The sequence below is a fragment of the Physella acuta genome, unplaced genomic scaffold, assembly GCF_028476545.2.
Source record: "Physella acuta isolate Inbredline_101_S28 unplaced genomic scaffold, ASM2847654v3 ptg001503l, whole genome shotgun sequence".
NCBI classification, from domain to species: Eukaryota; Metazoa; Mollusca; class Gastropoda; family Physidae; genus Physella; species Physella acuta.
In genome coordinates this window covers 1-72,089 of record NW_026733018.1, presented here as the reverse complement: position 1 = coordinate 72,089, position 72,089 = coordinate 1, and the positions used below count along the sequence as shown (strand labels likewise).

At 33.5% G+C, this 72,089-nt stretch overlaps 4 protein-coding genes across 23 annotated transcripts in view; 2 read left to right on the top strand and 2 right to left on the bottom strand.

The window, feature by feature from the left end:
• LOC131928438 (rap guanine nucleotide exchange factor 4) overlaps positions 1-2,406 on the top strand; it is a 24,193-nt gene extending 21,787 nt beyond the window's left edge. For all 6 annotated transcript variants that reach the window (XM_059284470.1, XM_059284471.1, XM_059284473.1 and 3 more), the window contains exons 31-32: positions 475-529; positions 1,439-2,406. In XM_059284470.1, the coding sequence (XP_059140453.1) occupies positions 475-529; positions 1,439-1,511 (128 nt within the window). In that variant the 3' untranslated portion in view covers positions 1,512-2,406. The remainder of the gene's footprint in view (positions 1-474; positions 530-1,438) is intronic.
• Positions 2,407-5,361: 2,955 nt separating this feature from the next.
• LOC131928439 (lysophosphatidic acid phosphatase type 6) lies at positions 5,362-15,485 on the top strand. The gene is made up of 16 exons (XM_059284476.1): positions 5,362-5,529; positions 7,818-8,056; positions 8,216-8,350; positions 8,930-9,054; positions 9,159-9,247; positions 9,369-9,539; positions 9,784-9,989; positions 10,289-10,414; positions 11,106-11,225; positions 11,384-11,454; positions 12,281-12,449; positions 12,675-12,752; positions 14,071-14,261; positions 14,350-14,521; positions 14,714-14,849; positions 15,143-15,485. Exons 1-16 carry the CDS (start codon positions 5,499-5,501, stop codon positions 15,217-15,219), a joined length of 2,136 nt encoding a protein of 711 aa, XP_059140459.1. The 5' UTR covers positions 5,362-5,498; the 3' UTR covers positions 15,220-15,485.
• A 16-nt stretch (positions 15,486-15,501) lies between these two features.
• Positions 15,502-31,943, bottom strand: LOC131928440 (uncharacterized). Of its 3 annotated transcripts, none has more exons than XM_059284477.1 (4): positions 31,836-31,943; positions 29,104-29,220; positions 16,101-16,193; positions 15,502-15,880 (listed from the first exon to the last, which is right to left on the bottom strand). In XM_059284477.1, exons 2-4 carry the CDS (start codon positions 29,210-29,212, stop codon positions 15,648-15,650), a joined length of 435 nt encoding a protein of 144 aa, XP_059140460.1. In that variant the 5' UTR covers positions 29,213-29,220; positions 31,836-31,943; the 3' UTR covers positions 15,502-15,647. The 3 variants fall into 3 exon arrangements, with proteins under 3 accessions (XP_059140460.1, XP_059140462.1, XP_059140461.1); XM_059284479.1 differs by having other exon boundaries at positions 15,502-15,877; XM_059284478.1 differs by lacking the exon at positions 31,836-31,943 and adding an exon at positions 31,697-31,821.
• A 12,127-nt stretch (positions 31,944-44,070) lies between these two features.
• On the bottom strand, positions 44,071-71,673 carry LOC131928444 (talin-2; the record flags this gene model as incomplete). Of its 13 annotated transcripts, none has more annotated exon segments than XM_059284486.1 (27): positions 44,071-46,022; positions 46,113-46,238; positions 46,591-46,773; positions 47,624-47,818; positions 48,818-48,942; positions 50,230-50,265; positions 53,197-53,241; positions 53,741-53,846; positions 56,533-56,637; positions 56,772-56,957; positions 57,060-57,176; positions 60,896-61,021; positions 61,224-61,407; positions 62,976-63,142; positions 63,950-64,096; positions 64,642-64,761; positions 64,940-65,053; positions 65,134-65,280; positions 65,388-65,558; positions 65,853-65,954; positions 66,087-66,219; positions 66,316-66,497; positions 66,582-66,722; positions 66,819-66,980; positions 69,471-69,500; positions 70,899-70,919; positions 71,530-71,673. In XM_059284486.1, coding segments are annotated over 27 exon segments (3,435 nt in total), but the record flags the coding sequence as incomplete, so codon positions are not given.
• Between the last annotated feature and the right edge of the window lie 416 nt (positions 71,674-72,089).

The window sequence follows — 72,089 nt, the reverse complement described above, 5'->3', positions numbered from 1 at the left end:
TTGCAAGATTCAACAAATAAAAACATCTAGCACAATAAGAATAGAAAGTTCCTTGACTTGACTGTGTTCTAACACTGTTGTTACCATTTAAATGTTACTTGACTTCTAACACTATTGTTACCATTTAAATGTTACTTGACTTCTAACACTGTTGTTACCATTTAAATGTTACTTGACTTCTAACACTGTTGTTACCATTTAAATGTTACTTGACTTCTAACACTGTTGTTACCATTTAAATGTTACTTGACTTCTAACACTGTTGTTACCATTTAAATGTTACTTGACTTCTAACACTGTTGTTACCATTTGAAAGTTACTTCTAATACTGTTGTTACCATTTAAAAGTTACTTCTAATACTGTTGTTACCATTTAAAAGTTACTTCTAATACTGTTGTTACCATTTAAAAGTTACTTCTAATACTGTTGTTACCATTTAAAAGTTACTTCTAATACTGTTGTTACCATTTAAGAACCTGAGCCACCTGAGTCAATGAAGGCATCAGCAGATATTAAGTCCTATATCAGGTAACAATTCAGTTTCTCTTCCTCCTCACTTGATTTCTGTATACATTTGCTTAACTTGTAAGATTTTTTTTGTAAGTAGATACTTAAATCTTACTCACTCTTTTTGTCTTGCATAGAACTTGGTACATAATGCTATCCTGCCATTTATTTTTGCTCTATAGCAGTGGTTCCAAAACTAGGAAGGGGTGTTGACAAATTAAGGGACAGGGGATAGAATAATATTGTGGGTGGTGAAAGCTTCAAAAAGGAACTGACCGGTGTCCTCTTGAAATCTAGACAATGCAAGCTTTAGTTGGAATAAGAGCATTTTATTTTAAATTATCACATCAATTATAACAAATTGTTAATATTAGAGGAAAACGTTACGCTTAATTTTATTCGCGTGTATATTTAGTCCATACGGCCATACCTAATAATTTTGACACTAGTGAGGTGGAACACAAAGATAGGATTCCAAACACATAATATTTTATAAACTTACATAAAGAAGTGATGGAGTCCTTCTGATCTGAATGTTTTGAATGTTATTAGATAATGTATTCTCTGTAAACATTACTAGTTTTCCTCTGTGTACTTTGTAAGTTACTGTGGATGCTGTTATGTAATGTCTTACCTTCAGACTTCAGTATGTGTTATTTATTTATGAGTTAAATACCCAGTATATGTGTGTATAGTGTTTGTTTATAAAGAAATATAAATTAGATTTCCTGCAGCATTTGCTTGTGAATTTTTAAAAATTTAGCATAAAAGTTTTGGAGCCTCTGCAACAGAGTAAAGTGTAGTGTTGAAAATAAATATAATCCAGCCATATTTAATAACATTGGTTTGGTTGTTTGCAGTTTTCTAACATTTGTATCATGCTATTTGTTTGTTTGATTGAATACTAAAACTTAATAAATTTGTATTCAGAAACCTGCATGTCATTGATAATCAGAGGATTCTCACTAACTTATCCCATAAATGTGAACCAAGAAAAGGATAAATGCTCTGAGATACATTTCTGGAAAAATTGTTGATTTGGGAGAAATCTCAAAAACTTTCTGCAAAATCTTTGCTGGCCCTATTTGTTAAAACACCAAGCTAATAAGGACTTAGCTTTAGTTGGTTATAGAAGTTGGGATGTAAACTACATCTGGCTTACTTCTTCTTAATGTAATTATTACCATCATTTTAAATATGTACTGTATTACGGAGAGATGTTTATGGTGCACTATCAATTTACTCTGTCTACATTAACATGAAACTTGATAAGTTATTGTGTTCGTGATTGTGTTTAATAGCTAAGTACATTCATTAACTTGCACTGAATAAAATATCAAGAATTTGATTCTATAAGAAGTTACAGTAAGAGGCACTATGAGGAGAACATGGAGAATTTTAGGCCTATTTTAAGATACAGAATGTGAGCTACTTATTGACCATGAAGTAGTATTGAAAAGAGAGAATGTGCGAGGGAAGCTGTAAACACATGATACCAAGACAAAGTTTAAAGTTTGTGAAAAGTTTTGTTTTATCTAGGCCTATAAGATGGGGTTAGGTCCAATCTTGTCTCCAAAAGTCATGGCTTAGAGTTCATCTTTTCTCTTTTCCTTTATATTGTTATTTTAATTGTCATACAAATGGAGATTAATCTCAGTTCTTACAAATTGATGTATAACCTGCTTTGTTATTTACCAACTAATACTAGAAGTTGATGTATAACCTGCTTTGTTATTTACCAACTAATACTAGAAGTTGATTTATAACCTGCTTTGTTATTTAACAATACTAGAAGTTGATGTATAACCTTCTTTGTTATTTACCAACTAATACTATTGATTTCATTATCATTGAATAATGATTTTTTTAAAAAAAATGTGTTTGTTTTTAATTCAAAGTTTTGGTACAGTAACTTAGTACAAAATGTACACATATATAGGTCATCTTTGTTGTTATTTTTTTACCTTTAAGAACATCTGATAAATATAAATCTAGTTTTTTATTTAATCTTATTTTAATGCCCTTTCAAGCTAGCCGTTGATTGGGCATCCTGCATAGGGTTGGTACTACTTGTTTCCACGGTAAAATTGCACCAGGTGCATCCGCCGATGCCCCGTTCATTTTAAAATTTGCCTATAGGCAGGCCTATACTATGGACACGATGGGTTACTATAATCACTCATTGAATGGAATCCTTTGGCACCCCGGCAGGCGATGATTTGACGCGCCAGGCTCCCCCATGAGTAATGTGGTGCCTATCTTCGTTTTAAAGAGTACGATACACTGTGGATATGGCAGGCTTTTAACATCATTTACTAAATCGAATCAACAGCGTTCTCTGGCACGGGGCTAATTGGTGCCCTTTCCTATGATGATGCAAAGTGCGTTTGTTTTTTACATGATTTAATCAGAAGAGAGCAAGCGCCTAAAAATACACAATTGGTAACGCATTGATGAAATAGTCTTAAAATATTATGTCAGCCTTTATTTTTAGTTTGTAAAAAATATAACACTCATGATCTAGTTAATAATTTTTATTCTCGCACTACAACAAAAAACAAACCAAGACCAAAAATGTCTCTCTAATTGTGTCCAGTGTTTCTTCCAGACTTTTTTTCTCGGGGGGGGGGGGGGGGGGGGCAGACAAAAATTTCCCGGGAGTGGAGTGGGTGGGCGGTCACTGTTAAAAGTATATATATTTTCTATATAAATTCCATTTCGTTTGAGGGGGGAAGGGCTCTGCCACCCCCCACCCCGAAGAGATGCCTGGAAGAAACTTGGATTGTGACACGCTATTTACCTGTAATTCCGCAGTATGTCTCGCATTTCTTCTTGCATTTTACTTCCTCGCCTTTATGCCCCTCGCATTCTCCAAGGTTGCAAGTTTTTCAAATAAAAATAAAAAACAACTTGGAACAAAATCCGACAGGGTGACGCTGTGCAACAGGAACAGATTAATTGCATTTCAATTATTTTCAATGTAGAAAATTGCTCTGATACGAGTAATTTCGATATTCGAATGTTTCTTGGAACAAATTCAATTCATACATCAAAGTACTACTGTATCTATAGGCCCAACTTTAAAGGCAAAGTGGTGGCTGTTTGTTACTCACTCCTATAAGATGAGGGATCTGCAGGAGAGTATCAGACAAATTGCCCTTGACAAAGTTTGCTGTTCACTCTCATTCTAACGGGAAAAATGACCGAAAACTGACCGTGGCCTTGTATAAACTATACATTCTTTTAGTGCTTGAAGTTGGAATAGATCGACCATTTGCAGATGCAACAAAAACTTGATATTTGGTAAGAAGATAGTTTTGGTGCCGTAGAGATTTGGAAAATAGATTCTCAGAAATGTCATATTACGGGGTAGAGATTTTCTAAAACCTTAGTTTAGCGTCTGTTATTATTCCGGAATGGTATAGCAGTAAAAAAACACACAGTAAAACAATGGCAAAGTCTGTCACACATTTCTGGAACCCAGCGCAAGTACTGTACATAAAACATTTAGAATTTTGATAGATTGATTCTAATTGCATGTTAAATACTGCTTTACTAATCATTCTGTATTGCTAGTTATTTTAACACGTGCAAAATGTATAATGCAAAATTGTGACGTCACACCATCTCCCCCTCATCACACGGTGAACGGAAAAAAGTCATAGTCACAGGAAAAAAAACACAAAAAAGTCAGTTTTTACTAGGATAAAAAGTCACAGAAAAAAGTCACAAAGGATAATTTTTTCGGGAAAAAAGTCACAGAAAAAAGTCACAGCCAAAAAGTCACAATAATGATTTAATAAATATTTTGATTTTATTTGTTGAGAATTGTAAAATTTTGTGTGTTTATTGATGTGGGTTGTTGTTGTTTTTAGCATTTTTATAAACGATAAAAGCATCGTGGTTTATAACACTTATAAGTAAAAATAATGTAACCTAATTTACACCGCAACCACAACTTTTGAAATAAATTTAGTTAAATACGCTGTAGAAATGTTAATTATAAACGAATGTTAGGCACATCATTGTGTTTTGCATGTTTGATTTTTGCCATTCCTTAGTGGGCCTTGTCCGTCCATATTGTGGGTTGTTGACGTTTTGCGTTAATGACAGCCTTTGTACTGTTTCGGGTTTCTGCTTTGATCCTTTCCTTTGTTATATAATGAGCGTAATAATTGTGGGCAGTACAGGTGGTTGACCTATTGTTGCAATGTGTTGATTTAAAGTTAGTATTTAACAAATACTATGAAAAGGAGAAGTGTTGGAACATTTTATTAAATTATATTAAATATTATATGTATAAAGGAATTAAAACGTAAATACTTCACACTCAATATTTACGCGTGTTATAAATTTCATTATACGCATACAACCTACGGACATTTCATTATATTAAATTAATCTAAGTTGATTTGCATTTTCTGAATATTTAAAACATAAAAGTATTAACAAATTTATGTGCAAATATATATTTGTGACTTTTTTTTTTCATGAGTTCAATTTTCCCAGTGACTTTTTTCCTACAATCCAAATTATCCATCACACACCGTAACAAAAGTATGGAACCCCCCCCCCCCCTCACCCCTACGAATGTGACGTCATTTAAGGACGACCCCCGAGGTGACAAAATGTTATGTTTGTATGCCCATCTTTGAACTGGAAACAATTAATAGTTTCGAAGTCGTCCATTATTATTTAATACAGTTGCTGCCTTATGTTTGCCGAATTTAGATTTAGTATAGATTTGAAAAAACAAATTATCCAAAGTAGTTATGATTTGGCTCCTGTTTTTATTTTTTTATTTTAAATCTGTAATTCATGTGTTGCAACTTTTCACTACTTTTATCTGGCAAGTGAAGGTGTAACTGACTAGTCTGATCGATTTGTTTGATCTAGATATCTAGTCTAGATCTGATCGAATATGTAGATCTAAAGTCTAGAATCTCTAGATCTAGAATCTACATCATATTTATTTTAAAAGAAGCTTAAAATGAAACCGAATTTTAAACATGGGCTAATGGGTATGGCGAATTTTCGTTTGTTTAATAAAAATATAATTTCTTCACCGATTTTGCAGCTTTGATAAAAATGCCCCGAGATTATCATGGAAAGTGATTAGTTTATTTTCCCAGAAGCTTCAGGTTAAGGCGCGGTTAAGCTTATGTATGTTGATGTTCGAATATATCTGTTAGGTATGATACTCTCTCCAACCACTCTGTCCAAAAGGTCTTGTTTCCTTTGCACTTCCAAGAGCAATTTGATTTCAATTCAAAAACACGATTCACAACATTTCGTTTGACAGCCAGTCAAATATTGGAAATATTTTAAATTTGAGAAACTCTGCAGTGTGGTAGATGCATCTGATTGTGAGATAATTAAAATTTTGAAAGAAGCAATTTCTGGGCATCTTGAATCTCTTGATAACGAACTGCAGCGCTATTTATCTGAGCTGAAAAAAAGAAGAATCTGCATTTACGCATTACCCATTCTCTTCTTCCTTTGATGTTGCCAGCATTCCCGGTGAATTACAAGATGAATTCTTTGATTTGCAGAATGATTTCGCGTAAGATGAAAAACTGCACACACAATTTCGCCATTCATACCCAAACGTAAAATCGATTGACTTTTCGAGAATATATTTTCAACACTATTCTCAGATTAAAAACAAAATTAAGAAATAAATTGAATGTTGATAATGACATAGGTTGGCGTTAACAAAAACTTAACCGCGAATGTTTAGTAAATAGCATGCAATTTTACTCATGGTATTAAAACAGAAATCAAGGGTAGTTCATATTGAAAGTCTACTAGAAAATCTTATTTTAGTGCTTGTTAATTTCCATACTAATTTTGGCTTTTTAATTCTATGGGGGTCGCTGGTCACTTACTGTTTATTAAAGGGGGTCGCCACTCGAAAAAGTTTGGGAACCACTGATCTAGACTCAGGAGTCTAGAGTTATATACTTAAATATAAAATTATACTAGCTTCAGGGGGTAAAAAATTTGAATGTTAGACCCACCCCCTCCTCGTCCACACTCGTCAAATCCCCCCCCCCCCCCCCAATAAAATGGACGTCACCTCTCAAAACTTAGCAATTAAATATAATAATTAATGAATTTATTATTTAAATAACAAATTAACATGTAGGCCTAGGCCCTACATCTTTCTAGGCCTATCTGGATCTGTTGGTTGACTATTAAAAAGTAGGCCCCTGTCTATTTTAGTATTATTAGGCCCAATCGGAAAATATAATAAATAGGCCTATAGGCCTAGATCTACACATTTAATATTTTCACACAAAAAATGGATACCTAGATCTAGTGTTTAATACTTTACTGGAGTTTTTGGTTGATAATTGCAAAAGGATAATTTATTAATATAAGAATGGACCTTTACCAAAAACATAAATATAGGCTACCAATTTTAATTAATTTCTACACTCTTCTTATTTAGATCTAGATTCTAATATTTAGGCCTAATAATAAACTGAACATTAATATCTTTAATTTTAATCCCTTCATACTAACTATGTCAAGCAGAAAAAGAAAGTGGTCGGACAAATATGTACAACAGAACTTGATGGGAGTCAGTGTCCTAATTTTATGATTTTAAATGCCAAGTTGATCAATTATTAATCTAGCACTTGGAAAACCAAGAGAACACTTCCTTAAGATTGAAAATACAAGAACACAATGTTCGCTGAGTTAAAGTTGAAGCTGCGCATGTCTGAACTGGTTTCTAAAAGGCAATAGCAGAAGTCACACTAATTTGCAGGAAATATCTATTAATATGTTTTTATTTTTTGTGTGAAAAGTATATTTCAATTGTTTTGTTTTTTGAACATGATGATGTTGATGCACAGTAGATTTTGCAAACCAGTAAAATATATAGGGGCCCACAAGTTTTGAGTTAGAAAAAAATAATGTTGTTTTTCCTAATTAGGAAGGGTTTGATGAATGCGCAATGAAGCTGGTGGAGTTAGGTATCTCCAAAATCAAAAAGTCTAAGAGACACTTATTTAGAAAAGGAAATTTTTATTAACACCTCCTTTTTTCCTCCCCCCCCCCCCCCACCCAATGACACTGGCCATTATTATGATTATTTATGTTTAGCCTTAATCAAAATATAATTAGCCTATAGGCTAATATAATTATAAGGCTATGGCACACCAAAATGAATTAGCATAGTTCCTACACTCCAGGTTTGATTTATCTAATGAATATTAGATCTATAGACCTAATGAGAAATCTCAGGGTTTTTTTTATTGATTGGTATCTTGATCTATATCTATTTTTATTCTCTTCCCAGCCCTTGGTGGAGGATCTTTAGCTTACTTTTATAACAAAAAACATAAATATGTACTGGCTCAAGAAGCAGACTATGAAGGACGTATGTGTCCACCTGATAAAATAGGTTTACATGGAACAGCTAAAGTGCCTAAAGCATGTGCTCCACCTGGACCTTTGGTCTTAGAATTAAAACAAGTTCAAGTTATGTTTCGCCATGGGGCTCGAACACCTCTTCATACACTTACAAAATTTGAGGAGGTAAATTGATTGTAACCTTTATGTTATGAACTTTACTTTATGAGAACCTTAATACATACAACATATTTAATGTCATTAAATTATATTAGGCCTATATATATTTTTTAATAGATGTTATTCAAGTTAGTTTGAAAGATTTTTGTTTTGTTTACATTTCAGGCTGCCTTTGACCCAAACTTTGTTTCTAGAGAACATCAATCAACAATTTTTCCCTTTCAAAAAGTAGGCAGCAATAATAGTAAACCAGTTCCTTGGTCTGAGTATGAACAAAGGCTTATGAAAAAAAAGCTCAGGGTAAATAATTTACAATACTTAAATTTTCATACTGACCTATAATTTTATATAACTGTTAATCGCTTGTTATAAGGCAATGAAAATGTGTCAAATAAATAACAGATCATTTAATAAGTCTTATTACAGAAATTTTTTATTTTAAATTTTATTATTTTTTTATTTACATCAGTCACTTATTTCATGTTTGTTGGAGTATTCAGTTAGAAATAATTTGTTCCACTAAGATTAATTTGTTGTCTGCTTAAATATAATTATATGAATTAAATTAAAGAAGGGCTAACAGATTATATAACTTTTTAAACAAGATGGTGACTTGCATTTTTAATAGTTTCATAAATCATGTGTGATGTAGTTAATAAAGAATTTTTTTTAAAAATCATTTTAGCCCATATACAAAAAGATATTTTATTCTTAATGAAGCAGATTATTGATTAGTGCTTGTCCTCTTACTTTCAATTAGTAAAATAAGTCACATAGGCATTGCAAGATCATTATTTTTTTTAAAATGGCTTTATTTAGAATGGTGAGTTTTTTGACAACATTTGCCTTGAGACCAAATTCCTTTAACATATTCAACAGGGTGGAGCTTGCTATGGTTCACTAACAAGTTATGGTAAAGAACAGATGTACATTCTTGGGATAAATCTTAGAAATTGTTATAGAAATAGACTTGGCTTATGCACATATAATCCATGTCATGTTAGGTAAGTAACAGAAGAAACAAAAACTATAGGCTTTTATGTACACATTTTACTGTTTAAACACTTATCATAATGTCATAAGAAATGTTTCCTTTCATTCTTATTAGCGTTTTATCAAGCAATATTATGAGAACAGTAGAATCTGCCAGATGTGTTCTTGCTGGTTTCTTTGGGAAAGAGCAGCTCGCTTCTTTTGGTACTGTTTTTTGTTGTATTTAGAATCAGCAAGGTATATTATTGTTTTGACATATGACATTTACTTTCATATAGTACCTACACCACATATAATAATCATAGGCAATTTTATCTTCCTACAGCTGAAAATAGAAATCCAATTGACATACATATAGCGGACGAAAATTATAATATTTTGGTACCTGATACCAATGTTTGTGAAGTTTTGAAAAAAGTCAATCATTCTGCAATGCTCCATTCAGACTTTATAGAACAAATGAAAGATGACAGGTTGAAAGTGGAAGCAGAAATTGGTGGGTCTATTTTAATAGCTTTCTACTTATACTATTACTTTAGATAAAGATTCATCTTTTAGCTCAGCATATAAATGTTTGAATAGGAAACGGATATTAAGAATTTTTAATATAATAGCTTTTATTTATTGTAATAATAAATTAATCATTCATTAATAGTTGTCATTGATGTTACCCCTCATTGAAGATTATTGTCCTATTATTGCATGATGAATATGTTTCTTTGTTTTATTTTTGCAATAAGATAGAGGGATTGAAGTCAAAATGGAAACTTTAAAGACAGCCCAGAGGCTTTTATCAAATCAAGTCTCACATGAAAATATAAGTTTTATACCAGAAACACATTTAAAATATAACAAACCGTCACCATTCAATGAGCCTAAGACCTATCCTCTTTTACAAGATAGAAATAAAGCTGCTGAAGATATTCACAGATTTTGGTCTAGGGTTGTATCCTTAATTGTATTTGGAAAAAATATAAACAATGTTTTTACCATTAGTTTAGTAATCAAATAAACATGCCTTGCTTCCTTAACTTCTTACTTATGTTTGAAAAGATATTTTTATTTGCTTTAACTAGTTGCTAAAAAAATCAGTTTTTTTTTAAACATGCTGTTAGTATTATTAATCTTTTTTTTTTTTTATTACAAAGTAGCATGGCTAACTTATTTTACCATACCAATTTCTCATTTAAAACTTTTTAGAATATTACATAACATTTAGAAACCAATTATCTTAACTAAAATTAGATAATGCGTCATCCAGTATTACGAGAAAATATCTCTGAAGAGGATTTGAAAATGCTTTTTTATTTAAAGAGGCTTGAAGTTGAGAAGCTGGAGAATGAGTTCTATTCTGGATACAAGTTCCATTTTGTGAGCTCAAAATTATTTTATTTTTTAAAACTTTAAGTAAAATTTTCAATGTAATTACATTTTAGTAATTGTTGTGTTTTGCACCATAAGTATAAAACTTTATACATGTTTCCTAACAGTTTGCTGTTTTTTTTTCTTTTTTTTAAAGCATACAGTTTTAATAATTTGATAATAAAGTGTAAGATGACCTTAGAATGATTTTGCTACTTTCTTGAAGCCATTTTTCTTATCTCTTGTGCCCCTTGGTTATGAATCTAATTAATTCATGCTTTTCAGGTCATGACCAAAGTTATTCTGTCCCATTTGACTGAGTTTTAGCAGTAATATTTTGAGTCAACAACTTAAACATATGATATCTAATTAACTGGCTTTCTTAAAGTAAAAAAATAAAATGTTCTAATAGCAGCATGAGCTGAGATTTTACTCTTAAACTTCTTAAGGTGTGAGAATGTTTATTTAAAATGTTCTGTGATACCAACACTTATTAGATCTTATTCATTCTTAACATTTACAAGAGAATTGCAAATAACAGTGATAATTATAATTTGAAAATTGTATTTTTTAACTTGCAGACAAGTGTTGGTTATTTATTAATAAGCTAATCCGTATTAGGGGGAGGTGGTCCACACTTTTAAAAAAATATTTTTGCATGCTTCCAACTGGTCTACATTGTACATTGTTTTCTCTTTAGTATTTTGACCCCAAGAATCCTTTTTTCTACAATCAACATCTGATCAAGGAGATTTATACCAGAGTAAATCCTATTGCCAACCTTTCAAAGCAAACTCCTATTCTTTGGAAAGATTTTGAGGTACTGTTTATACTCATAATATCGAGGAGAATTTTTTTTTTAAATTAATGCTTAATTATCAAAATTGAGATCATTATTAATGGTATAAAGCTTATTAAAAAAAAAATTATAAAAGACTCAAACTCAATGCAGTATATTTTTTTTTAATCTCTTTACAGGTGCCATGCAAAGAGGAAAAAAAAGAAAAGCCTAAGTGTGGTTCTTGTGGCAAGAAAGAAAGAAAAAATAAGTATGTTTTGTTTACCTAATTTTTTAAGACTAGTGATCTGCTTAACTCATTCTATGCCTCTATTTGTGGTAGTTGTATTGATAACCTTTAAGTATGCATGAATAAAAACAAAAATATTTGATAAGTATTTAAACCTCTGTCAACAAAATGTTAACTATAATAAATGTTGCGTCAACTCGGATGTTAAGATAGTGACACTTTTTAAATTCAGTATAATATAATATATAAGATACTGGCCCAAAGTATTGTTTAATAACTATAATTTGCTGTCTGAGTATGGTCCAACAACAGTGTCAACTGTTAATTTCAAATGCTACTCACACTTCAGACTCTGAACAGGCCACAACAGACAAAAACAGCACATGCATAAAAAACTAAAAGTTGTGTATGGCAAAACTTGCCCATGTGGCATGGCTCCGGAGAATAAAGAGCACGTCCTTCAGGACTGTTCCTTATATAGCCAGGCACAATCCAAACACTTGCCCCTATGCACCCCACTCAAGGAAAAACTAGATGGGGCACCTGCGGATCTGGAGATCACAGTCCAGTTCATACACAAAGTTGGACTTGTTGTTTAAATCCTCCACCATAAACTAAATTAAGAATGCAGAAGAAGAAGACACTACAGACATTCTGCTCTCACTTATTCTTTTTTATGCCAATTAAGTTTTAAAATGTTTAATGATGAGCGACAGACTGACACCACAATGCATATTGTACATAATTTTTGTAAACAGCCAAAAGAAGTTTAAAATGTAGTGTTTTTCAATTTTTTAAATCTTTTTACTTCAAGTGAGTGTCATTAGAATCACTTCTAATTTTAAAGATGTGCCTTTCTCAAGAAAAATGAAAAATATTGTTCATGTAAAAAGGAGACAATCAAGAAGCAAATGTCTTTTTTTGAATGGTATTCAAAACCTATCACTGCTGAAGAAGACTGTTTTGGGAAAATATTAATGGATGAAATTTACGTCAATCCTTTGGTCTATCTTGAGGTGTGTAAAATTACATTGGTGTCTTGTTTTTAATTAATGAAAGCCATATACTGACTAATGCCCACAGGCTTCAAATCTATGCAAAGGTATTTAATAAAAAGGCTACATTATTTTGGGCTGATATCAAAATAAAACTTAGAGACTTTTGACATACTACTAATATGCAGTTTATTTATTTTTGTTTTGTAAATTGAGTGGATGTTCATTTAAAAACTGTTTTTATAGGAAACTCCAAAGCTTAAGGATCCATGGGAGCATAAGCTGAACTTTGTGCTTGCTAGAGATGATGTCATAAGTAGAAAAGTAAGCTTTGTTTTTTCTTTACACCAAGTACCATAGACCACTACCATATGTTTAAATTATTAATTCTCATTCATTTGCAGAGATTTAAACTATGTCATCATATAGGTTTGATACATTCATAAGCTTACCGATGATGGTGAAAGTGATTAACCTTATGGTGAAAATAACAATAAAATTAATAAGATGCCATGTTATCAACACTTATTGTTTTTAAACTTGGTTTGCAATTTATTTTTAAATTCCTGTATATCCCCTTTGAAACTATTTTTACTATAATATATTATATTCCAACTGATAACAGTATTTAAAATACCTTAACTAAACATGTTTGGTGTTTTTTGTCATTTCATCAGTTGCAAATTGTGAATAGTGTTTCTTATAATGCAAATTATTGTTTAAATACAGTGTTACTACAAGTGTCCTGACACTTAAGAGTTTTGACATTTTGATAGCGCTAAAATTTGCTTTGAGATACAACTAACAGGATTAGCAGGCTTAACAGTTATTGGAAATGTCCAGAAAAAGTTGCAACTAACTGTGCATCAGAGCTATTTAATGACACTTACCTAACTAATTTTCTAAACATTCTAAAAGGGACGGGGGAAAATGTCTTGGACAGGTTTATTTATAATGGCCTGCGCAGAAAAGTGAGAAAAGTGCCGAAAAAAGCCAGTACCACCATAGAGAAAAGCAGTTGATATATTTTTATTATCCTTTATTGAACAATAATGGTCGTATAATAAATGCACTTTTATTTTTTTTAAAAACACTTATCAAGAATAACTAGGATGGCATTTTGACGGCTGGAATGGGTTAATAGCATTTTAATGGAGAAAATGGCTTTGAGATATTGGCAGTTTGACTTGAGAAAATATATTTTCACATTGTTTGCTGTGTACAATAATTCATGTACAAAAGTGAATAAAAAATTGTACAATATTACCCTCACCCTCTAGTTTTTCATGCAAATTTGAAGAGGGTGACCTCTCAGAATCAAAACTATTTGTCCTTTTAAAAAATTTTGTTGACTAAAATTTTAAAATAAGACAAATAATATTTATGTTAATTATGTTTGTAATTTAACAATTTTAAAAGCGTTAGTTTTGAAAATACACAAAAGTCTGGTTTTTTTTAAAAAATGTTGAGGTTTCTATAATAACCAAAAGGATTTTCAATAATTTGTTTTGGTGTTGAGTACAACCATCCATTAATAATAGTTTTTAAAAAATCATTGTTTTTAAAAAGACAAATGTCTAATGGTTGCAGTGGATGTTTCTTCATCCTTTTTTGATTGATCTAATCCTTGTGTATTTTCTAGGCACATGGCTGGATGTATCCACCAGGAATTGAAAGATTTGATAGTATTATCAACAGAAATGCAATCAAACTGATGCATTATGCCATGACAGGACAACATGAGAAAGAGAGATGTTTTATCACTCGATTGTCTGGAGGTCCCTTATTTACTGAAATAGTTGACCAGTTGGAGAAACGTATCAAGGGAGACAAGTAAGAATATTAGTTTCAAAGAGTTCTATCATGTCAGGTACAGTCATTCCTTAACCTTTTTTTTTAAATTTCGTTTCTTGTCAAATAGATGCAGTAAACTCATCCTATATTCTTCCCATGACTCGACTATGACTGCTATGTTGGAGATTTTAAACATTTGGGATGACAAATGGCCTCCCTTTGCTGCAGATCTTAGATTTGAACTGTATAAGGCCACAAATTGTAATGAGTGGTATGTAAGAGTGCTTTATCTTGGAAAGGTAAGTCAATCTATTTGAACATTGTATTTTTATTTAGTACCTATTTTATTATCATTAAATCATGCTTTACATAGCATCTTGGTTTTCATGTAGAAATTGTAGCCATTTGAACATAGGATGAAATATTCATGAAGTAATCTTGTACACCCTCACATGCAAACAATGTGTATTATGTAAAGCTTAACTTTTTAGGTATGCCAAATTGGAGGTGAGGACCAAGATTATGTCAGCTGGAGAGACTTTAAAAAGGCTCTATGTCGCTACCTTATTAGACAAGATGAATTTAAAAAATTATGCTCATCTCAAATATTGGAGAAAATAGCTAAAGGTTAGATGTTTTATTTTCTTAGAATATTAACAGACTTGTTTATTAACTATAATTGTTTCAAGAAAAATTTTCTTTTATAATGAGCAGAAACTTTTAATTAAATAAGAAAAAAATATAAACTTTCAAAGCAAAAGAAGAGACAAACTGTCAAATAAGTATTTTTTACAAACACTTTGCAATAATTTCAAGTCAAATTTATTTATTTTGAAATGTTAATATATGCATTGAATTTCAGTTATATATTATCTGTTTTACATAGTACTAGAATAGAAAATTGTGTATTTTTTAATCAGAAATATTGCAACATGAAGAGAAAGAAACTTACACTCCAGAAGTTAAAGAAGAGAGTGAGACACCAGCAGGCATGTAAATCTCAACTTGGTCTAACAGACATCATGTTCTTTTGTTGACATCTGAGTACCCATCTAATTGCCTGGATGGCATTGGTATCTTTCCTTCAAGAAAAGTGGCTTTCATTTTTAAAAACCTTATAATAGCCGAGAAGTTCGGTGTGATGTTTCAGAATATTTTATTTTTATAAAGGTAACAATTATTACTTACAAAATCTATTTTTTAATTATATTGTCTATATGTATGTTAGAGGATGAATTTTTAATAAAATGGAAAAGTGATATATTTTCTTGTTTAGTTTTTTTTTTTTTCAAAGTTGTATTTGCTTAAAAGAACAAAATTACAATGGATCAAACAATTGAAAATTTCATTTTTCATCTTTAGATTTCTTTGAATTTTTGCAAGTTTTAATCGTCCTGAATTAGCCAGAGAAAGTGTGCCAGTGATCTAGCCACACCTGACATTCATTATTTTACACATCTCATTGAGTGGTGGCAGTGCTGCTACACTTTGGAAAAAGCTTCTCTTAGCTGTATCTAAGGCTGTGTTGTGATTGCCAGTTAGGCTGGGTGACACTCCATCTCCCCTCTGGTTGGAGGACACCAGCAGATGGTTGTGTGATGGTAGCAAACCCATCTTGGCTAGCAAAATACTGCCTGGTTCCATCTTCTCTCTTTCTGCTGGGTGTAGAAAAACAAAGCATTGACCATTTTTTCTACAAAAATTAGCTTAGAAATATTTTCTTTAATTTATAACCTGAAAAATTACCCATTTTACTTTTTTTAAAGTTTTATGTATAAATATTCTGGTAAACTAATAGTTTGTAAATCTATAACTTAAAATGTATATAATTGAGGGTAAATGTGGCTATGTGTAAGGAGATGAGGTTAGCCAACAAACCTTTGTAATCAGCAATGTAGTCCAGGAGCTTTATAAAACCTGGCATATTCCCAGTCTCCATTTCACTGCTAACTAAAGCATTGGCCATTGGATCTGTAATATATCACAGAACTATTCAGATTTATAACTGTGTAGAAGAATATAAATGTAAAGTAATCATCACAGACATACGGGCTATAGGGTTGCCATCATGGATACATAGGCTATAGGGTTGACATCACAGATATACATGGTCTATGGGGTTATATATAGGTCTAATTTGAAGATGGGGCTCAAAATTGAGAGTTCGTCCTGGGCACCTAATAGATCGCTACACCTTTATATATAGTTAATGTAATCTAATCAAAGTTATAAATTATTAGGTACTTCTTAATAATTAAGATTTCACATTTGTGAGCCCCCCTATGGACAACGCCCTAGGTGATCGCCTAGTTCGCCTAATGGGTATCGCCGGCCTCGCCCATAACCTGTGAAAATATTTTGCGGACAGAGAGAGAAGTGCGCACATGGGCTTTTATATATTAGGATTGCAGAAATAGATGGGTTATATGGTTGCAATTGAAAAATACATGGGCTATATGATTGCCTTCACAGAGATACGTGGGCTATAGGGTTGACATCATAGAGATAAATTGGCTATAGGGTTGAAATCACATAAATGCGTAAGTTATTTAAGTGCTGCGGCCTTTTTAGACTTTTAGACTAAACCATTCTTTTTTTATTGTATGGGGGTCACTTGGCTTTTAGAAAAAAATGGGTCACCAGTCGGGGCTGAACTCAGATATTTTGTGAAAGACGATGATACTAGCCTAATCTTGGCAAGACCAGTATTTGAACCTTGATCACTTGAGTTATTGATCACAACTTTTCCTCGCCACCAGCCGTTATTGTTCTGTAGATTATCAGGAACTAAAATCGAACAATTTCTCTACTCGACCGCCGCGTCAAAAGCGCCATCCAGCGGGCGGAGTCAATGTAAACAGAAAGTGTCCTGGGACACGATATCGTGGGCCGGTAACTTCTGCTAAGTAATTCTTTAGCTGAAATTTTGCCCCTGTCGTTCAGAAATCAACCGACGTGAAGATGGCGAGCCCACGTAGTCCAGCACAAGCGTAGAGTGGAGGCAGCCAAGTGTTTGACCTAGCGCCTCCTACCACCCACCTCAAAGTCAAACCACCTCTTTCAAATTGAGAATAAATGTTACGGATCACGCTTAAAATGTGTAAATTTTTCAGCCAACAAATAGCGCGTGCCTGTTTTCCCTTCTAATTGATATTAATCGTCAACTTAATACGTACTTGACCGACGCGTTCAGACATCCGAGGCTATTTGAATGTACGCAGCACCACCGATGTTCGTATTTAACACGACAAATGTTGATTTGTACTGGAAATGTTTCTCTATAAAGTGTCAAGTTTCGCCACTAACCGCTGACCGAAGCTCGACTGGACATGTGTCTAAGTTGTCTGTTCTAAATGGCGGGAGGATTTATTGAGCCATTACGATTTAGAATGTGATTATTCTAGATTTACTTAAGAGGCTGCTCAGAACTCCAGCACATTTACTTTAATAGTAGCAGTAGAGGGGAAACATTAAGCCGGACAGCTACTGAATGATTACACAAAACGGGGATAGAACAGACGGATTGGGGGGGGGGGGTGAAAGGTCATTTCTAGGGCTCCCCCAAATGGTCTTCTACAAACAATACGTTTTATTTTCCTATCGACGTATGTTTTTACAAATCAAATGATTTTTTAAATAGTTTAAATGCTCAAATCACAAGCTTTTTGTAATTGCAAACAGAAATAAAATAAAAAAAAAGGACGTCCCGAGTCCACCCAACTCTCATGGGTACCTAACTCACGTCAGAGGTAGGCAAGTGATATCAGGTAGCTGCGATGCACTACCAGTTGCGTTGTTTTCGTGGTGTTTATTTTCACAAATTGAAATCCGGTTCCTCGAATTTCAAAGCAAATTATCGCTTCGATGGCTCGTATCAATAGATCGTATATTAGTGCAATCGTGTTTGTTTATATATATATATATATATATATATATATATATATATATATATATATATATATCAGTAGCGTACGCAGGGGGGAGCAGGGGGAACGGTCGCTCCCCCTCAGGCCATTTTCAGCAAAGTGGCGCCTTTTTGGAAACTTTTTAAACTCAAAGTTTTAAACAATGTTATTTGTTTAAAAAATATTTTTGGTCGGCACATCTATGTAAATCACAAGATTTCTTTTCATGCAGCAATTAAGCATTGTTGTACTAGTCTAGTAGTGTCTACGTTTACAACACGTATTAACATCTGCATCAGTTTGCCATTCTAAAAATAACCATTACGATGCATTGCAATGTTTAAAAAACCTCTACGGTAGTACCACTTGGCAAGAGGGGTGTTAAGTTTAAGGCAACTGTATAATGTATTTGCTTACGAATAATTGAATTAGAAAATGCTATACATAAAACTTCACACATAATTACTTTATAAATACAGTTTGAATCGTGTGATTAATTTTTAAAAAATTACAATACAGAAACAAATACAACTGATGTGGCAACTCTATTTAAATTTACTTATGAGCAAACTGCGTAGTGGTGGGGAAATTTTGACAAGGTCAACAACGTCATCACGATGAAGTAGTAGTATTCTTACAGTTTGGGCGATAGTCATTACGATTACAAATTATATGAAACAGTTACAACCCCCTCCCCCATGGACCCCTCTGTAAAAAAAATATTGTCATAATACCACTGCTACTTATTTAAATCTATTTCTGTAATATATATTTGTGTAATATATATGTATGTTTAGAAGAGGCATCTAAAAACTGACGCTATGTTCACTCTGAGTTGGTTATCTCCCCCCCCCCCCCCCCCCCCAAACACCTCACCACCACAATTGTATAGAGCGACATTAATGTCACACCTAGGTATACACTGGGTTGGATAATTGACCTCAAGTGAACGGACAGTGGTGAATGAAGTTGAACCCCCCCCCCCCCCACCCACCCACCCCCCCCCCAACCCACCCCGAACTGATCTGTTAAGTACATGTAGAAAAACGCGTAATGATGTACCAAAGTACCATGCCGCCAGAAAATTAGCTTTTTAAACCTAAAACTCGGTGAATATTGTTTTTGCAATTACTAGTAAAAAAGGTGTGTGATCAATACAGTGATCTAACCCATAACTATCACTATGTTAAATAAACCGGTAGTGATCTCCCCTAAACTTTCTCGAATATTCTTATATAAAATAACAGGGGATGGTAACTGGGGATATAGTTATGATTTTTAATCCATTTTAAATACTTAAACTTTTAAAAATAGAATAGAATCTCATAAAAAAAGAATTGCGCATCAAGCGAACGCCGAATAAAGATGTGTATAATAATGCGCAATATTATTAGTACTTTATAAATTTACATGCGTTTTTTGAAAAATCGGAAATAGTGTAAATTAGTACTTCCGGTCAACAGAAATTACTCAAAATTTGACAGAAGGTAGAGAATCAGATCTTTTACTTACATGTGAAATTTCATTTATCTATCTGAAATAGTACTCAAGTTATAGGCTTTTGAGATATATATATATATATATATGTTACGGTCAAAGCCCGAAGTGCGGCTAAAGCGTGGATTGGCCGGCCAAAATACGATCTTAGTTCTAAGTTCTTCGGGCTTTGGCCAAGAGAGCCGGCCAATCCGCGCATTGGCCGGCCAATCCGGGGTTTGGCCGCACTTCGGGCTTTGACCGTAACATATATATGTGTGTGTGTGTAATCGTGTGTGTGTATAAGCGTGTGTGTGCGTAAGCGTGTATGTGTGTGTGTGGAAGCGTTAGTGGAAGCGTGTGTGTAACAGTCCGGACAAGATTTAATAATTAAAGTGTATGATTTTTCGTTCCTTAAAACTTAACGACAATTAAATTCCCATTAAGATGTGTTTTCCTTTTACTAAAGATTAGTAATGTCAGTAAAAAATATAAATGCCTGATCTGAGTTGGAGGGAGGTTTGTAGCAAGCGCTAATTTGTTTAGACCAGCCTTTTATGTTTTATTTTTGGAACGATCTCTGTTGCGATATGGTACATAGTTGGATTATAAGTTTGTTAGAATAAGGATACACACGTGACATACAAAAGCAACTTATCCAAAACATTTATTGTTCCCATTGGAATACGACATGGGTATTTCGTCGACTGTTTGATGGTATAACTAAACAAGCAAGAGGAAACAAACTGGAATCCAACGGATGTGAACAGCTCGACGTCTTGGATTTCTCAGAGGTGCACTACTTTCTCGTGCACAGTCAACAACAAATGCAGAACTAATTGTAGTAATTGAAGAAGTAGTAACAACCAGTTTAATGATAGTGGCGCCGCCCATGACGTTCTGATTAGAATCAGCAGCAGTAAAACGCGATTTATCACTCTAAGACATGTGGAACTCAAATGCATTGTCAAAACAATTCAATCAAGATTTATAGCTAAATGTGAAGTCTCTTTTACTGTATAGCTCGGAGCTAGATTACAGACAGTGAAGATTGAAATAAGAGCATGAAAAAAGTGGTGGTTAGGGCACAATATCAGTAAATAACATCATTAAGCAGGAACTGGTGTAAAGTCCACAGGGAAAGAGGAAGAAAAGAAGACAAAAAGTCATAAAGGAAATCGTTTGAAATAGAGATGGGGGAAATTGTACATGACGCGTTAATACAATTGGTTTCTTTTCTAAGTGTTAAAAGAGTTATATACTCACCAATCCAGTACAAGTACATGCGATTTTTGTTCGCGAAAAAAACTCTCCCACCCCTCACACATACACATACACACACCTCCCAACCATCTTGGAGAAAATTTGTAGAGCGGGTTTTTTTTAAAATGGTTATTTTTAAAGGTTGTTTACTTAAAATCCAGTGTAATTTTGCGACTTTATTTAGCCTAAAAGCGCCCCCCCCCCCTTGCACCATCTTGATAAAAGTCAATAGCGTATTTTACGGTTAAACAATCGTACGATAGGCCTACGTTTTGATACAATTGGTTTCTTGTATAAGTGGTAACGTTTATCGACTCACCAATCAAGTATAAATTTTCCGATTTAGTCTCGAAAAAGCGCCCCCCCCCCCCCAATCTAGGTAAAGCTGGAAAGCGGTTTTGCCGGTCACTGTTTCTTAAGAGTAAGTTTTACAGTTAATAATCAAGGTAGAAAACAGATAAATCAGTATGTAAAAGCGTGTAGACATTACATTTATTAAATTAGACTGTTTATAATTCAAAACTGCACCATAAAATCAGCTTTAAATTTTTTTCACCCCTTTTGGCGCCCCCCCCCCTAGGGTCGGTGCCCGGGGCGGCCCCCCCCCATGCCCCCCCCCCCAGCTACGCCTCTTCGCAAGTTCCCCCGTGTGATTCCTTGCATGATGACTGATTGCTCGCCCGCTTTTAATTTTGCCTTTGCAGTGCAAGCGTTTTGTAAATTTCGGATGCTCAATTTCATCTTTTATCTGCTCTTCAAATATATCCCTCAGAACCCGCATCTTATGTCTTAATGCTCTTTGCTTCCTTTGTTCTCGATATCTTGGATTTGTTCAGCGTTGATGATTGGACTGGTTGCTGTCTTTTTTCAGTGTTGCCGGATTTCGGTGTCTTGATGGGTCTTTCGATTTTTTGTGGGCTATCGTCCTTTTTACTGTTTATTTTTAAAAGAACGCTACTAGAAAATTTTAATACGTGCAAGGTAATTAAAACAACAGAGGCTTCCTTGATAGTATAACTCAAAAAATATATTATACTAGCGTACCCGTCCCGCGCGTTGCCGTGGGGATAGAAAAAAGTCTGACGAAATATATAAGAAGGGTTTCATGAAAGCTTTACCAATCCTATGTTCTTAGACGCGTGACCTTGTTTTCTAAAACCGAGTTATTAAAATGTAAACAATGCCTGCGCTTGGATCATAAATATCGGGACACTGGTTTACCTACACTACCGCATGAAAACCTTGAGTGTACGTTAATCACTGTCCAAAATTACGGAAAGGTCCCTGCAATTCCGGCAAGCCAGTTAGCTGGAGTCTCCCCAAAAACCGGTTGCTTCAAGACTGACCCCGATACACATTGATCGTCCCCTCTCCCCCACGGGGGAGAACCAGCCTCTATGTGAGCTAGATCAAGTAATAGGGACAAGCATCAGGCTCGAGATGATTCCCCAAACCGTTTCGGAGAAAACTGGACGAAAGAGCGGGAATGGCTAGGAAATGCATTCTCACTCTTTCTCTCTCGAAGAATATCGTTAAGAAAATCGTGCGGAAGAAAACGTACGGAAAAGCGATGAAAAAAAATGCAAAAAGAACGACCTCAGGAGTTATGATGGGGTTCCTACATGGCGAAGTTTTTCTACATATAGTTCATATAAGGCGCTGATCTGTCGAGGTCATTTTTGACCCCCTCTTTGTGGACTTTGTAGCCGACCGGCATTTTGCCCTGGTTTTTATTCGCCCAAGACGAGCGCCTGCTAAATTTAAAGTGGCTGCGGTACCGGCTATTGCCACAACCATTTTGCTTTATATATATATATATATATATATATATATATATATATATATATATATATATATATATATATATATATATATATATATATATATATATATATATATTATATATATATATATGTATATATATATATATATATATATATATATATATATATATATATATATATATATATATATATATATATATATATATATATATATATATATATGGCCTATAACCATTTTGGTTTAAATTTGTAGATATATAGGGCCTTTTTAGCTTATATATAAATAATGTTAATGCAACGGGCATTTAATTTGTTATTGGCCGAAGCACACATTTAGTAGCCAAGTAGCTTGATCGCTACATCGACATTAGATTATTTTACCGTTAAGCGAGCGTTTAGTGTGTGTTGTCTTTCGCTAGTGAACCGACCCCGCAAGACGAGCGTGTCCATAATGTTAAATCATCCAGACTTAAATCAGGAGTACGCTTTACACTCAAAGAATGTTTTCAAGTTGTTTCTATTCAAGGACAAAACTATTAGACTGGCATTAGGAACTCATTAGTCACTTAGTGGCTCGCATCACACAGTCCACTGGCTCTGCGCCCCACGGTTGCCACTGGCTCTGCGCCCCACGGTTGCCACTGGCTCTGCGCCCCACGGTTGCCACTGGCTCTGCGCCCCACGGTTGCTACTGGCTCTGCGCCCCACGGTTGCCACTGGCTCTGCGCCCCACGGTTGCCACTGGCTCTGCGCCCCACGGTTGCCACTGGCTCTGCGCCCCACGGTTGCTACTGGCTCTGCGCCCCACGGTTGCCACTGGCTCTGCGCCCCACGGTTGCCACTGGCTCTGCGCCCCACGGTTGCTACTGGCTCTGCGCCCCACGGTTGCTACTGGCTCTGCGCCCCACGGTTGCTACTGGCTCTGCGCCCCACGGTTGCTACTGGCTCTGTGCCCTACGGTTGCTACTGGCTCTGTGCCCTACGGTTGCTACTGGCTCTGCGCCCCACGGTTGCCACTGGCTCTGCGCCCCACGGTTGCCACTGGCTCTGCGCCCCACGGTTGCCACTAGGCTTGACTAGATGAGGCCTGTTGGCTCTACCCAGACCTAATGGACATGTTGACTCCCGACTATGTATGTCTCATCAAAAACTTGTCAAACTGTTAGTTGTCAAGAAAATGTTTTAGAAAATTGCTGTTTGATAAATAGTTAAAATGCAGTGGATGATAAATTAAATATTGTAAATAAAGATGTAAAAAAATATTTAGTTGGGGGGAAGGGGGGTATTGACACCAACTGCAAAATTTAGGAAGGAATAAAGGTTTGTTGAGTATTTTGAATAGCAGATATATATATATATATATATATATATATATATATATATATATATATATATATATATATATATATATATATATATATATATACTTGCCGTCCTGTCCAGGCCCTGTACTGGCCTCAGTGTGTTTAGTAATCTTAGTAATCAGCATATACCCGGTATTGCCTACCCTAACCACAACCAACCAAAACCTAAAACACGAAAATAAACACAAATACAAACACAAATGAAAACACAAACTTAAACACAAACCCAACCACAAACACAAAGAAAATACAAACGAAAAAGCAAACGAAAACAAATCAAATCCAAACGCAAACACAATCACAAACGGAAACCCAACCCAAACACAAAGAAAACACAAACGCAAACATAAATGCAAAGTGCTCACAGTCTAACCCGGGGCGCAAAATCGCACCATGATGGGGCGCCGGCGGAACCGCCTGTTTCAGCTTAGTAAACGTCTATATTACCCCAACTTATTTATATTGTATTACTTTTTATGGATATCTACCAAAGTCAACATTTCATCAAAAGGTCAAAATTGTGAAATTTAAAAAAAAAATTGTACGATTTTAAAATCAATATTGAACTAAATCCATTCAAATATACCCTTGCATTAGTGTTGCTTGCATCTTTATTTATTTGAAAGTTAAGTAATAGCACCACTAATAATAACCACTTAAAATTGAATGTCTAGAACACACTGTCTCTCATTATAGACAAACATGAATTATGATTCCCTTTTCAAATTTTTGGAAGTCATTTGAAAGTCGAATTTCTTTACCTTCATTTTGTCATGTTCAAAAATATTATTATTAACACGTTTTTATTAACTCAGCTTCGCGTTTGTTTGTTGTTAAAATTGACAACGAAAATTAGCCCACTTCTGATTGCTCTAGAGATCTGAAATTCGGCATGCAGGCTATTTTCGCCTAACAATTTTAGATGCAATCATAAAAACTAGCAATTAGAGACCTAAATTAGCTTAATTAAATTACGCCCCTAGGACCCTAAAATTGAGGACATGATTTCTCAAAAAACGCATGTAAATTTATAAAGTACTAATAATATCCCGCACTTTTATACACATTTTATTAGGCGTTAACTTGGTGTGAACGGAGTGGTCTAGCGGTAGAGAGCTGGACTGCTAACCCGTTAGTCTCGAGTTCGAATCCGAGTTCAAGTCAGTAGACCGTCCCTGAGTCCACCCAACTCTGATGGGTACCTAACTCCTGTTAGGGAAAGTAAAGGCGGCTGGGCAGAGTGCTGACCACACTATCTCTTCATATACCGAGGTCACAGAAACAAGTGAACTCTACTTCACTTGCCCCATAGACCGTCGGGTTTGAAAGAGAAACTTTTCACTTGGTGTGCAATTCTTTTTTTTATTACCACGTTTTTTTAAAAATGTTTTACAGTGTAATGCTTAAGGTGGGTGGAGAATCGACAGTTAATCTGTTCAAGGAGGGATGGACGGTGGGCCAACTACCTAAAAGCATTCAAAAACCTCTAAATTTTTATGTATTTAAAAACACTTAGTCAAGTCATACTTAATCAAGTCATTAGTTAAAGTAGAAAATAAACTATATAAAAAAACTTTTTTTAAAAACCACGTTTTTCATGTGTAGCAACGGACTAAAAAGGAGAAAATAAAATACTTAAAAAAAAATTGGGTCGGGCAGATTTATGATTAAAGCGAAAACGTACCCACGTTTTTTATCATCAAATGTATGAACAGTCATCACAAGAACCTGCACAGCTCGAGGAAGCACAAAATCTACGAGCAGTCATTGGTAGATCCCCTATGGTCGGAAGAAAAATTTATTTTCTACTTTTTAGTCCACAAGAAAAACGTGGTTTTTTAAAAAGTTTTTTTTTAAGTATTTTTTTTTTTAGAGTTTTTTCCTATAGGTCACGGTTAAAGTTTGATGCAGCTGAATAGCTGCTAATAATGTGACCCGTAGGCGATTACAATTAGATTTAAAATGTTATGATTTCTAAAGATCGTCTTGATAAGTAATCAAAGAACTAGGTCAAGTGAAATCAAAAGAAAAGCTTATTGCTAGCTAACCAAACACACATCTGGACACGTAGAAGCTTATTGCTAGCTAACCAAACACATCTGGACACGTAGATGCTTATTGCTAGCTAACCAAACACACATCTGGACACGTGGAAGCTTATTGCTAGCTAACCAAACACATCTGGACACGTGGAAGCTTATTGCTAGCTAACCAAACACACATCTGGACATATAGAAGCTTATTGCTAGCTAACCAAACACATCTGGACACGTAGAAGCTTATTGCTAGCTAACAACACATCAGGCACATCTTTCGCCGTGACATTTGAGTGGATTAGGATCACAATGGCACTAATAACTCGAACAATAAAAGCTGGAGTGATCTCCCCTAAACTTTCTCGAATAATCTTATATTACATTACGTGGAAGGCAACTCATTATATAGACATGATTTTTTAATCTGTTTTTACATACTTTATCTTTTTAAAAATAGAATAGAATCTCGTAGAAAAAAATAATTGCGCACCAAAGTGAACGGCAAATTATAGGTGTATAATAGTACGGAATATTAGTACTTTAAAAATTCATATGCGTTCTTCGAGAAATCGGAAATTGCGTAAAGTACTACTTCCGGTCATGAAAAATCACTCAAAATTTGAAAGAAAGCAGAAAATGAGATCTATATCTGAAATTTCGTTTATCTACGTGAAACAGTGCTCAAGATATAGGCTTTTAAAAAAACAAAAGTAGAATAAGTTCCACTTCCGGTTACCGGAAATCGCTGAAAAGTTGATAGAGAACTAGAAATTTTTTGTATAATACTTATGTATGAAATTTCATCAACCTAGCTGCAACGGTACTCAAGTTATTGTGTTCCCAGATGTACACACACACAAACACACACATACACACATACAAAGACATACGGACAAAATTGCAAAATTATGTTTTTCCGATTCAGGGAGGTGTAAAACGTCGAGATTCAATTTTTTTGCAGGATTACAATACTGCCTCCATACTTCGTAAACGAGAAAGTAAAAAGTGAAAAATGGAGTTACAACAGTTTGATTCTGGGAAGTGATTTGTCCGTGCTATTTTATTCGAATAACAAAATCGAAGCTCACTTAAATTTTTTTAGGTAATTGAAGAAATATGTCAGCCATAGCCTTATTATACTTATATTGATATATATATATATATATATATATATATATATATATATATATATATATATATATAGGCCTATATATATATATATATATATCCGACACACATTTTCGCATTTTTTGGAGGCTATGAAATCAGTATCTTCAGCAATATAAGGAGAAAATAAAGATACGGACTGTTGTTGAAAATAATATGTTTGATGTACTAAATTTATAAACTATATGTTATTCAAAGACGGAAAATAAAAAATATATGCATATTAGAATGTAGAAACACATCTTTAATTATGCAACCGGAAAAGTGTTTATGGTTGTGACTAGTGTATCTTTCAGACTTTTTTCTCCGGGGGGGGGGGGGCGACACACTGGTTAAAGTATATATTTTCTATATAAACTCTATTTTTGTTCGATGTTGGGAGGAAGGGGGAAGGGCAGACATTATTCGACCCCCCACCCCCGAAGATATGCCTGGAAGAAACTGGTTGTGACAAGAACGCGATAGAGAACATATAAGTAGAACAAAAACTATCACTGGCAAAAAGAATGACGTCACATGAAACCAATAGAATTATATCATGAAACAATATTAATAAAAAGTTTCAACTACTCAAAGTACACAACACAAATGGCGTCATTGATTGTAGGATAAATAAAGAGGGAGTGATCTCCCCTAAACTGTCTCGAATATTCTTATATAACACTACGGGGGATGGCAACTCGGGATATAGAAATGACATTTAATCAATTTTTAAATACTAGATTTAAAAAAAAAAGAATAGAATCTTGTAGAAAAATAATTGGCCGTCAATGGAACAGCAAATAATTGTGCGGAACATTAGTACTTTATAAATTCATATGCGTCTTTTTTTGTGTTGAGATATCGGAAATAGCGTAAAGTACTACTTTCTGTCAACGGAAATTACTCTCAATTTGAGATAAAACAGAGAATTAGATCTTTTACTTATGTGAAATTTCCTCTCTCTCTTTCTCTATCAGTAACAATACTCAAGTTATAGGCTTTTGAAAAAAACGAAAGTAGAAAAAATTCCACAGAACTACAAATTTGTTATAATACTTATATTCGAAATTGCATCGATTTAGCTGTAACGGTACTCAAGTTATCGTTTTCATAGACATAGACATACATACGCACAGACGTACTGACAAAACTGCAAAACTAATTTTTTCTGACTCAATGAGGTCTAGAACATCGAGATTTTAAATTTATGGCACGATTGTTACTTCGTACAACAAGAAAGTAAAAATCGAAAGTGCAAAATGATACACAATACTAATGACGTCATTTTTAATAAGATTCGCTTCCCACGTCTTTCAATTACAGAATTTGCAGAAATGAACTTTTTCATTTAATTTAGATCTATAGATCTAATCAAGATGTAGGCCCACACTACGAAATGTATACAATTTTCTTGGCCAAAAAAGAAAGTTAAAAAAAAAACACAATAAAAATACCATTGAATTGCCGGGTTTTAACGGAATCATTTGAGTCACTTAATCAATGTGGGCATTTAATATGATGTTGTTGATTAATAATATATATAATGTATATAATTTTGTTTTAATTTTCTAATAGGTATTGGTAGCCTGCTATGTTAAATGTGTCGGAGTTTTATCTATTTAGTTATTTCTTTGCTTTGTCATTAATATCGTTCAATGTGTAGTAAAGCATTTTGCGTTTTGACCAATAACTATTTTATAAAATATTTTACTCAACCAAGTATAACATTTTAAAAATATAATTGACGTGTAACCGGTACCGATGGCTAGGTATAAGAGTGAGTGTAGGTGTAGATGGGTGTGTAAGAAAGAAAAATGTATGTTCGTTTTGACCCTAAAAACTAAAACCTTTAAAGTAATAATTTCGTGAACAGTAACTTTACAACTTTAATTTTAAAACTCTACCTTCGAAACTGTTTTCCTCAATGGCGAAGTTGGGTGATGTTAGATCCGCCATTATTAGAAGAAGCGACGTCAAAATTTTGATGGAGAAATATAGGTCTTTAGAAGCCATCTTGTTTTCTAGATATAAAAGATAAAATGCTTAGGCCTGTATAGTTAAAATAAAATATTTTTAAAACGTCGTAATCTATACATACAAAAGATAAGTAGCCTTTTGTCTCTCAATCTCAGCAGATTGTATCATTCACTCATCTCAGTCGATTGTGTATTTCACTCACCTCAGTCGATTGTATCATTCATTCCCAATGGTATTTATTGTGGGATTTAATAGTATATTTATTTCAGTGTATTAAAGATATTCCCAATTTCGAGCTCAGTCATCTATACTTTCCACAAATTCAGTTCATGTGAATCATGAACGGAGACTATGTAACGGAGACTATGTAACGGAGACTATGTAACGGAGACTATGTAACGGAGACTATGTAACGGAGACAATGTAACGGAGACTATGTAACGGAGACTATGTAACGGAGACTATGTAACGGAGACTATGTAACGGAGACTATGTAACGGAGACTATGTAACGGAGACAATGTAACGGAGACTATGTAACGGAGACAATGTAACGGAGACAATGTAACGGAGACTATGTAACGGAGACTATGTAACGGAGACTATGTAACGGAGACTATGTAACGGAGACAATGTAACGGAGACTATGTAACGGAGACAATGTAACGGAGACTATGTAACGGAGACTATGTAACGGAGACTATGTAACGGAGACTATGTAACGGAGACTATGTAACGGAGACTATGTAACGGAGACTATGTAACGGAGACTATGTAACGGAGACTATGTAACGGAGACTATGTAACGGAGACTATGTAAACACCTAAGTCAGTAGAAAGTCTTGATCTGGTTTCCGCTTTCTGTCTTACTAATAAATGTGATTAAATATACTCAAACTTTTATTGGGTGTTGTCATATTGAATGGGCTGCAAACTTATTTATTTTTTTATCCATTACTTTCACCCATCATGCACTTTGCTGTAGGCATTTTTCAAATTAAAAAAATCGTCGCGATGAATTTGAGATAAAACCTTCTAAAACAGCAAATTAAAGGCATAGGGGTTCTTTGAATAAAGTAGTTTCTTGAACATGGTTGATGTTGGCCAAAAACCAAACCAGGTGGTATGCTACATGGTTGATGTTGGCCAAACAGCAAACCAGGTGGTATGCTACATGGTTGATGTTGACCAAAAAGCAAACCAGGTGGTATGCTACATGGTTGATGTTGACCAAAAAGCAAACCAGGTGGTATGCTACATGGTTGATGTTGGCCAAAAACCAAACTAGGTGGTATGCTAGCCCAAACCCAAATCCCTCCTTCTTTCTCATTCTGGACTTGGGACCATCAACCCCCCCCCCCCCACCTCCACCTAACCCTAGCTAAGCTAACTTAAGTTCCCTCCCCCCTCCCCTTGGATTTTGTAACTCAGCGCTTGAAACATTTCGTAAAAAATAATATATGAAGTAAAATAATCTTCGGTTATAAAATTCTAAGTTTATAAATTTCCATTCAAACAATTCTTAAATGTATATATATATATATATATTTATAAATAGAAGCTAAATGTAAAAAAAAAAAAAAAAAAAAAAAAAAAATCGACAGGATGTGAGAGTATATAAGCGCTTTGTGGATTTCTTCTATCATTGGAGGAAATAAGTATTTCCATAGTGTCCTTTTTTAAAACTTTCAAATCTAGTTTTACACACCGATGTTACGCACCAGTTTATAATGGTTTATTCAACAAATTATTATTAACGTATATTTTTAGACGCGTGACTTGCTTTCTAAAACTGAGTTATTTAAATCAAAAGAATATCGGCATTATATATCTTGGATCGTATTTGTTGGGGCGAGGGTTTGTCCATACTACCACCTAGACGCCCCCGTGAGGTAACCTTTAGTGTAACGCCCCCGTGAGGTAACCTTTAGTGTACGTTGATCGCCCTCAGCAGTTGTGAGGTAGAAACCCCTGGGTGACTGTCCAAATGTCAAGGGCGTAGCAAGTCAATTTTGGGAGCAAATGGTTACATTATTGCAGGGGTGCAGGGTGCGATTAAAGTCGTTATTCGTAAGGAAAGACGAAAGCATGAAATAATGAGGCACTTGATGTTTACAATAAAACAAAAATTGAAATAAATTCTGTTCTACTGTTGAGTTTTTCATCTTTCACAACTTACCAAAAGTAAAGATACTTTTCAAATAAACTCCCTTAAACTAACTTTAAACCCATTTTTTTTTACCTAACGCTGCGAGAACCACAACAAACCGGTCATTATTGCTAAACTTTCATTAGATTCACATTGATTTAACATTGTCAAATTTTTTTAAAATGCGGATTAAATATAAAGAAAAAAATTATATTATTTACATTTAAACTTTGTTCAATGAAAATTAATGTCAACCTTTTATGGAGGTGAAAGTTTTTAAAAATATCGATGAATTTATTATCTATGAGCTTTTAACACTAAATAAATGTAGTTAATTTGAGCCCACACAATGTAATATTAAATAAAACGTACAAAGCGTTAATTGAAGTAATTAAAAATGTTAGATTATTCTTAGATGCTTCTGAAAAATTCCTTTAACAGCTTTTAAGATTTAGATCTAAACATGTTTCTGGAAACTTTTCCTCCACCCTAGCTATGCCTTAACACTCACCTTTCTGCTGGCCACTGTCTCTGGCATTGGGTTACCACACTGGCGGGGCCGGCTTTAAATACTCTCCCACTGGGTGGGCGATAGTCGCACTGGTATCGTAGGCCGCTGTTGGTCACACTGGTATCGTAGGCCGCTGTTGGTCACACTGGTATCGTAGGCCGCTGTTGGTCACACTGGTATCGTAGGCCGCTGTTGGTCACACTGGTATCGTAGGCAGCTGTTGGTCACACTGGTATCGTGGGCAGCTGTTGGTCGCACTGGTATCGTAGGCAGTTGTTGGTCACACTGGTATCGCCCTAGGTAAAACATTCTGGTGGGCCCATAGGTAAAAAATTCTGGTGGGCCCATAGGTAAAAAATTCTGGTGGGCCCATAAGTAAAACATTCTGGTGGGCCCCTAGATAAAAAAAATTCTGGTGGGCCCATAGGTAAAAAATTCTGGTGGGCCCATAGATAAAAAAAATTCTGGTGGGCCCATAGGTAAAAAATTCTGGTGGGCCCATAGATAAAAAAAATTCTGGTGGGCCCATAGATAAAAAAAATTCTGGTGGGCCCATAGGTAAAAAATTCTGGTGGGCCCCTAGGTAAAACATTCTGGTGGGCCCTAGATAAAAAAAAAATTCTGGTGGGCCGATGGGTAAAAAATTCTGGTGGGCTCATAAGTAAAAAAATTCTAGTGGACCCATATGTGTGGGTATAAGCTGTGAGTGTGGGTGTCGGTGTGGGTATATGTTGTGAGTGTGGGTGTCGGTGTGGGTATATGTTGTGAGTGTGGGTGTCGGTGTGGGTATAAGTTGTGAGTGTGGGTGTCGGTGTGGGTATATGTTGTGAGTGTGGGTGTGGGTATGGGTATGAGTTTTGAGTATGGGTGTGGGTGAGGGTATAAGTTGTGAGTGTATGTGTGGGTATAAGTTGTGAGTGTGGGTGTGGGTATACGTTGTGAGCGTATGTGTTGGTGTACATGTGTTTGCGAGTTCGAGAGCGCGTGTGAGTGCTAGTATGAGTGTGGTTGTGAGCGTGGGTGTTAGTGTGAGTGTGAGTGTGAGTGTTAGTGTGAGTGTGGGTGTTAGTGTGAGTGTGAGTGTTAGTGTGAGTGTTAGTGTGAGTGTGGGTGTTAGTGTGAGTGTGAGTGTGAGTGTTATTGCTAACATGACCAGCCTACACAAACTATTGATTCTACAATACTAGTTCAACCTACAAAATCATTGATTCTACAATACTAGTCCAACCTACACAATCATTGATTCTACAATACTAGACCAGCCTACACAATAATTGATTCTACAATACTAGTCCAACCTACACAATCTATTGATTCTACAATACTAGACCAGCCTATACAATCAGTGATAATTCTAATGCAGTTTTGACTTAACCTGCGCTGAAGTGTATCTATAATGTTAGATCCGCTACTGAGATCTTTGCAACTGTTGTTTGTCAACTGAACAATCTTATTGACCAAGTTGTGTCACCTGCATTAATTGGTAACCTCATAGCACCCCCTTCAAGTAGCCTTGGGAAAAAATCTTCATGACCTTTAAAATCGTCTGATTGCCAGAGTGCAGTTCTTTTCCTATCGATAGTCTGACATCGGTAATGGTGGGGGGGGGGGGGGGGGGATATTTTTATAAGAATGTTAAATATAATTTACATAAGCTTCTAGTTCAAGTATTTACTTTTAACACCATAAGTGATGACTACAAAACACCCCATGCTGTAGTACAACACCATCTGTATGAGATTTGCAAGTAAAATACCATAATGTAGTCCAACATTTTCACAACATGTATGATTGAAAGAACGTCACTATTTAGCCGATGCTCTAAAGAACCGTGGATACTGTTTACTAAGTTCTGTATTTTAAATTCCCCACTAGTTTCAACTGTAATGTCTGGTAAATATTTTTACCTACAATCCTAAAATCTTTTGATTACCCAAGCGTAGTCAACACCAATCATTATCGTACACTTTATCTGTTGAACTAGGGCGGGTCCATGACCAATGACTGCCCACAGTTTTATTTGAACTCCATTGTCTACTAGATACATCAGAGCTTCCAGGGTTGCGATGGGTTTAACCAACCTTCGCACGGATTCAAACAAAGTACGTGTCTTCTACTTTTGGAATTCCATTAATCAAACATTAAACAGTGGTCATGTTGTTCTTTATTTAAACAAAGGTTCTGCTTTCTTCTACGTGCAATGGTAATATTGGACGACATCACCTCAAGTACAATTACGTTATATATTATGTAGGCCGTTGACTCAGTTCAGCCTTTTTACTTTCTCGTATATACGAAGTAAAGAGAAAGTCTTGTAATCGTGCAAAAAAAAAAATCGAGATTTTTACAAATCTCGACGTTTTACGTTTTACACCTCACGGATACGGAAAAACATAATTTTGCAATCTTGTCCGTATGTCTGTGTGTCTGTCTGTGTTTGTGTGTGTCTGTCTGTGTGTAAACACGATAACTTGAGTACCGTTACTGCTAGGTTGATGACATTTCATATATAAGTATTTTATCAAAATCGTAGATCCGTATAAACTTTTGAGCGATTTCCGATAACCGAAAGTGGTACTTTTTCTACTTTGAATTTTTCAAAAGCCTATAACTTGAGTACTATTTCAGATAGATAAATGAAATTTCACATGTAAGTAAAAGATCTAATTCTCTACCTTCTGTCGAATTTTGAGTAATTTCCGTTGACCGGAAAAACTAATTTACGCTATTTCCGATTTCTCAAAAAACGCATGTAAATTTTTAAAGTACTAATAATATTGCGCACTATTATACACATTTTGTTTTGGCGTTCGCTTGGTGCGCAATTCTTTTTTCTATGAGATTCTATTCTATTTTTAAAAGTTTAAGTAATTAAAAATCATGTCTATATTCCAAGTTATATAAGAATATTCGAGAAAGTTTTGGGGAGATCACTCCCGGTTTATTTTTCTAGATTTGCTTCCACAGCCTTTGTCCAACTAAGAACAAATTACAAGGCAGCAGTTGTTTGATTTTGGAGTCTCCTAGATGGGTTGCTGTCTCGAGCTTTTGATACTCATTTGCTTGCGGGTTCGAACTCGGGACTTTCCGTTCTTTTTTTTTTTTTTTTGTATTTTAAAACTTTAAATGTTTTCAAAATGTTTTCATTGTTTTGATTGACTAGTGCAGTGATTTTTAAGGTTAGAACTGGCGGCTGCGGACAGGGATAGTTGAAATACCACAGCGCGACAGCAAGACATAGTAATAAAGTGGGCCAAGAAAGATATCACGCATCGGAATCGTGATCTTTCTATATTGTGGAACCCTTGACGTCACGACACACAAACATCACGAATCGCGGCAACGCCACCATACAGGCGTGCGTTGATCGTTTATGTACGTGCTAGGACGAACACAATGTTTTACTGTATGATTTTTAACACCCTTCATACTAGGTCGAGCAAAAAAAAAAGGAAAGTAGGTTGAGCAATTCTAGTCTAGCACCGGAAAAAACTAAGAGAACACTTACTTAAAATTTAAGTAAATGTTTAAGTTAAAGCTGCAATGAGATCGAAAATACAAGAACATAACGCTCACGCCTAATTCAACATACATAATCTGTTTTTAAACTGGTTTTAAACGGTACCAAATGCGGGGCCGTTTTGTTCACAATGATGTGAACACAATGATGGCATAGTTTATTTTGTGCACTAGTGTATGCCTAACTATGTTTTGAATTATTTTTTTAAAATCACGTTTTATTTTTTCTATTTTGAAGGGCACGAGAAATTCCCAAGTGAGACTGGCGGGGTTGAGTACCTCCATAAAAGTTCAAACACCCACTACAATAGTGAGAGCCCTCAGCTGGAATTTATCATTTGGGAGCACAGAGGCGTTGGCAAGAACCGGTCATGGGGAGCCGGGGGGGCGTTGCATTATTATAGTTTTAATGAAAAAAATTGAACAAGCTGGTGTTTTATGACATACAAGATTTTAAAATGGTATTTAGAAAGCAACACTATTAGGTGTACCTTAAAATGAGACAACTTTCATTTAGGGGGCGGGGGTAAATAAGGGGTTATTTACATATATAAATAAGTCATCCCCCCAACCACACACACACACACACAAACACACACACTCCTAAGCAATAGAATGAGCTATTTTGACCCTATAATGTGTGCAGAGTTTCTTCCAGGCATCTCTTTTTTAATGAGTGATCTAGCTGTGTAGATGATGTGTTCCTTGTTAGATAATTAAGTGTCTCGTTTTAGGTGTTGCCCATAATTTGTCACGCACCGAAAAATGTGTGTGAGAGTGTTGGGGTCCAGAGCGGGGTTTAGACATTTTTGATGGCGTTTTAGAAGGTGGGTGCCGGGCGTAAGAAGTATGAGGTTGCATCAATTTTTTATTTCTTTAAAAATGTGGAATAAAAACTAAAGTTTCGTTTTGGGTCGGTGGGGATGGGTGAGAGACTGATCTTTTGTTATTTGGCATTTTTTGATGAGCCTGATTTAAAGGGGTGGAGTCGGGCTGTAAAAATCTGCTGCAATAGCATGGTGTCACGACCAGTTCGCTGTGTTTTTCCTAGACGTATATATATATATATATAATTCATGAGGTGAGTTATTGGTTAGTTTTGATAGATGTGATATTCCTTACTAGCTGATTTATTCATTGTTGTAAATACTGCCCTTTGTTTATTATGTCAGATATGTGTACCTTGTCAAACTTTCTATTCCGTATTAACCAGATATTAATGGTCAAGACTGACAATGGATGGCTGTCAAAATCCCGGTCAAACTTTCAAGCACTAGGCATTACTCAAATATTACTAGGTAAAACTTTCAAGCACTAGGCATTACTCAAATATTACTAGGTAAAACTTTCAAGCACTAGGCATTACTCAAATATTACTAGGTAAAACTTTCAAGCACTAGGCATTACTCAAATATTACTAGGTAAAACTTTCAAGCACTAGGCATTACTCAAATATTACTAGGTAAAACTTTCAAGCACTAGGCATTACTCAAATATTACTAGGTAAAACTTTCAAGCACTAGGCATTACTCAAATATTACTAGGTAAAACTTTCAAGCACTAGGCATTACTCAAATATTACTAGGTAAAACTTTCAAGCACTAGGCATTACTCAAATATTACTAGGTAAAACTTTCAAGCACTAGGCATTACTCAAATATTACTAGGTAAAACTTTCAAGCACTAGGCATTACTCAAATATTACTAGGTAAAACTTTCAAGCACTAGGCATTACTCAAATATTACTAGGTAAAACTTTCAAGCACTAGGCATTACTCAAATATTACTAGGTAAAACTTTCAAGCACTAGGCATTACTCAAATATTACTAGGTAAAACTTTCAAGCACTAGGCATTACTCAAATATTACTAGGTAAAACTTTCAAGCACTTGGCATTACTCAAATATTACTAGGTAAAACTTTCAAGCACTAGGCATTACTCAAATATTACTAGGTAAAACTTTCAAGCACTTGGCATTACTCAAATATTACTAGGTAAAACTTTCAAGCACTAGGCATTACTCAAATATTACTAGGTAAAACTTTCAAGCACTAGGCATTACTCAAATATTACTAGGTAAAACTTTCAAGCACTAGGCATTACTCAAATATTACTAGGTAAAACTTTCAAGCACTAGGCATTACTCAAATATTACTAGGTAAAACTTTCAAGCACTAGGCATTACTCAAATATTACTAGGTAAAACTTTCAAGCACTAGGCATTACTCAAATATTACTAGGTAAAACTTTCAAGCACTAGGCATTACTCACATATTACTAGGTAAAACTTTCAAGCACTAGGCATTACTCAAATATTACTTTTTTCAAAACACCTGCCTGTTACATTTTAAACCGGATTGATGCGCTGTCATGTTAATTTAATTTTTTTAGAGTACAATTGTGAAAAAAATTGTCTGTGAACATTTTTTTAGCAACCCTCGCTGGTCAATATGAAAAGAACGAAGATAAAAGCTTGGATGTGACTTGATCATAAACCCTTTCCGTGCAGTCAAGATTCAATTATTCATACAGCTGTATTTTACTTGATCTTATCAGTGCAGGCTTCCATTTTCTATAACTTGCAGATACAAGTGTCACACACAAATTGCAGCTTTTAATATTTTCATGTGTGATGAACTCTGAGCTTCTTGGTTTCGCAATTCTTAGTAGAGAAACAGACGTGAGTTTCTGGTTAATCATTGGTAGCTTCGATTCTAAATGAAGGATAATGACAGCCAATGACGTCACTGGGAGAAGGCAGACTTGAACGGGCTGTTTAGTGACGTGGACTGGCTGGATAGCCACAAATCTGCTGTCATATTTTGTCTGGGCATCATGTGGCCCAGTTGAACAGACCACCAAAAAATATACAAGCCATTCGACATTTCCTGTCCACGCATGGGCAAACAGTGCTGAACTCGTTTGTTAATTATTCAGCTCAACTCTGGGTTCTCTAATTTATAACTTTCATTCATCAACTGGGCCAGGTCTCTAATTGATAACGTCAACTTCATTTTCCTGTCATTTTTACATTCTTGTATACGGAGTAGGCCTATATAGGCCTACTACTATATAAGAAGCATTGTAATAGTGCACACACACAAAATCGAAATCCAGATTTTGACAAATCTCAACGTTTTAGACCTTCCTGAGTCGGAAAAAAACTCACTTGGCAATCTTATCTGCATGTTTATGTTTCTGTGTGTGAACAATATAAGTTGAGTACTGTATAGACGAATTCTAATTAATACTAATAGTTTCGCTGTCTCTCTATGTATCTATCTATCTATCTGTCTGACAAGAAAGCTCTAGAGAAAACACAAGGAAATTAAAAACCTGCATAGTAATTCGAAAAACGAAGTATGACGTCGACACATTTAGCACAGAGTTGAAAATAATCTCAAGGCGGAAAGTGAACACAGTAATATAATGACGTCATTGATTCTGGCGTAAACATTGAATAAAGAGGAAATGTTGTCTAATCTAAGTGGTTTGTGTGAAGAGTTTCTTGCATACAATTCTTCGGGTAGGGGCGAAGCCCCACCCCCCGCGTAAGAACGTCTGAGCCCCTCCCCCTCCCCAACTCAAAAGAAATTTCTTCATCGATACTCTATAATAAAATTACCGCCTAATTAATGTGTCTAATCTCAAAAGTGTTTCTTTCAGACTTTTTCCTCCACGGAGAGGGGTGAGGGTACTTGACATTTTCGGGGGCGGGGGTAGAATTTTCGGGGAGGGGGCGGACACTGGAAAAAGTATATAATTATATTTCGTTGAATGGGACGGTAGACATGTTTTTTTAGGGGAGTGGGGGGTGGGGTGGTTTTAATTTAGACTTTTTCCTCCCCGGAGAGGGGTGGGGGTACTTGAAATTTTCGGTGGCGGGGGTAGAATTTTCGGGGAGGGGGCGGACACTGGAAAAAGTATATAATTATATTTCGTTGAATGAGACGGTAGACATGTTTTTTTTTTGGGGGGGGGGGGGGTGGTGTGTGTGTGTGGGGGGGGGGGGGGTGTGGGGGGGGGGTGGGGTGTGGGGGGTGGGGTGGTTTTAGTTTAGACTTTTTCCTCCCCGGAGAGGGGTGGGGGTACTTGAAATTTTCGGTGGCGGGGGTAGAATTTTCGGGGAGGGGGCGGACACTGGAAAAAGTACATAATTATATTTCGTTGAATGGGACGGTATACATGTTTTTTGGGGTGTGGGGGGGGGGGTGGGGGGGTGGGGGTGGTGTGTGGGTGGGTGGGGGGTGGTGTGTGTGGGGGTGTGGGGAGGGTGGGGGGTGTGTGGGGGGGGTGGTTTTAGTTTAGAGAAAAGAGACAGCACTATCAGCCTAGTGCCCGTTGTATCCTTCCTCAACGGGTCATTTTTCTCGTTAATACTAATAGTTTCGCTGTCTGTCTATCTATCTGACAAGAACGCTCTAGAGAAAACACAAGGAAATTAAAAACATGCATAGTATTTCGAAAAACGAAGTATGACGTCGACACATTTAGCACAGAGTAGAAAATAATCTCAAACCGGAGAGTAAACATTGAATAAAAAGGAAATTTTGTCTAATCTGGTTTGCGTGAAGAGTTTCTTTCATACAATTCTTCGGGTAGGGGCGAAGCCCCACCCCCCGCGTAAGAACGTCTGAGCCCCCCCCCCTCCCTAACTCAAAAGAAATTTCTTCATCGATACTCTATAATAAAATACCGCCTAATTAATGTGTCTAATCTAAAAAGTGGTTTTCTTGCAATTTCTTTAATGCAATTCTTCGGGTAGTGGCTAAGCGCGACACCAGTGTTTCTTTCAGACTTTTTCCTCCCCGGAGAGGGGTGGGGGGTACTTAAAATTTTCGGGGGCGGGGGTAGAATTTTCTGGGAGGGGGCGGACACTGGAAAAAGTATATAATTATATTTCGTTGAATGGGACGGTAGACATGTTTTTTTTGGGGGGAGGGGGTTGGGGGGTGGGGTGGGTGGGGTGGGGGTGGGGGGCGGTGTGTGTGTGTGGGGGGTGGTGGTGTGTGTGGGGGGGTGGTGTGTGGGGGTGGGGGGGTGGTGTGTGGGGGGTGGGTTGGTTTTAGTTTAGAGAAAAGAGACAGCACTATCAGCCTAGCGCCCGTTGTACCCTTCCTCAACGGGCCATTTTTCTCGTCTATAATAATAGTTTCGCTGTCTGTCTATCTATCTATCTATCTGACAAGAACACTTTAGAGAAAACACAAGGAAAATAAAAACATGCATAGTAATTCGAAAAACGAAGTATGACGTCGACACATTTAGCACAGAGTAGAATAATAATCATTAAAAAAGTTTTAAAAACCCACGTTTTCTGATTGAACTAAAAAGTAGAAAATAAATACTATACATCACAATAATGCAAGCGATCACTCTACTATAAGCGATGAAAAACGTGGGGCGCCGAAGTAAAAGTTATATTACTATTGATTAGATAATACTATTGACTTTTATTAGGGAGCTTGTAGAGAGTCAACAGTATTAGAAACTGTAAGAAAATCACGGCGCCCCACGTTTTTCATCGCTTATAGTAGAGTGATCGCTTGCATTATTGTGATGTATAGTATTTATTTTCTACTTTTAAGTTCAATCAGAAAACGTGGGTTTTTTTTTAACTTTTTTAATGATTATTATTTTCTACTTTTTAGTCTTTGTCTGTTTGTTTGCATTGAAATCTTGCTATCGATTTTATCTTTTCACTTTTTTTTGGGTAAACGAAGACAACTCGTAAAAAGACAACTCGTAAAAAACGAGAGACCCTTTCTTCTTCGGTCTCAATCGCAAGTGAATGATTGTCAGAGGTTAGTTGATAGCGGTTAGGACGAGGGCTGGTTACTGACTAGAACACATAGAATTGAACCCGTGTCGAGTGGGATAGCAATCGTGTGCCCAACCACTCGACCATATCGTCTCCCCCAAACTGGCCACCAGTGGTAATAGTTACCTCCTGTAAGTTTAAAGTCGGTTCAAACTAAATTATCTGCCCCTAAGCCTGTCGCGACGTGGGATCGTTCGCTTCACTGCGCGCGGCAAGAGAGAGGCGAGCTACGCGTCGCTCGTTTTTTTTCTAATGGCTCGCAGAGGAGAATTATATATATAGATTATATAGCGGTCTAAAATGCTCAATAAAATGTTTCCATTGATCAATTTAGTAATAATAACAATTGAATATTCTATGGTCATCCAAAAGAAAGCTTCCCTGAAAATTTCAGCGCGCTAGCTAACTGGGAAGTGCCAGAAATTTCGATCGCAAGATTTGATTGGAAAAACAAACAAACAAACAGAGAAAGCAAGTTAAAGAAAAATAATCTCAAGCCGGATAGTGCACACAGTAATATGACGTCATTGATTATCGAGTAAACATTGAATAACAAGGAAATTTTGTCTAATCTAAGTGGTTTGCGTGAAGAGTTTCTTGCATACAATTCTTCGGGTAGGGGCGAAGCCCCACCCCCCCCCCCCCCCCCCCCCCCGCGTAAGAACGTCTGAGCCACTCATTGTTGTAAATACTGCCCTTTAGGACGAGGGCTGGTTACTGACTAGAACACATAGATTTGAACCCGTGTCGAGTGGGGGGGGGGGGTGAGTGGGGGGGGGTGGTTTTAATTTAGACTTTTTCCTCCCCGGAGAGGGGTGGGGTACTTGAAATTTTCGGTGGCGGGGGTAGAATTTTCGGGGAGGGGGCGGACACTGGAAAAAGTATATAATTATATTTCCTTGAATGGGACGGTAGACATGTTTTTTTTTTTGGGGGGGGGGTGTGTGTGTGTTGGGGGGTGGTGTGTGGGGGGTGGGTGGGGGTGTGTGGGGGGTGGTTTTAGTTTAGAGAAAATAGACAGCACTATCAACCTAGCGCCCGGTGTATCCTTCCTCAACGGGCCATTTTTCTCGTATATAAATATTACGTAGAGTTCTTTCAACTTTTGAGCGAATTCACATAAAAGGAAGTGGTACATTACTCTACATCCGGTTTCTAAAATCATCGATAGCTTGAATACCTATTTAGTTACAAGTCACATATAACTATTAGATCTTACGAGCCGACCCGCGGCATATCATACGCCGCTATTTAGTGGTTGTTTTTTTTCTACTTTTCAGTAATTCATAATTTGTGAATTCGACAGTACCAACGCTGCCACTGAAAATATTTCTTTAAAACACTATAAGTAGCTCATTAAGGACGATAACCCCCCCTCTTCCCCCCGTTAAAGTAAACTCCACTTAGTCCCCCCCCCCTCCTACGTTTAAAATCGTTTCAAACTAAATTATCTGCCCCTAATAGTCGTCACTAAACCCGGCTCTGTTTATAAACATTTATCGTGAATTACAGCTCACCAGACCATGTAGGGGTGGGGGTGGTAGGGAGCGCGCTTACAGCTTGTTTTCTAGCGTCTCCCAGAAGAGAATTATATATATACGAGCCGACCCGCAATGTATCATACGCCGCTATTTAGTTGTTTTTTCTACTTTTCAGTATTCATAATGTGTGAATTCGACAGTATCAATGCTGCCACTAAAAATATTTGCTTTAAAACACTAAACCCCCCCTCCCCCCCACGTGAAAGCAGCCTCCTCTTAGTTACCTCCTCTTAAGTTTAAAATCGTTTCAAACTAAATTATCTGCCCCTAACAGCCGTCACCAAACCCGGCTCGATGATTGTAAAAATTAAGCGTGAACCACAGCTCACCAAACCATGTGAGGGGGTTGGGGTGGGGGAATGGATGGTATAAGGTTGAGGTGAACATGGTTAGTGAATGGTTTAATAGGCGTAGTGCAGCTAATATAATATTTGGCTAAGTTCGTCTATTTGTATGAAATGTAATGTAAGAGAGATTAACGGGTTTTAACTGTACCAAAGAAAGGTAATCATTTTGAATTAACATATTACTTCATTTAGTCATTCCATGTTGTTATATCATCTATCCTTTGAACTGAGGTATACATCTGGAAGCAGTGTTTCTTCCACCAGACTTTTTTCTCCGGGGGGGGGGGGGGGGGAGCGGACACTGTTAAAATATATAAATTTCATTTCGTTCAGGGGGGGGGGGGTAAAAAATTTCCGACCCCCCCGGGAGAGATGCCTGGAAGTATAACAAAACGCGTAGTGGGTATATGTTTAAATGCGCCTATCTTACGACGGGATTTGAAGCTAGTCTATTCTATTCAGTGGCGTAGCGAGGTCGGGTGTCACCCGGTGCGGCACTTAATGGTGTCAACACGTCCTCTCTCAATATTCATTTATAGCAAACTCGCTGACCTCAACAAATTGGCCAGCAGTACACAGAGACTTGACATTCAAGGGACATCACTAAGATGTAAACAACTTACAAGACAGCGTAACATCTTTATAATTTAAATATTTCTTGTTATAAAAAAACAATTTTTTAACCAGATGTCTTAAGCTTGTCCTTGTGAATTGTAAACTGTCATTGCCAACTTTAGCTTAATCTTCTTAGAGAACAATAGAGTGCTGTGTTAGTTGGGCCTTAATCTATTTCAATGCCTTTTCTTTTTCATCTGCTGCAGTTCAGTGAAAATAATTACATTTGTTTTACTTACTTGTTCCATTGGACAGTCCCTATTTAATAATTATTTTAGTTTATATTATTATATTGATATATACATACATATAAATATATTTATATTTCTCATATATAAATATATATACATACATATTTATGAGTTGTTCTATAAATAACAAAACTACCACAAGTAATTGTTATTTTATTTCAATAGTGTATTACATAATGATAGTTGCAGCAATGCAGATATGGACTATATTTAAGTCTGGCTTAGAGCAGTCAAATTGTATATAGTGTATATTAAATTATTATAATAATACAGTAAATATTAAAGTTAATAAATAGTTTTAGTTCTGAAGCAAGTCATTTGTAGGTACATCTTTAGCTAGAGGTATAAAAATGTGTTCAAAATTGTGGATCAGGGGGTAGGAAGCAAAATGATCTCTGTCGGTGGCATTTAAAATGGTGTTTGTTTCATATCCAGCCTACACCTTTTTAGCAATGTTACATGTTTAAAGTATTTTAATATCATTTTTTTATCATTCATCATGTTCAAATACTGGTTATCCAAAATGTTAGAAAAAAAAAACTGACAATCTACACTGTGTGGTAGCTAAACTAGGTATGACTACAAAAACACTCACTAAAGGCATTACAAAAGCATAGAGCATAGTTCTAGAGGTAGCATCAATTTTTCAAAGTAATGACAAATGTCTTGATATTCCTGTCTTTATCAAACTACTTAACAGTATTAATAGTCATGTGCTCTTGGTTTATGTAACAACTATCACTTTAGTAAAGCAACAATGGGAGTTAAATTGTCAACATTGCACAAATACGGAAAAATGCTGATATATATATATATATATATATATATAAATAAATATATATATATATATAAATTTATATAGGTATCAAATTAGGCAGCGTTTTGGCAAAGCGTTATGCATCTTCACCTATTTACAGTAACTGGTAGCCTGATTAAGATCCACTTTGCTGACCAGTAGCTCTCATGATCATATTATCCTTTCATTTAGAATTTTAAAATTATGCTCTTTCTACAGTATAATGTCATTGTTATGAGAATAAAACCTTCATTAAAGATGGGAAAATGAATCAACAGAGAATATAATAATATATATATATATATATATAGATGTAGACCCATTAAGTTTTAAATGTTTTTTTTTTTTTTTTTAGAAAAGCTTCAACTTTAAAGTTGCATGTTCTGCAAAATAAAAAAAAATAAATAGTTTTGTTAAAAAAAACTATACTACTGACTACAGATTATTCTGTTCAATAATAAGTGAAATTGTAGGTCAGTAAAATTGATTAAAACCTTAAAAAATGTTGTCAAAAAAAAAAAAAAAAAACTTAAAATTACTTTAATGTTAGCAAAGTACCAACTATTACAGTATTGTAAACAAAAGCACATTTTAAAAGCAACATGCTTCAGATATGTTACATTATAACAAGTGCATTTAACATTGAAATAATACATCTAACTTTAACATTACAAGATATTTTATGTCAGATTAAAAAACAAATAATACATAAACATGCCTTTATAACAAAGTAAAAGTGACAGCTATAAGGGATATCACATCAGGTAAAGTGTACAGCATAAAATTAGCACCTTAATATGGGACTATACTTGCAAATATGGAAACAAAATTACCTTAATATCAGTACAATCTTAAACATCATTTTAATGTTCAAGATTATTAAGATGTATAAAATGGTTAAATTCAGCAAAATATACAAACTTCTATTAATTTTTAAATTAGTTTTAAACTAAAAGTCACCATGCAAAGCACAGATTTTGAAGACTATTTTCTACTGGCTATTTGTGATGACAGACAGTTTAAAAAGTGTATCAATTTTTAATGATAAACACAATGTTACACTAAAAAAAAAATATGAAAAAATGTAATGAAAACAAAGTGAATTATTTAGAGAGAAAAACTTTAAAATAAGCATAACTGAGATTGTAAAAAATTAAGAGTTGTGCAAAATTAACTTCAATCATCATCTTCAGGAGGTCGATCTTTATATCTGTCTTGTCGAATTTTCATCAATCTCTTTCTGGCATCAATAAGTTCTTTTTCTTTTCTTAAAATCTCTTCTTGAGCTTGAATTTCCTGAAATGAGCAGCAGATTTCAGCAATAAAGTACACCCATGGATTACAATCATGACAGATTAATGCTCTTATTAAGTCAATATTTCTTACCTGTGCAATGCCCCCAACCATTCTTTTATTGACAGTTAAACTAGATTCATCATCATTGTAGTCTTTAGCTTGTTGAGCTGCACGCACTAGTGCTTCAGTTGCTCTCTTTACAGCATTGCCAGCAGACTGGAATATTATAACACCACTTTGAGATTTTTGTCAAAAACCTAATGCTTTATTAAATTTTTGGTTACAATCACCATAATGAACATACCATTTTTTTAAAACTTTAGCCAATAGAACTTTTTCAAAGGTTGAATAGTTTTATCACTAATTTGTTTCAAATTTTAATGAAAAGTTCGGGGTGGGTGTTTTTTATATTGAATATTTTTTTTTAATAATATATTCTGAAATGGTAAAATTTTACAATTGTGCAATGTAAATAAAGTAAAATTATATTTCAATTTTGTTCATAAATTAAAAAGTTATCAGATTTTACAGACTAATATGTTCACCAAAGTCAAAATAAAAAACATACCTGTAACCGCTGCATTGCCATTGATCCTGGGTCAGCCTTGACCTTACATGCCATCAAGAGTTGAGCTGTTGATCCAGCTACCTCTTTAGCTGAAGCAATCAATCTTTCTTCACTGGCGTGACCTTGCACCATAGCATTGGCTGCCTCACAAAGGCTATGAGTTGCTGCAGCAACCATTTTGGCCTAAGAATGATTAAACATTCAACGCTCATTGTCAAGTATATTGATATGTTCATGTGTTATTGATAAACATGTTACAGATAAACTAAGATTGGGTATAAAAGTTGGAACTAGGGCTGTGATGACGCTAGTTTAGGTCAAGTAGAAGAAGTTAAAAGAAACAGGCTATAGCTAGTTGGTTAGAGAGACCAATGAAAGTACAGGAGCTGACCGGTCACATGGGACGGTCAGCTGTCCACTGAAGCGTGGGTCTGCAGTTAGGCCAGGCAGTTGATAGTTAGCTAGCAAAGAGAACGATCAGAGTTAGGTAGAGACGGTCTGACATATGTAGAACTAGGGAACAGTTAGATAGAAGTGGTAGTAGTATAATGTAGATTAGTTAGTTAGGAAGTTGATTATGTAAATTTTTAATAAAGAACATTATATTTTGACTTGAACTTGTGTTGGATTTTCATCTTCTTCAAAACCCCCACCCTCACAAGGGCTATAAAATAAGGGTACATTTTTGTAAATCACATTGATGAAAAATGAATTCAAGTTATAATTTTCCCTTAAACACAAAACAAAAACAACTAAATACATCACAGAAATACAATTTTATAAAAACAGCAGTCAAAGTTAACACTTACTCATTCCTTCTGAAAGATATTAGACATAATTTAAACTGGAGTAAGATTGGTATCACATTTAATTCTATGAGGACTTTAAACTGTTCAGGTACCATAAATAGAATACTGTACCATAAATTTTCTTTTGAAGATTCTACAGGCTAAGTTTAAGCCAATACTTGACCACTTTATTTAGACCTTATTCTAGTTATTTTAAGCTAATACAGCATCTCTAAGCAACTTACCGCAGAAATAAGGCCTTGTGACCACTGACCATCTTCATCAACAGCATGTCTAGTATAAGTTGAACCAACTTTACCCTGTGCCACAAGCTCTCTTTGAGCTGCTGATGCAGATTTAACTAATGCAGCAGTTGCTGCAGCTATAGATTTGGCAGCTTCCAAAATTTGCTCTTCAAAGTCAAGATCTTCATCAGCTTTCTAGAAAAAAATATTGTTTAAAACTAAAATATAATCTTGTAAAATAAACATATAAATTGAAATAATTTTTAAACATAATGCTAAAATTTGCATGTGTTTATTACATTATTATTATGAATCAAAATGAAAAAAATAAAGCTTCACTTTATACTTGTTTGCTGCATTTGATTTTTGAATAAAAGAAATAAAGATTTGACTTTTTAATATATACCTGGAAATAAAACAAACTTGCTCAACAGTTATCCTTGAGGGAACAATAGAGGCTAGTAAGACATAACTATCTAGGTAACATACAAATTATTAGCATTCTACAACAAAAGGGTAATGGCAAGGATTGTGGTGGACTGACGACACTGATGACTATCCAACCTCTGTTGTGACATGTCTGATATCTGGTGAATTTGTACACACCACCAAATATATCAAACATATCTTACAGGTGTTGGTCTATCTACAACTAGGATATACACTACAGCCTCCTACATACTACACATACCAAACAACTTCATTTGGTAATGGAGCATATATATATATATATATATATATATATATATATATATATATATACACATATATATATATACACACACATATATATACACACACATATATACACACACATATATACACACATATATATGTATACACACACATATATATATATATATATATATATATATATATATATATATATATATATATATATATATATAAGAACTAGCAAAGAAAAACCAATGCAATAATTGTTATTAAGTTATTATAAAAATAGCCTTTAGAAATAAATATGTAGAAAAAATGTTTGCAGATTATTGAGTTGTAAAAAAAAACACAATAGAAAAGCACACAACACAGAAGTTTTTAACACTTAGCAGTAAACACATAAAGAAAGCTGTTTATACAGATGGAAGGTTTAAACTAAAATTTAAATTCAAGCATTCTACTACAATAGTGCAAACTCTTAAAAAAGAAATTTAATCATCAAGTTGAAATAGATTTTACCTTAGCTTGCTGCCTGGGCTTTAATTGGGCAAGTTTCTTTGCTGCAGCTTCAATAGAGCTTGCAGCAGTCAGCAATTCATTTTCAGCAATAACAGTTGGATCATCAGGATCCACCCAGTCAGATCCTAAAAAAAGTATTAAAATTATTACAATATTCTACAAAATCTTGACTTAAAAAATAGTTTATTATGCTGAAGATAAATTGTAAATTACGTAAACATTACTTAGTATTGTTGTATATTTTGTTACATAAAAAAACTTAAAAAAAAAAAAAAGGGTCATATTTACCACAAATTTTTACATTAAAAAAAATTACAATAATAGTTAAGTTCTGATAATCTTTAAATCACCCTTTTCCTTAAACAAACACTTTTCTTTTAGCCAGTTTTAGCAGTATTGTATTATACAATAAAATTTAAATACATTTAGAAAATTAGAAATTTTAAAAGCAAAATATAGCACAAGAAAAAATATCAGGGCCGCTTTAATTTTTAATTTACTATATTGTATTGAGAAATGGAAAACTGATCAATCTAATGTTGTTTTTTGATGGACTAAATATTTCATTGGACCATTCATACTGAGCATGAGATTTCTAATAGCCTATTACTGGTTTCAATGTATTCAACAAATGAGGATAATGGTGAACAAAGCATGCAAACCTCTAATCTATGCATGCATACATGCCATAGTAGAACTGATACCTCAGAGATATGAAATTCATAACATAATTGAAAGGAACATTATACTGTCATTATTCAGTCCATCAGTCTGCTGACTGCCAGGACAAGATAAAATTTTTATTTCCTTAATTAAATAAAGAGCAAATAATCCAGTACAATGTGATTGTGAGGCCACTAACACAGGGGCAGAATATTCAGTTCATTCGAATTTAGATTGTCTTAAACATGCATCATTCAATTTAGTCAAAATTTAAAAACTTTATAGATTGTAAATTACATGAACCACTAACTACTATTATTAACAAAACAACAATTTTGTACTTTTTTTTAACAATAAACATCCAGAATCTGTGTGAATATTGATAACTTTTCTTAACAATTATGACAGCATTTGCATAAAGAAGTGTAATATATCAAATCTTTTTTATGTTAAATGAAATATTCTATTAAGAAAAAAATTATGGAGGTTTACAACACAACATTGAATTGATGGTTTTAAATAATATTGCACAAAGGAATGGACAGCTACTTGGTTAACATCTAAAGGGATAAAAAATAAAAGGTTCTCAAAAATTAGCATTTGAACTAATTATAATCTAATCATTAGTTAATTTAAAATAACAAGTATTTAGAAGTAATGTGAAAAAAAATGCATTCTATATGAATAAAATATAATGATTTTGAGAACCTCTTTCTAAAATTACTATATAAAACATTACAATAAGTTACCTGCAACCCAATGGGACCATCTGATTTCTAATGTGTCTGAGGGTCAAGGGTCAATCACACACATCAATAAGCAGTTTTTTAAAATAGGGGTTTTAACATAATCACAAAGTTTTAACTTAAGAAATGTCTTATATTTTTTTCTTGTAAACAACAAATACAATACCACTGTTAATGTAAATTGATTATAAAAATCACCCTGGCTATAACAACCATTCTACCATTATAAAGGAAATGGTAAAAAAATGTGATTGAATCTTTTTCTTGCTTCTCTGGTAAGACAAACAGTTTATTCTGCAAATAGCTAACCCATCCAATGCAACTTCAGTTAATATTATTGAATCATCACAATATGTAGAGTATTTATTAATTCACTAATATCAGTATTTAACTAACTAATATATCAAAGAAGAAAAATGCTTTTTTTAAAATTAAAAATGTAAAGCAAACTTAACAGATTAGCTTGGGACCAGTGCCAGAAGTTTTAAAACAAAAAGTTATGAGGAAAACAATAGTTTAAAACATTATAACCACATTAAAACTGGGACATTTGCCAAAAGAAGTAGAGGCAAAAAGAAATCAGGGGAATTAATATGGCAAGCAAAAGAATTATTTTTAAGTGAAAACTTGAAATTTTGCACAACTTAAAATTTCTGACTTATGTACTCACCACCCACTATGTAGAACAACAAAATAAGAAAATACAGTTAATTTAAATAAAAAGTGCATTTGTACTACTAAACGTTAGCAAAATAATAAGTAAAAAAAGGCCCAAGCAAAAATAATTGTGAAAAACTCCTTTTCACGAGGAAGTCTTTTTTCTTCACAAGATGGAAATTGTAAATGTTGATAGTGATAATATGAATGTTTATCTAGGTCAGACAGTGGTAACTCCTAAATATGAAATAGTGAATCCTTTAGAGGCAAGGAATAATGTTCATTTAAAAAAATGTGTTTTATGTAAATAAAATCTAAGAAATACATGATAATAGTTTAGAGTACAGAAGCTGTAATATATTTTTTACTGTTGAAATTAAACAGACAATTGCAATGTAGAGCAACAAAAGCAAGTTAATTGTTCAAAGTTGGCGTGATCGGGGCGGTACAGCTCATGGTTGTTAAATCCAAAAGTCCAGAGATCAAACCCATGGGCAGATGAGGCTTGATAACTGGGGACAGCAACCCATTTTGGAGAGAAAACTCCAAAATCAAACAACTACAGTCTTGTAGTTTGTTCTTGGGTGGACAAAGGCTATGAAAGAAAATCCAGAAAGAAAAAGCAGGCTGAAATCAGTCAATGACCTATAAGGTGCTTAACATGTTGACAGGTGATACTTAATTGGGTTGGAGGAAATCCATTCCAAAATTATAATTAAGAACGAATAAAAAGAAAGAAGTTCAAAGTATTTCTGAATGGCTAAACATTGAGTAGATTTACATCTAAATAGGGTGTTGTGTCATTTTGATTGCTAATTACTGAAATCATTAGAAACATTGATGTAACATTAGATTTTAATTTAAAAAATTGTATATTCAATTAAGGATATTTAAATTAGGTTTATATTACTGATTTATTTTGCTTCAATATTTTACTATTATCTTTATATGATTTATTCAAATGTTTGACACAAACAGCGGCACTTATTGGGCCTCCTTTTAACAGGGTCATCTCCCCGCCCGCCCAAACAATATATATGTATATTTTTATCCAAATATGTAAACTTATAAATATCAACACTTATAGGTTGAAAATTTTTTAAAAGAGTAAAAATCTGAATAAAAATTGGAACATCAAATACATTTAAACTTAATTTTGAGTACCCTGAAATAAAACGATATTATAACAATTTACTTTTAATTATATTTATATTCTATTTCTATAGAGAGAATATTTGTTGAACTACTTGTCCCTCACCTAGCACTATTCTGCAACTACCCAGAGAGTCACACCTCTTAGGATGCTTTTAGTCTATAATATTAAATTATATTTCTAATATCACAAAAAAGATGAGAGTGAACAATGTATCCAGTGACTATATCACATTTCTAATATTTGTATAAAATTGGGTCCAATTTTCAAAACTGGTTGATAAAACACTGGGCTTAGAAGCAAAGAAATACAACAATATTTTAGTAACAACATTTAAAAGAGACAACAAATCAAAAAGTTGTTACAAATAGTGGAAATACACACACCTCTCTTAAATACCCGTGGTTGGCAATCTTCCATGAAATCAAACGGAAAGAATAACAAATAATAAAGATTTGCATAGATTTAAAAAGATTGTTATAAAAATTAAATGAAAATAAAGAAATTTTGAAACAATGAAAAGTGCTGCAAGTCTTATGCTTCTCATAATTTTAAACTTTTTATATACTATTCTGAAGTGAAAGAGTTAATTTAAGCAGTTAAGTATGTATATAAATTATTGAACTTATCAGTGGGTGATGTAAATAGTTGATTTAATATGAGAGCTGATGTTCTGCTTTGCACTACTTGAGATCAAAATCCAGGAAGACTAAAAGTCTGATTAGCAGAGCAAGCAAGAGATGTTTCATTGAAAAACAGAATCAGCAGTTAGTTCTAAATGACCTTTGGCAAAACAGGTCAACTAATATAACTCTTGGTTAAATCCTATATTGCACGGTAGGCAGAGTCCATGATGCAGATAACCACTACCAATTCAATTGAAATATTAGAATGCTCCCTAAAGCTAAATTATACTATCATTTCTCAAGAACTACACAATCATATATTGAAAATGTAGTATAAAAAGCCAACCGACAAACAACCTGTATAAATAGAATTTCTTGTTAACAATTGTTTTACTTCTGGGAACACAAGACTTTCTGCTAAAATTGCCCAAAACAAAAAGGTTGGTGAAAAATATTTGCATTTTTCATAAACAATAGAAAATGTTTAAAATAATGAATACACAAGCTGGATGTTGTTAGATTCTGCAAACTTACGACTTGTTGCTTTTCTAACAAAAAATGAACAAACGTTGATTTGAGCTGAAACACAAAACCCAAACTATAGAAATAATTTAACGAATACACCTTTTAAATCCTATTTGACTGTCCGGTTTAGGTCTGTTTTATTTGAGTATTAAATTGCTCATTGAAACCAACATAAAAAGATAAAATTAAGGCAGAACAAAAAACCATTTTAAAATCTTTTCTATTGATTAAGACACTGAAAATTCTTATCTGAAAATGCTGCTTCTGTAAAGATAATTTAGCTGCTCACATAAAAAGTTAATACATAGTAATCTGTGTAAGTATAAAAAGCAAAAGTGTTATATCAAAGCTATGTGAGGCAATACTAGTGAATTTTTCAGTCTCAGTTTATAAGTAAAGTTTCTTATTATAGACTGAAATACTCTGGTAGTTTTCAATATACTGCAGCAAATATTGAAATAATAAACATTCTAAATAAATATTTCTATGAGTGGCTCATGCTATTACTTACACTTAATTGAAATACATAATCTAACTTAAAGTTTCTAATTACCTTTGATAGCCTCTGCTGATTGAACCAGCTCAGTGACAGCATTTGCTACTTTCCGTGAAATAACAGAAATTGTTTGTTTGCCTTCTGGTGTGGGCTTCATCACAACCTGTAAAATGAAGTTACCATATTTTTTTTGAATGGTTTCTTTATTTTAAAAATCAAATTTAAGTGAAAACAGTTAACCAAAATTAATTAGTTAAAGAAAAGCAAGTATAAAAACAAAAATAAATAATTGAATTTCTTTATCAAACTATTTTTATTAAACGATTTTTCTCTCTATACGGTATATAAAAAATAAAAGTCGGATGCGGTTCGACACCGTTCATCCAAGTGCCATGAAACTTTGGAGAATAGATGAAAATACTCCCGAAAAGGTTTCTGTGGACAAAATAATTAAAATTTGATATAGGCGCTGGCCACAAGGGTGCGATTTTCGTCAATTGGCGCCCAGAGTTCCAGAGCGGCTATGTTAGCACTTGGCATCCGTTAATCGTGCATGCTGCATAGCGGGTAAGGGGCACTACTATATTTAGCATAGCCGTACTACTATATTCGGCGGTAAAAATGCAACAGGTGCAATGCCTCGTAGATTGCACGACCTGAAGCACCCCGGACTCACCTGCGAGCACTATGGCGCCTACGTTTGTTTAAAATAAGGCTATACACTAAAGACAAGATGGGCAACAATAATCGTTGATTATATTGAACCAGGCGCGTCCTCTGGTGCCCCTGCAGGGTTCGATTTAGCGCCCTGGGTTTTCCCATGAGCGCAATGCACCTAAGTTTGTTCTAAACAGTGTGATAGACAATGGATAAGCTTGGGCAGTCGCTCAATAAATTGAATCAGGCGTGTCAGCCAGCGCCCTAGTAGGGTGCAATTCGGCTGAGAACAAAAATTTCAGTTTTGGCCCCCAAAGGCTAACATGGGCCGTTGAAGGCCCTGTAATAATTTTTTTTGAATAATCGGATAAATTAACTAAGGTTAGATTATTAACTGGTTTGTTTCCTTTTGTCCATAAAAAATCCAAACAATTCCAAAGCCTAAAGTTCTCGAAATAATGAAAATATTTTTGTAAAAAATTAAGTTTCGGAGGGCAACTCAAATCTAAAATATAAGTTGCACTTCTAAAAAACACTTTGTAACGCGAGGAAATCCTTCTGTACAGTTTCATCATTTTGTGAATGATGCTATTAGCATCTATTTTTAGATGATTCAATCAGAAATTGAGATCGAGCATCTAATAATACACCATTAGCAATGCTAACAAATTGCAGAATTCACACTGATGTTTATAACGCGTAAAAAAAAAAAAAATTGTCTATGTCTTCGAAAAATTCTGTTGGTTTTTGACACTTTAGCGAATGACGCAATCTGCATCATTGTTTTAGATGCTATTGGGCGCTCTGGGTTATCCTGTAAGCAACAGGGTGCTTACGTTAGTTTTAAACAGCCAGGGACCTGGAGCTCTCAAGAGCACACCTCTACGTCCCTGACACCTGGGAGTGTCACCGAATTGTGTTCTACCTCACTATTATGGTAAGTGATTAACGTACACTCAGGGCTTTCATGCGGCAGGTAAACCCATGCCTCTATAAATATGATCCAAGCGCAGGCATTGTTTTCATTTAAATTTAAACTCAGTTTAAGAAAAAAAGGTCACTCGTCTAAGAATACTGGATTGGTAACACATTGATGAAATGCTTCTTATATATTTCGTTACACAGGCTAGTTATAAATAAAATTAAAAATAATATATACCTAATTTTAATGATAGTGTAATAGTCAACATGCGGGGTGGATTCGAAACACATCATGTGAATGTTAAATTTTTATGTTTTAATTTTCCCTCATAGAAAGTGCAGTGTGAAATCCCCTACACGTGATTGGTTCTAATTCATTATTATTAGTTTGTTGTTAGCTTTAATAATTTATTCATTTATTATTCAAATGAGGTTTGACCTCAGAAAATATAGAAATAAATCAATGTTTTAAAAAGACAAAAACAAGTAAGCTGAAGTGTGAATGATAAAATTGTTTTATGGGACACAGGGCAGGTGAAGTAGAGTTCACCTGTTTCGTGACCTTACCTTATGAAGGGATAGTGTGGTCAGACCCATGCTCAGCCGAAAGTGGTGTTTTTAAAAGACTAAAACAAATGATGGTCTTACTTTATGTGACCATGTGTGACAGTGAGGAGGGGAAAGATAAAAAGTGTCAAACAAAAGTGACGTCATTTATGGATGACCCTCAAAACCCAGTTATCCAAGGATAACGGGTAGTTTAGTAATGCACTATAAAGAAGTAATACACTTCTATTTAAATAACTATAAAGAAAAGCATGGAACGCTATTGGATACCCTACTAATATTTAGGAAGAGACCAACGCTTTTCTTTATAGTTATTTAAATAGTAGTGTATTATTATACATTTAAAGAAAATAATTTATTTCCTCCTTTTTAGTGCATTTTTACATAAAAGATTGTTATTAAAACATTTTTTTATCCATTTTTTTTCAGTACGGCAACATTTTTAATACAATTAAATCCAATTAAATCTCAGGCTGTATTGTCATTGGGTCTTGACCCACATGCCCAGTTTGAAACTAACAGCTCATTTAGAAGTGCTCAAAATTTCGCTCTGTAGTTTCGATTTACAACAGACAAAGCACGAAAGACAGAGGAAACAAATAAAAGCTTGTAAAAACAATATAATTTTGAGTACTTCAAAACTGACATACATTTACATTTTTTGTGCGATTAGCTAATAAGTTTTTGATGATTAAAAAACTTACTAGATGTACATTCTCAAGTAGCTCTTTGTAGGTCACAGCAGCAGTGCGTCCAGCATTGATGGCCCTTTTCTTAATCTCAGATGTCTCAGCAGTGGCTGCAGCACCCTAGAATAAGAAAACAGCCTGCTAAGTGATATTACTCTATCCCATTTCAAAAAGCCTTTACAAAAAGTTAATATTTCTGCACAAGGCAAATTACATGCTTACCTCATTAAGAAAAAATCATATAATAAACAAACCTTTACAACACTGAGTAAGTCAAAGATAGCTTTTCGACCCATATTAGCTGTACTGATTACATCTTCCTGTCTTCCGGAGTTGCCTGCTGCCACAGCTTTTGCTGTAGCTGTGGTGATTGGCTTAGCATATCTTATTAAGTCTTCGGCACTAGCTTTCCTGATGACATCATCAGAGCTGTCAAATGCCTAAAAGATAAATATAAATTTTAGTTACACTTTTTCTATGTCCGTTATTTTCTCTGATATAGTTTGATAAGTTTAATACAGAAACACTTTATTAAACATTACTTTGATTTCTTGTCCAATTGCTTCAATTGTTGATTCCAAAGCTCGGGTTCCTCGAACAGCTTCATCTTCTACTGTTTTCACAGTCTTTAGTAAAGATGTGACATTTGTTACCATTACCTGGATTTGTGATAGAAAGAATATTTATTTAAATCTTTTAAATTTGTGTTAAAATTACTGTTTTCAAAAGTACAAAAATAATTGAAAGCAATTTTTTATATATCAATTATATTTGCTTTTTTAAAGACCAGGGTAGAAGCAGAAGCACAATGGTTTTTTCCCATCTTATTGAAATAAGCTACATACAAATTACAACAGAAATGAACAGCACAGAGATACAATGTACTTACTAAACTCAACTCCTGTATTTAAAATCATGTATTTCAGAACATAGTACCATAATCCAACCAATGCAATAAATTTTAACGCCCTACATCTAATGCTTAAAACTGCCAACAAGTAAATAAACAAATTTTTTTTATCATAAAATGTGTTTATTTGTTACAAACAATAACTGCTATCTATCACAAGTACAATCACAAAATTAACTTAGACATAATAATGGATGATAACTGTAACTGTGTATTTTAGATTACATAACTAAGTACATGATTTTAACATTTGAAAAGGATAAATCTATAGATTACTATAAATGGCAAACTAAAAAGCTTTTTTCAACAAGTTATTTCACATAAATAACCAAAGAATATTTTATAAAATACACACTAATTAAAAGGTATATTAAATAGTGCTATATAATTTTTTTTCTTATGGTTATTATAAAAATAAATAATAGAATAACTATTTCATTAGATACTTTCACACAATAATATGTTATTTTGAAAAACAATCATAAAGCTTCAAATCAGTACAGTTCAATTATTTTACAATAAAAATGTGTAGAAAGTAGATAGTTTAAAAAAAACCCAATAAACTTAAGTACAAATGTAGAAACTAGGCTGTGAGGTTGGCAACATGTGTATTATGTAATTTCTATGTGATCATAAAATATGTTTTTCGACCAGATGGCATCGTTATTAAAAAAAGATATTTCTTTTATCATATACCAATCTTAAAAAGTACGTATACTATTTATACTATAAATAATCTGACAGCATTTAAAAATTGAAATAAAACTGTTTTCTAAATTTCTATTAAAAAATCTGCCATTAAACTTTATAATTGTTTTACATCTTTTTAGCAAATGATTTAGCAAAAAAAATAGTTTGAAATAGACTGATTAACTGCCAACTTCCCAGCCCTGATTGACTTGATCTTTCCTTTTCTTTTGTAATAGCGATGTTTATTATGTAGAATTATTCATAAATGAAAAATATTATTAGAAAAACCAAAGACAACACAATTTTTAAAAATATTTTACAAATTATTTAAATTAAATATTGAAATCTGGATATAATTTACATTTCTATTACATTGTATAATGATATAAGAATAATTGCACAATAACAGACAGCATTAGTATAAAGTAATAACTAATTACACTGACATGTGTCATATGTTTTATGTTATTAATAGATAAAAACATGCCACTAATTGAAAAAAAAGTAGAAAATGTAACTAGTTTTTTCATTAGTGGTCACTGATCCAACCAGGTTAGGTGCATGCTGGTATAGCACATAAATACCGCACTTCTGTAGGATTTAGCTGACGTCTTGTCTGAAATATTGCCATAAAAAAGTTCATGCATTAAGTACCTTCAAAACAGTGGATTAAAGTATCAATAACTGCAATTTTGAATTGTTGCTACTAAAAATCTTAACCTCATAGCTTTTAATCATCTTAAAAATTGTGCCTGATTTTGATAAGTTTATTGTTTGTTTTAGTTAGTATTGTCTCTAGTGTAAACAAACACAAATAGCATTCATTATTAGTTTAGTTTGTGTAGACATTAAAGGGCAACACACTCTAACTGGCCTAAAATGCAATGATGACTTGTAATCATTAGTTAAAACATGCAAGCAGGTTGTTTAAGTCATAAAAAATAAGCCTTCTAGGCAATATACTCACAAGAGTAGTGGCCTTGAACTTGAAAGTTTATCCACTCAAAAAAAACCACTTATAAAATATATATCAAGCCTTGTGCTGGTGTTAATTAAGCAGCACATTGTTGAAATCAATCAGCTAGAACAGCCTAGTAAAACTGTTTAACACCCTCTAGTTTGCATACAGCATAGCTTAAAATACATAACACCACCACTGTAGTATTGTCCTTTAACTTGGCAATAATACTGTGGGTATTTTGAAGCTAACCTAAAGAAAACACAACCTTAATGCTTAGGACTTAGGATAAACAGTTGATTTCAAACAAAGGACACATGATACAGATAAAACAAACAACTATCAATAATGGTACAAAATATAGGCAAGCCATTGTGCTTGTGCTTCAGGGTCTAATTGTGACACATCAAAGAAACTGTGGACAACAATAACATTCTTTTGATAATTTTTTAAAATTTTGAGTAAGTGAACAAAAACCAATTATACCTGGAATATCTTTAACACACATTTTACCAAAAAACGATTATTAAATGCACATGTTACTTACCCTAAAGAGAAATGTTAACCTGTCCACAATCACTAATTACTTTAAATAAGTTTAGCATTTCTTTGATGTGCACAAGATAAAAATCTTAAATTTTTCTAAAGAGATCAACAACAATGAGGAGGCAGCGGGCATGTTTTAGTGGGGTTAGAGTAACATGCGTTTTAATAAAGTATGTATCTCTAAAAACTTGCATTGCAGAAATGCTTTATTTTTCTAAACAAAAAAGTTTTGTTATCTGTCAAATGGAAAAACCTATCTTAATTAAAAATGGATATATTATTCTAAAAAGAGAAGAACATTTTTACAACTTTTAATTTTATAATGATGCCTCACTAAACTTTTAGAGAATTATTTAGCAATTATACTGTAGTAGTACACGTATAACTAATCTGTAAGATAAATGTGAATTTTTTTGCACAATAATATTATGAGAATTAAAAACTTATATTTCTTTTTGTCCAATAGGTTTTGTAACAAAATGTATCAACATGTGCATTTAATATCATAGCTTTAACTTTTTAAATCGATTGATATGTCATATTGTAAATTGTCAAATCTTAATTGGTCCAATCGCTGATACAATTTTGAAAATACTAATGTTTGACCTAAGCAGGTCAAACATTAAGGATGGTGAAGCAATTGTAAAAAAATCTAATATAGCAGTATTAAAGCAGGAAACATAAAAATCATTCTGCCACTGTAAAAGTAGTAAGCATGCACTGATCATATTGACTGCCATTATACAGGAATATATCATTTAAGAAATCAATGAAAATGAACTGCAATCATAATTAAGTAATTGATTAAGTGTGTAACATTGCCTACTAGAATAGGTCAAGTCCCATTCCAAAAGGTAGTTATTTGTGTGTATTTTTCCCCCTGGAATTAGCATATTTGATTTATTTATTCTCGAGATGAGTTCACATGCATATTATTAAACTTTTCAGTTTAATAATATGTATTTACTCAAGATGTATTTTGGCAACAACGTTGTTGACAACAACTGTAACACTTTGCATAAGCAATTATGAACCATATACAATATATTAATTTTTCAACTCTAGATTGCTACATTTTTAAAATTCATCAACTTTATTATTTAAAATTTTTTTTTTTTTAAGATCATGATAAATATTTTTGTCTACTTATGCTTATTTTAAAAAACGAGAAACTGTAAATAAAAAATTAATCATAAAATGAGAATTCTTTTAGAGCCCCTATCTATATACTGTTCCACATAGATAAATCATTAAAATATATATTAAATTATTACCTTTGCTGATTCCTTGAGAGCAAGCATTGCTGGATCATTAACAGACTTTCCAGATGCATTTTTTGTAGCACTGATAAGGTCTGATAGAGCTGATGCTACATCTTTAACAGCATTAATAAGTAAAACCTGATTGAAGAATAATATTCAGATTAAAATATAAGACCCCAAAAGCAAGGAAAAGCATTTTTTATTACTTGCACTTGTACCCTTTTGAAAGTGGGATAGGATCAAGGATATTTTCAATCATTGGAAAAGTCACATCCCTGAGAATTACTAGTAAATTTAAAGGACAATATATATGTTCTAAATAAAAAGCTAAGTGGCTAACCTGGGCTTCTGGTTGTTCAGAGCCAAGAGACGCAGCTCCTAGCTTGACAACATCAGCCAATCTTGTGATGGTCTTAACAGCACACTGTGCAGCTGCTGCAAGTTGTTCCTGGTTAGAAGCTGCTCCAGCAACCAGAGTTTTTGTATCTTCAACAAGTGCTTTTGCTGTTTTTAAAATATTTTCCCTAAAATATCAAGTGTTTGTGGTTATATTAAATTCAAAACAAACTAGTTGTTTAAAAGTAACGAAGTAAATACCAAAAGCCAATCATTTTTGCCTGTAATTTAATTCAATTAGCTAAACAACATTGATATAATTATTTGAAAACAATCATTAAAAAGTTTTACTGATCTCTTCATCTAAAAAAAATAAGATATTGTAATTATACTTTCTGACTCAGTAATTAGAAGAAGTTGTAAAAGTAAGGAATTAGGCAATTCCACAAATAAAATATTTCTGGATAGATAAATAAAAACTGTACTATATTAAAGCCGTGAAGGGATTTGAATCCCTGTAGCATAAATAGTGTCAATCTTTCAATGCACTTTCAAAGTTCACACAAAAAAAGTATAAAAACCTTTATAATAGTAAGCTTTAAAATATGCTGAATATATATATATATATATATATATATATATATATATATATATATATATATATATATATATATACCAGCTGCATACATGTGCTCCGCCACGGTGAATCTTTTTGGGAACAGAACAAAGCCAAACACAAACACAAAAGCACAAACACAAAAACACACACAACGCATACATAAACACAAAAGACAACAAATGCAAACATAAAAATAAACACAAACACAAAGATACAAACTCAAACCTTAACACACACCCAAACACAACACAAACTCAAACACAAAAAAAACACAAGCACAAATGCTAATCTATATATATTATTCTCTTCTGGGAGCCGCTAAAAAACAAGCTGTAAACGCGATTCCTACCTCCCCACCCCTACATGATCTTAGTGAGCTGTGTTCACTCTAAATGTTTACAAGCAGAGCCAACGATTTTAAACGTAAGGGGGGGGGGGGGGGGGGGGAAAGAAGGAAGGGGGGGTTATGGTCCTTAACGAGCTACTTATAGTGTTTTAAAGAAATATTTTCAGTGTCAGCATTGGTACTGTCGAATTCACAAATTATGAATTACTGAAAAGTAGAAAATAAAACAACTAAATAGCGGCGTATGATACGCCGCGGGCCGGCTCGTTTATAATATTTAGTTGAACTACTTTTTAAATTATTTCCCCTTACATAACTATTAAACATTTTAATTAGTTTTTTTTACCCTACTGTTATTACATTTGTATCAATTTTTTTCTAGGAATTTAAGCGAAAATATTATTTGACATTGATCCATTTCATTTGTTTTAGCAATGTTGGTGTATGCAAAAGAGTAAAACTGCAGAGTATAAAAAATTGAAGTCGTTACATAAATAGAACCTACTTCAATAATTATAATAATACAATGTGATGCAAGTAAATTCACGGCATGTGGTGTTAACTTTTATGGTTCCAAAATCTATCGCGATGATGGAAGGACAGAAGAACAGACTGACACACTACCATTCGCTTATATTATATACATACATATTCACATTTACATATATACACATATACATATTTATTTATTTATATATAGACTTACATGGAAGATACAACCCCCAAACCATTCAAAATAATTCTAAAATGGGAAAAATTGAATTTCCTAACTAAAAAGGAAAAGAAATTACCTTTGATCAGCAAAAGACTCAGAACCTTCATCATTCAGAGTTCCAGCTGAAGCAAACATAATAGTTGTGTCCAGATCTCCAATAATACCACTTACAGTGCTGGCTGCATTAATACATGCCTGAGTACCCCTGGCACCTGCTTGTAAGGCTGCCAGAACATAGGAAACCTGGACAAAAAATATATTACGATACAATGTGTCTGTGGTGATGTCAAACTGAAAATTAAGAAAGGTGTTTGTGGAATGAAGTAAACTATGTGTGTGTACCCTGTTGTATTGTTAGACAGTGTCAAGTCTAGCTGGGTTTGCTGGTGTGTATGTTGTTGTACTGAGTGAACGAGTGTACAAGGGAAGAGACATCAGTCTGAGGTAGTGATTGGAATAAGGAAGAAGTGCGGTATCAAAGTTGTCAATGAGAAATAGTTGAGATCTAACCCATTTGATTCACAATAACCCAAATAGCTTGTGTCTAATGGTATCAGCATAAAATACTTGCCCATTAACAAGCTTAAGATATTAAATAAGAAATAAAAATATATTTCCTCCAACACAATTAAGTATTACATGTCAACATGTTATGCACCATATAGGCCGCTGACACAAGTTTCGGCCTGCTTTTCTTTCTGAATTTTCCTACATACCCTTTGTTCCTACAAGAACAAACTACAAGGCAGCAGTTGTTTGATTTTGGGGTTTTCTCTCTCCAGCTATTGGGGACTTATCGGTTCAGCAACCAGGAGCTTTACCAGCCCAATGACTAAAAATTAAAGCATTTTGTAACCAAAAAAGGAGAATCTCTCATAATTATTAAATACTTTTGTTGGTGCACAAGATTTCGTGTATAAAATATACATGATACTGAATTATTCATAGGAATTTATAAAATAATTTTTTTTGATAATGCTTTTAGCCTGATTCATCTAGGAAAAGGTGATTCCTAAATTCATAATAAACTCATACAAAACTTGAACACACTTTTTCTTGAACACTCCTAGCATGATCACTGAGCTCTTTTATTGAGTATTGGTCAGTTGGATTGCCTTGGAGATTTCCAGCATCTTGCACTAATTCCACACAAGATTTGCCAAGATCTTGAACTGTTGATCGAATTCTATTTCCAATCTGTGAAAAACATTTTAATTATGTAATTCCTAATTTGTAGTACTGCATATCTTAAACTGTTACAGATATGAAAAAATATTTTGCAGTTAAATTAACCTCACAGGCAAAATATGAGCTACAACAATAAATAGCAACTATTGTTGCTTCATAAAAAACTTATATTGACAGTGTTTGGGTGAAGTCAGAAATTATTTAATTAATTATTTAATTATTTAATTGAGACCTGGTATTAACTGTATATTAATGCATAAAATTGGGTTTCTTCCGTTTTATAATTTGGGTTTTATATATTACAGGCAAAGTAATAAATGCCGAAATTCTATAGAATGCCAAACAGGGGACTCAGCAAAGTGTAGGATAAGCTTATTCATTCCAGAAAATTTTGCAGGTGACATATATATCTTGGAATTTTCAAATTGGCTATTCACATTATTTGTATTTATTTAATTTGTGCTTTAAGCCTAGCTATATAACAAAAAGTTGAAAAATACAGCAAGACATAATCATGAATGCTTAACAGTTGAGAATAATGAGATGAAGCTTACTTCTGTGTTATTAGATGCTTGTGTTGCACCCAAAGAATCATTTGCTAATGCAGCAAAGTCTCGAGTAAGCTGATTGGCTAAGACACCCAGCTGCCCTACATTTGTTGTTGATTTGCCGATCTGGAAAAAGAAATTAACATTTTTTAATAGTATGATCTAATTAATTCAATTTTTTTAGCTGTAAATTGATTTATTTAATGCTGGCAATATTCAAAAACTAAATTTTAAAAATTTAATGGTACAATTGTAAATATCAGCTAAAACTAAAATGTAAAAAATAGAAATTAATAATACATACCATATCTTGTGCTGTTCGCGCAATCTGTTTGGCTAATCTAACCATATTTGTTTGGTGATCAACAAATGAAAGACTTTCAATGATAGACATTCTATCAATCTGTCGCTCATCTGTCTATTAAAAATATTTTAAAAGTTTTTTATTATTTGAAAGATAACAGCACATGAAGTATTGAAAAAATCAAATCAACTTACTTTTGCAATAGATTTAGTAATAGTGTCTATCATACTGTTGACAACACCAGACTGTGAAGCTGCTTCTTCCATTGTCTGAAGTAGATCTTGAAGAACATCTTTCATGTCATCCGCTGCACTGTCAATGGCATGGTGAGCATGGGTAGCCTGCAATTATTTTATTTTTATTGGAAGGAGCTTGGGTAAACACAAATAACGAGAAAAATATATGCTCTTTAAAGGATGTACTTCAGCAACAAGTAATTGAAAGTTACCTTTGGATTGCCTCCTCCTTCTTTACAAGCATACATAAATTGTAATGCTGATTCTGCTACTGTTTTAGTAAGATCAAGAATATTCATTTGCTGTTTGGAGTTAACAGTTTTGCTGGCAGTGCCTATGGCTGATCTTGTTAGTGGTTCAAAATATGAAGATACAGTAGAAATCTGGAATTTTTATTAATAAGAATTTTTCTTTTTAAATCCACCAATTTAAATTTGAACTGGAAATAAAAACTAAGTAAAAGACACAATTTAAAAAAGATAGCTTGCAAGTGAAAACTAAAAAAATTAAATAACATTAAGTGTAAGTTCTATGAAGTTGTGATTTGTTAAAAATAAATGAAAGTGAAGTTCCCTTTTCGAACCTGTTTCCTGTTTAAGTGTTTAAGTAATACTAAAAATATTTTTTTCTTTTTTAAAGTAATACTAAAAATATTTTTTTTTAAGTAAAAAAGTTACCAAATGTCCCAAGTTTTGTGGTTCTTCCTTGGCAGCTTGCCTAATAAAGTCTATCCTATCTAAGATTTCTCTTGCGCTGTTGATCATTTGCTCCTGGTATGCCTAAAGTATTAAAACAAAAATTTCAGATGCCATTAATTTGCAATCATTAAACAATAGAATAATCAATAAATAATACACCATATTGAAGTAAATGCTTTAATTCTGATGTAAATAAAAATAAGAATTACTTACTTTTAAAGATTTTTCATCTTGAGGTTTAAGATTCTGGCTGATCGCTGCAAGTGAGGCCTGGTCCAAGTCACGTATGACCATATTCAGGTGTTCAATAGCATTGTCACATTGATGCTGACCCGGCGCCATATCCCTTGATTTTAAAAATAGATATATGGTATATATTTAACATTCTGATGTATGTACTATGCATAAAAAATTTATAGTACAATTATGTAGTAAAACATACTTTATCGAGGAAACAAGAGATTTTATTGCATCAGAAATGTTTTTAGAATGATAAGAGTAGATCTGGTAGATTGCAGGATCTTTTGGATGGACAGCTAGTTGCTTGGCTGCTTCTAACATCCCACATGCTCCATTTATCATATCTTTGCCAGCTCGGGTGATTGGTTCTTGAGCTGATCTGGCCTAAAATAAAAGCAATGTAAATTTTTACAGACTTGTATTGAATTTTATAAATAAAAGAATTAGTAAATTAATAAAATAAATTACCTGCATGCTAATCTTAGCTGATTTACTAGCAAATTCAGGAGATGATGCAAAGGTTGTGAGTTCATCAACTGCACTAATTAGGGGACGTGCAGCCTCGGCACACTTTTGCCTGTTCTCTTCAGTAAAATCACTGTCTAGTGCCTATACAGATGAAAAACAAAAAAGAAACAGTTCATGTAAGAAGTGATAGATGTAAAAAAAAAAAAAACAAGGAGATGGATATAATTAAGAAGTCACCTTGATAGCTTTGACTAAACTGGCTGTACTGTTAGCAACATCTTTAGCACTTTGAACAAAATGTCTTTTGGCTACAGGGTTTGCTGTTTTAGAAGATGCTAACCGACATGAGTTGCAGAGAGATGAAGTATGTTTAGCAACCACAGTGGCAGCAGACAACACCTATTTACATAAAATAAAATTTAATTTTAGTTTTAAAAACTCTTAAATCAAATATTATTTTCTTTAAATTCTCTCAATAAAATAAAACAGACATTTATGTTAGAATAAGTTTAGTAATTTAACAAATTTGGGCTTTAACACTGTACACAACTGTATGAAAATCCCTACATACATTTTGTAATAAATGGAGCAAAAATACATTTATCTACTTAAACTAAGAACACAATTAGTAATCAGTCAAAAGAATCTGTCTGCATAGTCAGAAAAACAGGCAATACCAATAAATATTTTTATCAACAGCATGCAGTCATTTTCTGTAGTAAACATGCACCAAAAGAACAAACAAATATAGCCTAGACTTAAGCACACATTATTTTAAAATATATATGTGGATTGGATAGTGTTAAGTGTCAAGTTTAATAAAGTCACTCAAAAACCTATGTAAACAACTTAGATCAAGTAGTTCAAGAGTACATAGTTTAAAATTTATAGAATAACCCATACACATTTAATTCTTAAAGTGAGTTTTTTTTCAATACTTTGTTACTTTTCTAAGCTTCTGATACCAGTAATTTTTTATCATGTAAATCAGGGGTCTCCAAACTACGGCCCGCGGGCCGGATGTGGCCCGCGAAGTCCTCTCATCCGGCCCGCTGAGATATTTTTGTCCACGGAAAAAACGTTTGTTGGTGATGGCTGAGGAACTTTGCCCAGAAAAATCAAGACATGCCTGGAAGAAACTGGCCCCCGAACTGAAATTTGATAGTTAATGCGGCCCTCGGACTGAAAAGTTTGGAGACCCCTGATGTAAATCATTGTGATCAGCAAGATTTTATGCAATGATACAAATGGGTTATTTCTAACTGATGTTTAGATATAATGAAGTTATTTTCTGGGAAGGTAAGAAAAGCAATTATGCAAACTGTTCAAAATAGATTACAACTTGTAGGCTACACCTAAAATGAAAATTAATTAATGAAAATACTTTAAGAAGTGTTTTACTTGAATTTGCAAATGTGAAGAGATTTTTAAAAAGTAATTAAAGAAAACAGTGTTTCACATTTTGAGCAATCATGCTATCAAGAGAAAAAAAAAAATTGGGAAAAAAATTCCTTGAATACCAAATATATCTAATAGGGAAAATTACAAAGGAAAACAATACTGGGACAAAAAAATACTGAACGTAAAATTCATCAGTAATCAAATCTGAAGTTCACTGTTTACAAAAACAGTCAAAATTAAACTACATAAATTGTTTTTTTTTTACAAAGTAAAAGTTGTCATTTGTAAATGATAAGTATACTAATAGCAATGCTAAATTTTCAATTACATTTTATAACGAGACATTCAAAACTTAAAAAAAGAGAGAATAAAAAATAAACAATACACAAAACGTGTGGGAAAAAGAAAATGACAGAATGGGGGGAAAAAACTTACTTGGTAACAGATCTGAAAGAATTTATTTATAAATTGAAGATCATAAAACTAAACATATCTATTTTGTAGTGATGGTACAGATATTTAAATTACAAACAATAAGATAAATAAAATTTAAAATCAGTACAATCAAGCCTGGTGTAGTACTATAAAGATCTGAGTCAACCACACCATGAGCACAGGTGTTGTAACTATAATTTTGAAAATAGTGAATATAACCACTGCAAAACTAAAAGCCACAGCAACAGGAATTATTTTACAAACTATAGACTGCCAAGCTAATTCTACTTCCAAATTATTAACACTTAAACATCACAGTTAAAAATAAAAACTGGATAGTTCTACAGAAACTGTACACAAGCATCATCTAGAAAAAGCATAACTTTAACCAAAAGAAATAATATAGAAATATAATTTTAGAAATATAAATGTAAGAAATTCATAAAAAGGAGCACTGGTATTTTTAACAAATAGCCAGTGAAAAAGAAGTATATCTTACAATATACAATTAACAAATAAAAGTAGACATTTTAAACAGCTCTTTTTCAGCAAATAATAATAAGTGCAAAGATGTAAACATATTATAGATGTTAAAATAAACTGCTGTAGTTATAGAATGTTGAATGTAAATTAACAGTAAAAATAAACTTCCCCTATGACTAAAACTCAGTTGACGATGTACTTAATGTCTGCTTACAGAGATCTGCATGTTTGAGTAGAATTCCTATGATATATTTACTTCTTTTACTATCAACAAATGAATAGGTATGAAACTGGTAGACAACATAAATTCTATTTTTTACTTTTATACTACTTTTACTAAATATTAATACTTGCACATATTTTTGCATTGCATCTTTTAGCATTTACATTTATTGTTAAGTGCTGAAGAAGGTTGGGGAATAACATAACTAAAAATAAATTAAATCAAATTGTATTTATTTTCTGTAGAAATTCCAAAGAAACAACTGGTGAATCAAGTAAAACTGGCTTCCTTAGAAGAAATAGCACAATATTTTCAGTTTTGCTCTCGTGAAAACATGATTAGCTTACCATAGAACGCAAATTCCATGAAGCATAATACTTGATAAAAGATTGAAAAAAAAATGTTGTTTTATCAGTGTCCAGATTATTATTTATACAGAGATAACCTCAAAAGAGATCACACAAATATGACAAAATGAAGAGTATTGTTTTCATATAAATAAACAGTAGAAAACTTTTCAACCTAATCAACACAAGACATATAAATGAGTGTACCTCTGAATGATGGTTTAAGCTAAGCATTCAAACATAATACTATCAGTATCAATATGGACTGTCAGTCAGCAGTACATATTGCTTTAGACAGTCTGTTTTTGTGCTGAATTTAAATGGGGTTTACATTTTATTTTTATTTTGTAGCACAAAGTGAGTGGGTCTAACTAATTTCCTCATTTGGTCAATTTCCTTCCCCAGCTCATGAAAATACCTATTATATATTATACTAGTACAGTGAGATAATATACAAGGGGTAATTGCAGGGGTGTGTCTTGCTCCTAAAGTTAATATAGCTATGCTAATTTATTTCATACACAACTGCTGTACATGTTGCTTTTTTGCCTTTAAAATTCAAATTTTTAAATATATATAACATTATATATATTTTTAAATATATATAACATAAAGATGGATGTTTAGAAAAAAAGAAATGTCAGTTTTAGGACATTTTTCAGTCAAAGTTGGAAAAACCATTTTCAAATATTTTTACACATCAACATGAAACATTATTTCAGTCTTGCTGTTTTTGCAGTTAAAAGCTGTTAACTTACTGAACTAAATTCTTAAACAAAGTACCTCATTAATTCAGCATATTTTAAAATTTAAATGCTTCACTAAATGACACATATTTTTTTAAAATCACATTTCTTCATTAATATTTTACATTTCTTCATTAACATGATAATAAAAGGAGCGGGAAGGATACAACAGCATAAAACAATTGGAAAAAGTAACTTTAATAGAAAGTAATCTACATGAAAGGCAACAGATATTCTTTCCTAGATGTAAGCAGTATAGTTAAGAAGTGTGTTAATAATGCTTAATGAAAGGAGGGTTTTAATTTGTTGTGTTTATTAAGTTTAATTTAATTTACTTTATAATAGTCATGCATATTCTCTTTTATTTTAGTAACAAGTAAAATTTTAGCAATGATACAAAATTGTAGTTTGTTATTGTTTAATTTTTATAATCATGTTAATTAACTGATTGTAATTAATGATTAATATTCAAATAATATATTTTTAGGATTGATTTTATAACATCCAATTAATGCATTAATCCACAATTTACATTTTAAATTAGACCATAATTAAGTTACTATTTCTTTTTTTTTCTAAGACTTTTGTATTATTTTTGGTCTAAGACCCCCCCCCCCCCCCCAAAAAAAAAAAAAAACCAACAGTTAAATGTAAATGTGGATTAATGTTGACAGAAACATACCTGAGCTTTTGTGTTGCTACCCTAAATAATGATGCATTATGTATTGACTATAAACCAACATTATAACTTTATCATTTAAAAAAAGACATTATAAGAAGCAAATGTTGCTGAATTTGTTTTTAATTTCATGCCAATCTTAATAAGATTGAGGCTAATAATACAAACCCTTTTATATTAAAAAAAAACGTAAATATGCAACAGGCTTAAATACACATTTTCTAAAGCATTCATTAAAACACACACTGATGCAAAGTCTAAATTTTAACTAAAAATTAGATAATCTCTTTCCTTAACAGATTTTTTAGTACATTGTAAAGTAATTTTAATCAGAACAGAATTTTAACTATTTAAAAAATTAAGTGGTTTATTTTATATTCATTTGGCATTGCACTTCAAGTTAAAAAACACACCAGGATCGAGATTATCTGTAATATTAATTATGAAAAAACATACATTCATACTACAAAACTTGCACAAAGTTAAAAATAAAAAACTAAAGTTATTAAAATTGTAAATCTAAACTTGTTTCAGTTGTTGAGAAATGTCATTTAAAAAGACCACCATTCTTTTTGCTCTGCTGAAACAAATAAGATTAGCAGCTGAATAGTTCAATATAACAAAAGTAACTCACCTGCTGTTGTGAGCTTGCTGGATTTGTCAGATTCTGACAAGCCATCTGTATAGCTTGATTAGCACGAGCAAACTGAGTTTGGTCAACAACACCTGGACGTCCAGGTTCAGAGGCAGGGTCAGAAATACCAACTAAGTAAGCAGCCTGTTGCAATTTCAAATTGAAGTTATTCAAATAACTTTTTTATAATTGTTTAGACAAAATCACTAAAATACATAGACAAAACGATATTAGCCACCAACATGGCAACAAGTTTGAATATCTTTTAAATTGTGTTTACACTTGCGACATGTATACTATACACATCAAGAAAAAACTTGCAAAAAGTTAATGTTATATGAAAACATTTTCCCCACAGAACATGTATACATGACTTTATATTATAGATTAACATTTATATATTTATATATATATACATATATATATACATATATATACACATATATATACACATATATATATATATACACACATATATACACATATATACACATATATATACACACATATATATATACATATATATATACACATATATATATATACACATATATATACAC

Excerpts from the sequence above, each read along its gene's own strand:
- LOC131928440 (XM_059284477.1), bottom strand. The coding sequence starts at position 29,212 with ATGGCTTCTAAAGACCTATATTTCTCCATCAAAATTTTGACGTCGCTT. Across the intron at positions 16,194-29,103 it reads TGAGGAAAACAGTTTCGAAG|ATCCAATGGCCAATGCTTTA; the intron begins GTAGAGTTTTAA and ends GATATATTACAG. Across the intron at positions 15,881-16,100 it reads CTACATTGCTGATTACAAAG|CAGAAAGAGAGAAGATGGAA; the intron begins GTTTGTTGGCTA and ends TTCTACACCCAG.
- LOC131928439 (XM_059284476.1), top strand. The coding sequence starts at position 5,499 with ATGAAACCGAATTTTAAACATGGGCTAATGG. Across the intron at positions 8,351-8,929 it reads TTATGAAAAAAAAGCTCAGG|GGTGGAGCTTGCTATGGTTC; the intron begins GTAAATAATTTA and ends CATATTCAACAG. Across the intron at positions 9,540-9,783 it reads GAAAGTGGAAGCAGAAATTG|ATAGAGGGATTGAAGTCAAA; the intron begins GTGGGTCTATTT and ends TTTTGCAATAAG.